General features: G+C 39.2%; 2 protein-coding genes across 3 annotated transcripts; one reads left to right on the forward strand and one right to left on the reverse strand.

Annotated features, from left to right (window-relative positions):
- Nucleotides 1-13900: 13900 nt before the first annotated feature.
- btg4 (B-cell translocation gene 4) lies at nt 13901-18761 on the reverse strand. 2 transcript variants are annotated; one of them, XM_055936944.1, is made up of 5 exons: nt 18365-18761; nt 16365-16502; nt 15531-15652; nt 14704-14831; nt 13901-14313 (listed from the first exon to the last, which is right to left on the reverse strand). In XM_055936944.1, the coding sequence occupies exons 1-5, from the start codon at nt 18535-18537 to the stop codon at nt 14083-14085; spliced, it is 792 nt and encodes a 263-aa protein (XP_055792919.1). In that variant the 5' UTR covers nt 18538-18761; the 3' UTR covers nt 13901-14082. The 2 variants fall into 2 exon arrangements, with proteins under 2 accessions (XP_055792919.1, XP_055792918.1); XM_055936943.1 differs by having other exon boundaries at nt 14692-14831.
- A 2345-nt stretch (nt 18762-21106) lies between these two features.
- Nucleotides 21107-34713, forward strand: hoatz (HOATZ cilia and flagella associated protein). The gene is made up of 5 exons (XM_055936945.1): nt 21107-21557; nt 26360-26469; nt 33507-33566; nt 33990-34042; nt 34197-34713. The coding sequence occupies exons 1-5, from the start codon at nt 21305-21307 to the stop codon at nt 34252-34254; spliced, it is 534 nt and encodes a 177-aa protein (XP_055792920.1). The 5' UTR covers nt 21107-21304; the 3' UTR covers nt 34255-34713.
- The last annotated feature ends 37376 nt before the right edge of the window (nt 34714-72089 follow it).

Consider the following 72089-nt stretch of genomic DNA (forward strand, 5'->3'; position numbering starts at 1 on the left):
AGCTGTCTGTCCATGAAGAGAGACCAGCCTCCCCTGTACCCAGTTGTCTGTCCATGAAGAGAGACCAGCCTCCCCTGTACCCAGCTGTCTATCCATGAAGAGAGACCAGACTCCCCTGTACCCAGCTGTCTGTCCATGAAGAGAGACCAGACTCCCCTGTACCCAGCTGTCTGTCCATGAAGAGAGGCCAGCCTCCCCTGTACCCAGCTGTCTGTCCATGAAGAGAGGCCAGCCTCCCCTGTACCCAGCTGTCTCTCCATGAAGAGAGACCAGCCTCCCCTGTACCCAGCTGTCTGTCCATGAAGAGAGGCCAGCCTCCCCTGTACCCAGCTGTCTGTCCATGAAGAGAGAACCAGCCTCCCCTGTACCCAGCTGGCTGTCCTTGAAGAGAGACCAGTGTATGGATCCTGTTGAACCAGAAGTAGTAACAACATATTGATCACCTGTATTCCAGATCAGAAGAGATGTATAGTACCAGTCATTGGAATGGGTGCGTCCAACCTTTTGACTGGCACTGTATGTCCGCAGTGCCTAATGCAGTATGTTTATTTTTTATTTCACCAGGCAAGTCAGTTAAGAACAAATTCTTATTTACAATGACGGCCTACCCCAGCCAAACCCTCCCCTAACCTGGACGACACTGGGCCAATTGTGCGCCGCCCTATGGGACTCCCGATCACGGCCAGTTGTGATACAACCCGGTATTGCACCAGGGTCTGTAGTGATGCCTCTTGCACTGTAATGCAGTTCCTTAGACCGCTGTACCACTCAAGAGCCTCTACATCTGTGTCTCTATAGTAACACATAAATTAAATGTGTAATTTACTAGTAAAGATCAGAGTTGGGGAGTAGTGAACTACATGTAGCTCAACTAGTAATTCAACTAAACCTTCAGTAGTTTGGTGTTATTTTAAATGAATTCAAGTCTTCGCAGTGGTTCCTGTAGTTAATGACTTAATGACTCGGCAGTGTTTTCAGTAGTTAATGACTCGGCAGTGTTTTCAGTAGTGAATGACTCGGCAGTGTTTTCAGTAGTGAATGACTCGGCAGTGGTTTCAGTAGTGAATGACTCGGCAGTGTGTTCAGTAGTTAATGACTCGGCAGTGGTTTCAGTAGTGAATGACTCGGCAGTGTGTTCAGTAGTGAATGACTCGGCAGTGGTTTCAGTAGTTAATGACTCGGCAGTGTGTTCAGTAGTGAATGACTCGGCAGTGTGTTCAGTAGTGAATGACTCGGCAGTGTGTTCAGTAGTGAATGACTCGGCAGTGTGTTCAGTAGTGAATGACTCGGCAGTGTGTTCAGTAGTGAATGACTCGGCAGTGTGTTCAGTAGTGAATGACTCGGCAGTGTGTTCAGTAGTTAATGACTCGGCAGTGGTTTCAGTAGTTAATGACTCGGCAGTGGTTTCAGTAGTTAATGACTCGGCAGTGGTTTCAGTAGTTAATGACTCGGCAGTGGTTTCAGTAGTTAATGACTCGGCAGTGGTTTCAGTAGTTAATGACTCGGCAGTGTGTTCAGTAGTTAATGACTCGGCAGTGGTTTCGGTAGTGAATGACTCGGCAGTGGTTTCGGTAGTGAATGACTCGGCAGTGGTTTCGGTAATGAATGACTCGGCAGTGTGTTCAGTAGTTAATGACTCGGCAGTGTGTTCAGTAGTTAATGACTCGGCAGTGTGTTCAGTAGTGAATGACTCGGCAGTGTGTTCAGTAGTTAATGACTCGGCAGTGGTTTCAGTAGTTAATGACTCGGCAGTGGTTTCAGTAGTTAATGACTCGGCAGTGTTTTCAGTAGTTAATGACTCGGCAGTGTGTTCAGTAGTTAATGACTCGGCAGTGTGTTCAGTAGTGAATGACTCGGCAGTGTGTTCAGTAGTGAATGACTCGGCAGTGTGTTCAGTAGTGAATGACTCGGCAGTGTTTTCAGTAGTTAATGACTCGGCAGTGTTTTCAGTAGTTAATGACTCGGCAGTGTGTTCAGTAGTTAATGACTCGGCAGTGTGTTCAGTAGTGAATGACTCGGCAGTGGTTTCAGTAGTGAATGACTCGGCAGTGTGTTCAGTAGTGAATGACTCGGCAGTGTGTTCAGTAGTTAAAATATGGGTAAAGTAGGCAAGAATTAATTTTCTTTTTCGTGATCAGACCTGCTTAATTTTCACTTGAAACATCCTTTTTGTGTTTTAAAAGGATCTATTGCACATTCTGTTAACATCTGACTACAGAGCGATATGCTATTGCAATTTATATTCTATGATATCTTATATTTAGATCTGATAATAGTTCACAAAGTCGTTTGGATGTAGGGTTCTTCCAGAGTGAGGTAATTGGTAGCTTGGTGATGGGTTCTGACCTTCTAACCTTGAAAGATCCTTGTTCATGTCACTGAGGGAGAGCAGGAAATGCAGAACGTTTATCTTTTGTCTCAACATGTTGATGTCAGACATCCGTTATCCTATGGAGAAGGGCCACAGCCTGGTTTCAGTTGTTGGGTTGTAATTTGAAATACTTGCAACACCAGAAGTTACTGGTTATCTGTAGGAGGACTGTATGGAGGGCGCATAAGAGCCAGAGGCTTGGAATGTTACTGAGTGAGGGGGAAAAGGCAATCACATGGCTGAGGTCACTCATAAGGGTGGATAGCTGTGGATTAGTGAGGAATGGGAGCTGAGGTCAGGTCACATTAAGGGAGAAGGAACAATTTATTACCCGCATCACTTAACTTCCTGCCTAGCAACAAAGATGTAATGTTTACAGGGAAGGAGGAGACTTCACCTAAAGCGACATATATATACTTGTGCTGGTGGGAACAAGTTTTTGTCTGTTCAGCTGTCTGACCCATTGGGTGAATAAACTTGGTTAGAGCTTGTCCTAGTTGTCCGGTAGTTGTTTTTATTGTATATATCTTTTTTCCTCAGCAGAGCTTTGAGAACTTAATGAAAAGCGCTATACTAAGTGCATGTATCATTATTAGGATGTTTTGTCCACAGAAACCAACAGGAGAGATCAGAGACAGAGATTCCCAGGGGTCAGTCTGCCCAGAGTCATCAAAGAGACCTGGACTCCATATTCACAGTGAGATGTGTGATCTCCATACAAATATTTATTTTAATCTTATATGAGTTTGAAATCAGTTTTATTTCAACAGAATTATTTACCCCGATCTCAGCCACTTAAACAAACTCATCACTTTAGTGAGGAAAATCTGAAGAGGTTCAAGAGGAGTCCAGATCTCCCAGAATGCTTTGAGAGTCAGAAGGAGGATGAGAAAGTGGTGGACGATGAAGATGAGGAGCAGGGCCAGATAGGGGGCTCTGAAGATCACACTGCACGTCCTAAGGAACATGAACCAGAAGGAGCTCGCTGACACACTGGAGAAGAGTAAGATATTTCAAACTTTATATTACAGTATTCAACATTACTGAATTAATATATAAGAGGACAAATTATTTAACAGTTGAATGTCTGAAACTATTTTCTGCTACTCTGCCATTTAGATGAGCTTGGAATGTCATTGTAAAGTTAAATCCAACCTGAAGAAGTTTCAGTGAATATTTTAACAAGGAAACCCTTCCTGATAAGAGCTACACAGAGCTCTACATCACAGAGGGTGGAAGCTTAACAAGGAAACCCTTCTCGATAAGAGCTACACAGAGCTCTACATCACAGAGGGTGGAAGTGGAAGTTTAACAAGGAAACCCTTCTCGATAAGAGCTACACAGAGCTCTACATCACAGAGGGTGGAAGTGGAAGTTTAACAAGGAAACCCTTCTCGATAAGAGCTACACAGAGCTCTACATCACAGAGGGTGGAAGTGGAAGTTTAACAAGGAAACCCTTCTCGATAAGAGCTACACAGAGCTCTACATCACAGAGGGTGGAAGTGGAAGTTTAACAAGGAAACCCTTCTCGATAAGAGATACACAGAGCTCTACATCACAGAGGGTGGAAGTGGAAGTTTAACAAGGAAACCCTTCTCGATAAGAGCTACACAGAGCTCTACATCACAGAGGGTGGAAGTGGAAGGGTCAATAATGAACATGAGCTGAGAAAGGTTGAAACGGCATGAAGGAGACAATCAACACGAAAGACACCAATCAAATGCAACATCATATCTTCAACCTGGACAAGACAGACCTATCAGAACTGTGTTGACGAAGGGCGTCGCTGGCATCGGGAAATCAGCGCAGAAGTTCATTCTGAAAAGCCAATCCAGTTCAGATTTTCACTTCCTTTTTTGAATTTGATGAAGGAGAAGAAGCTCAGCTTGATAGAACGTCTTCTCCACCTCTCTATGGATAAACCAAATCATCTGGAATCTCCAACTTTGACAAGTACAAAGTTCTGTTTGATAGACTGGATGGTCGTCGACTTTCAGAAGAGAGCTGTTGTGATGTCACAGAGTCAACCTCAGTGGACACGATGCTGACCAAAGTCATCAAGGGAAATCTAAACTCAGCTTTTCACAATTCCTGACATTTTTAATCCTAATAAAACTTCCTTGTCCTTGGTCAATTAGGATCACCACTTTATTTTAAGAATGTGAAATGTCAGAATAATAGTAGAGCGAATGATTTATTTCTTTCATCACATTCCCAGTGGGTCAGAAGTTTACATGCACTCAATTAGTATTTAGTAGGATTGCCTTAAAATTGTTTAACTTGGGTCAAATGTTTTGGGTAGCCTTCCACAAATATCCAACAATAAGTTGGGTGAATTCTGGCCCATTCCTCCTGACAGAGCTGGTGTAACTGAGTCAGGTTTGTAGGCCTCCTTGCTCGCACACATTTTTTTCAGTTCTGCCCACAAATTTTCTGTAGAATTGAGGTCAAGGATTTGTGATGGCCACTCCAATATCTTGACTTTGTTGTCCTTAAGCCATTTTGCCACAAGTTTGGAAGTATGCTTGGGGTCATTGTCCATTTGGAAGACCCATTTGCAACAAAGCTTTAACTTCTTGACTGATGTCTTGAGCTGTTGCTTCAAAATATCCACATAATTTTCCTTTCTCATGATGCCATCTATTTTGTGAAGTGCACCAGTCCCTCCTGCAGCAAAGCAGCCCCAAAACACAATGCTGCCACCCCCGTGCTTCATGGTTGGGATGGTGTTCTTCGACTTGCAAGCCGCCCCCTTTTTCCTCCAAACATAACGATGGTCATTATGGCCAAACAGTTCTATTTATGTTTCGTCAGACCAGAGGACTTTTCTACAAAAAGTATGATCTTTGTCCCCATGTGCAGTTGCAAACTGTAGTCTGACTTTTTTTATGGTGGTTTTGGAGCAGTGCCTTCCGTGCTGAGCGGCCTTTCAGGTTATGTCAATATAGTACTTGTTTTACTGTGGATATAGATACTTTTGTACCTGTTTCCTCCAGCATCTTCACAAGGTCCTTTGCTGTTGTTCTGGGATTGATTTGCACTTTTCGCACCAAAGTACATTCATCTCTAGGAGACAGAACGCGTCTCCTTCCTGAGCGGTATGACGGCTGCGTGTTCCCATGGTGTTTATACTTGTGTACTATTATTTGTACAGATGAACGTGGTACCTTCAGGCGTTTGGAAATTGCTCCCAATGATGAACCAGATTTTTTTTTAAATGACCAGAACAATTACCAGAAAAAGGACAATTTTTCTTCCTGTCTTGGCTGATTTCTTTTGATTTTCCCATGATGTCAAGCAAGAGCCACTGAGTTTGAAGGTAGACCTTGAAATACATGCACAGGTACACCTCCAATCGACTCAAATGATGTCAATTAGCCTATCAGAAGCTTCTAAAGCCTTGACATCATTTTCAGGAATTTTCCAAACTGTTTAAAGGCACAGTCAATTTAGTGTATGTAAACTTCTGACCCACTGGAATTGTGATACAGCGAGTTATAAGTGAAATAATCTGTCTGTAAACAATTGTCCATGACAAGTAATTTTTCCAATAAAGTAGATGTTCTAACCGACTTGCCAAAACTGTAGTTTGTTAACAATAAATTTGTGGGCTCTCATGAAGTGTTTGATTTGATTTTTGGAAACATTTGCATTGATGTGATTAGAGGGACAGTTCTGTGCTGCAGTTAGCATGTTATGTTGAATACTAATGACAGTTATTAGCATCAGAGCTTGGAGAAGCCTAGTTACTATGACTGAATGGTCACGTGGAATTTGACTGCCATCAAGACTCGTGACCAACGGTATGGCGGTAATATGATCACCGTAACAGCCCTCATCTTAAATAAAAATCAATGTCCAGTTCGTGGTGAGTAATCACTATTCTGATATCCAGAAGCTCTTTTTCGGTCATAAGAGACGGTAATAGCAACATTATGTACAAAATGAGTTAATAACGAAAAAGAAGGAACAAAATAGCACAGTTGGTTAGGAGCCCGTAAAACGGAACCAGGCGCTTCACACAATGCCTCCTTCCTTGAGGTTGGGTCGCTTGCACTGCCATTACTGATGGCTGTACAGCATGTTGAGGTATTTTTTTGAGGCCAGAATGTGTCCACCAAAATTACCGGAATTCTCTTCCACTGGTGCTGGAAAGGTTTACCTTTTCACCAGGAGGAGAGGCAGCACAAGTCTTCTGACTCAGGAGCCTGGAAGGGGTTAATGAGTCTGACGCGAAGGATATACTGCTTCTCTGAGACCAGGCCCAAATTCCTGTTATTAGCGCGAAGAAAAGACAGAGAAAAAGAGGAATTAGCTGACGAGTAGGTAAACCACCACTACCCTCCGTGTTATTGGCCAACGTGCAATCACTGGGGGAAAAAACTGGATGATCTACGATTTAAGACTATCCAACGGGACATTAAAACTAATTTCTTATGTTTCACCGAGACGAAGCTGAACAATACCATGGATAATATAGAGCTGGCTGGCTTCTTCGTTCGTCGACAGGACAGAGCAGCTACTTCTGGTAAGATGAGGGGCGAGGGTTTGTGTCTATTTGTCAATAACTGCTGGTGCACGATGTCTAATATTAAAGAAGTCTTGAGGTATTGCTCGCCTGAGGTAGAAGCTGTAGACCACACTATCTACCAAGAGAGTTCTGTATTATTCTTTGCCGTCTATTTACCCCCACAGACCGATGCTGGCACTAAGATCGCACTCAAGAAGCTGTGTAAGGCCATAAGCAAACAAGAAACTGCTCATCCAGAAGTTGCGCTCCTAGTGGCCGGGGACTTTAATGAAGGCAAACTTCATCATTTCTACCAGCATGTCACATGTGCATCCAGAGGGAAAAAAACTCTAGACTATCTTTACTTCACACACAGAGATGCATACCAAGCTCTCCCTTGCCCTCCATTTGGCAAATCTGATCATAATTCTATCATTCTACTTCTTTCTTATAAGCAAAAACTAAATCAGGAAGTACCAGTGACTCGCTCAATAAGGAAGTGGTCAGATGATGCAGATGCTAAACTATAGGACTGTTTTGCACAGACTGGAACATGTTCCGGGATTCATCCAATGGTATTGAGGAGTACACCACCTCAGTCATCAGCTTCATCAATAACTGCATCGACGACATCATTCCCACAGTAACGATATGCACATATCCCAACCAGAAGCCATGGGTTACAGGCAACATCCGAACTGAGCTAAAGGCTAGAGTTTCCACTTTCAAGGAGCATGACACTAATCCGGACGCTTATAAGAAATCCCGCTATGCCCTCAGACAAACCATCAAACAGGCAAAGCGACAATACAGGATTAAGATTGAATCCTACTACCCCAGGTCTGACACTCGTCGGGTGTGGCAGGGCTCGAAAAATATTACGGACTACAAAGGGAAACCCAGCCGCGAGCTGCCCAGTGACGCGAGCCTACCCGATGAGCGAAATGCCTTTTTATGATCGCTTCAGTGTTGCCTCGAAGGCACCAGCTGTTCCGGACGACTGTGTAATCACGCTCTCCATAGCCGATGTGAGCAAGACCTTTTTTAAACAGGAATGAATGGCCAATTGTGAACGGTCTTCCCAGCATAGATGGTCAGGAAGGTCCCCTGAAAATAAGGTTATGTAGATATGTTATATAATCAGTGGAGGCTGCTGAGGGGAGGATGGCTTATAATAATGGCTGGAATGGAGTACAATGGAATAGTATCAAACACATGACAACCATACCTTTCCATTTACTCCCTTCCAGCCATTATTATGAGCGCTTCTCCTCTCGGGCAAATCAAACCAAATCAAATCTTATTTGTCACATACACATGTGAGGGCAGGTAGTTTGCCCCCGGTGATGCGTTGTGGGCAGCCTCCACTGGTTAAGCAGAGGCATCTTAAAAGATGCCAGGCGTGGAGTGTATTGGAACCTTTTTTAATGGTTCTGTTTCAGTTTGTCCTCACCTAGTGGTGATTGTTGTAATTATCATTGTAATTACATTTCCTGTTTTTACCATAGAAGAAGAATGTGACAGGAAGTTACTCAGTTGTAATCAATACCGTACAGTGTTCAGGATAGCTGCTATCTATCCATGTCCATCCCTTTGTTTTTGGCCCTTTTATATTATCAGTACGTAAACATCATTCTAACATTATTTTGAGAAAGATTTAACTTCATACAACTGTTGTATGTGTTTGTAAATTGCTAGCAATTGTAGCATGGCCCTCATTCAAAAAAATTGCATGGACATCTAGCATAGCCAATAGAGATATTAGCATTGTGTTAGCTAATGAAAATTAAGTTTAGCTTAGGTTACAAAGTGAACTTTGTTCATTGCATTGCTGTGCATTGATTATTATATTTATGTATTTGCAGTTATACACTTTGCATTAAACCTGCCAAAAGACAACACCTGCCTGTTCCTTGGACTTTAGTGCTGAAAAGAGTTTAGCTGTCTGTTTAACTCAACATACACTTTTTGGGAGTACACCTTAGAGTGATAACAGTACAAATTAATAATGGAGATTTTAATGGCAATATGATTTACTAATGTGATAGGCTAGAGAATCAGAGTCAGAAACAGGGAATGGGGATTAGAGGGCCTAAGATCAAAGAGTTACTCTTGATATTTCAGAAGAAAACAACGCAGGGATTACAGGACTATGGCAAGCCTGTAGGTTACACGCTCACATTCAAATCAGGGATTACAGGACTATGGCAAGCCTATAGGTTACACGCTCACATTCAAATCAGGGATTACAGGACTATGGCAAGCCTATAGGTTACACGCTCAGATTCAAATCAGGGATTACAGGACTATGGCAAGCCTATAGGTTACACGCTCAGATTCAAATCAGGGATTACAGGACTATGGCAAGCCTATAGGTTACACGCTCACATTCAAATCAGGGATTATAGGACTATGGCAAGCCTATAGGTTACACACTCAGATTCAAATCAGGGAAAAGATAGGTGAGATGGAGCTGGATACTCTTACATATATCCTGTCTGAGATGGAGATGGATACTCTTACATATATCCTGTCTGAGATGGAGATGGATACTCTTACATATATCCTGTCTGAGATGGAGATGGATACTCTTACATATATCCTGTCTGAGATGGAGATGGATACTCTTACACATATCCTGTCTGAGCTGGATACTCGTACATATATCCTGTCTGAGATGGAGATGGATACTCTTACATATATCCTGTCTGAGATGGAGATGGATACTCTTACATATATCCTGTCTGAGATGGAGCTGGATACTCTTACATATATCCTGTCTGAGCTGGATACTCTTACATATATCCTGTCTGAGATGGAGCTGGATACTCTTACATATATCCTGTCTGAGCTGGATACTCTTACATATATCCTGTCTGAGATGGAGATGGATACTCTTACATATATCCTGTCTGAGCTGGATACTCTTACATATATCCTGTCTGAGCTGGATACTCTTACATATATCCTGTCTGAGATGGAGATGGATACTCTTACATATATCCTGTCTGAGCTGGATACTCTTACATATATCCTGTCTGAGCTGGATACTCTTACATATATCCTGTCTGAGATGGATACTCTTACATATATCCTGTCTGAGATGGATACTCTTACATATATCCTGTCTGAGCTGGATACTCTTACATATATCCTGTCTGAGCTGGATACTCTTACATATATCCTGTCTGAGATGGATACTCGTACATATATCCTGTCTGAGATGGAGCTGGATACTCGTACATATATCCTGTCTGAGATGGAGCTGGATACTCTTACATATATCCTGTCTGAGATGGATACTCTTACATATATCCTGTCTGAGATGGATACTCGTACATATATCCTGTCTGGAACCAACGGTCTTCAGGGAGCTCTCCATGGTGTAGAGTCCAAACAAAGCATTTCAGAAGTCCAGCATCAAGGTTCCGGCGGGGGGTAGTCCTGGAATGATTTTGTAGTACATAATTGACAGCAATCATATGGCTGGTCGCCAGCCGAACACAAGTTGTGTTCACACATTCAGTTTATATAGTCCTGGACAGGAAGAGGTGAGGCCTCCCATCAGGAGTGCTCTGATTGGCTCGGGTGATGGAATAGTTCCTGAGGCTGGGTCAGCCCCCATTCATCATCTGCATTGTTCGGTGACATGGCAAGGCACGAGTTAATCAACCGTCCACATAAATGGAGGGTACTTTGTACACTCTCATGACGTCTTCCACAGACACCAAACAATATACTTTTCTGGGGATGAATGAGGGTAAAACCGGTTAAATAACAGAAAAGCATAGCACACACATCCCTTTAACCATGTCATGTTCAGTCCGTTTATTCTGTTTTCTGGAGGAAATAGGAGTGTTTGAGGCTCTTTTGCACGTCGTGTATTGTTGTCCAATGGAGAAGTTCCCTGTCTGAGTTGTAGTCATCGTCACTCTTCGTCAGAACCCTGCTGTGTCTCCGGCAGGCCGTCTGAGCACCATTTGGTTAAACTGGCCAACCTTGAGCTGATGGGAGGAGCTATGATGTAGACTAGGAAGTCTGGCTGGCAGCTTGCTGGGAGTGCTCCTCCTCTTCCTTTTTTTCTCTGGCCACTGAAGATGGGTCCTTGTGTATTCTCATTGTCAGTTAGTAGAATGACCATCCTCAACCATCTTATATCAGCTAGCAGGATGGCCATCCTCAACCATCTTATATCAGCTAGTAGGATGGCCATCCTCAACCATCTTATATCAGCTAGTAGGATGGCCATCCTCAACTACCTTATATCAGCTAGTAGGATGGCCATCCTTGCTAACTGATATAAGGTACAACATGTACAACCTAGCCTACCAGAGGCAGCATGGGTTCTGATCCAACATGTACAGCCAAGGTTACCAGAGTCAGCATGGGTTCTGCAAAGTATACGCCTAGGTTACCAGAGGCAGCATGGGTTCTGATCCAACATGTACAGCCAAGGTTACCAGAGTCAGCATGGGTTTTGATCCAACATTTACAGGCTACCAGAGTCAGCATGGGCTCTGATCCAACATGTACAGCCAAGGTTACCAGAGTCAGCATGGGTTCCTATCCAGCATGTACAGCCTACCAGAGTCAGCATGGGTTCTGATCCAACATTTACAGGCTACCAGAGTCAGCATGGGTTCTGATCCAACATGTACAGCCAAGGTTACCAGAGTCAGAATGAGTTCTGCAAAGTATACAGCCTAGCCTACCAGAGTCAGCATGGGTTCTGATCCAACATGTACAGGCTACCAGAGTCAGCATGGGTTCTGATCCAATATGTACAGCCTACCAGAGTCAGCATGGGTTCCTATCCAGCATGTACAGCCTACCAGAGTCAGCATGGGTTCTGATCCAACACGTACAGCCTACCAGAGTCAGCATGGGTTCCTATCCAGCATGTACAGCCTACCAGAGTCAGCATGGGTTCTGATCCAATATGTACAGCCTACCAGAGTCAGCATGGGTTCTGATCCAACATGTACAGGCTACCAGAGTCAGCATGGGTTCTGATCCAACATGTACAGGCTACCAGAGTCAGCATGGGTTCTGATCCAACATTTACAGCCTAGGCTACCAGAGTCAGCATGGGTTCTGATCCAACATGTAAAGCCTAGGATACCAGAGGCAACATGGTTTCTGATCCAACATGTACAGCCTACCAGAGTCAGTTTGGGTTCTGATCCAATATGTACAGCCTAGGATACCAGAGGCAACATGGTTTCTGATCCAACATGTAAAGCCTAGGATACCAGAGTCAGCATGGGTTCTGATCCAACATGTACAGCCTACCAGAGTCAGCATGGGTTCCTATCCAGCATGTACAGCCTACAAGAGTCAGCATGGGTTCCTATCCAGCATGTACAGCCTACCAGAGTCAGTTTGGGTTCTGATCCAATATGTACAGCCTAGGATACCAGAGGCAACATGGTTTCTGATCCAGCATGTACAGCCTACCAGAGTCAGCATGGGTTCTGATCCAACATGTACAGCCTACCAGAGTCAGCATGGGTTCCTATCCAGCATGTACAGCCTACAAGAGTCAGTTTGGGTTCGAGTCCAATCCATGCCCTTATTCACAAACCCAACCTTTCCTTTCCTGTGTCTGCACTTGAATAATAACGTAACCTTTAAATATACTGAACAGAAACAAACACAAGATGTAAAGTGTTGGTCCCACGTTTCATGAGCTGAAATAAAAGACCCCATACATTTTCCATACGCACAAAAAGCTTATTTCTCACACATTTTGTGAGGATTTCTCATTTGCCAAGATAATCCATCCACCTGACAAGTGTGGCATATCAAGAAGCTGTATGCGGCGGGAAACGCCCGTGTCTTGTCCATTTGTTCAGCCCCAATGCTTTGACTATGTTCGATCCACTGTCGGTAGTCATACGTACTTGACACGACTTTCAAGCCCCAGGATGAAAGTGCCTCTCTCAGCCCAGCTGCAATTATTTCTCCTGTGTGGTCGTCTGGGAAATAAGCTCTGAAGGCATTTGCTTTGCAGCTTCCAGTTTGTCAATGTAATGAATCGCGAGGCTAATGTATGGGTCTGTGGTCCGGCTTGACCGTACGTCTGCAATGGTAGAGAATGCAGCGTTACAGATTTCGTTGACAACTGTCCCGCATTCTGTGTAGAGTTCTGGCAGACATGTTTTGCAGATTCGACTAGGTATCTAGATTTCGAATCAACTTTCTGAAACGGTTCCATGTCTTTCGCTATGTGATACGTAATTGCACTCGTTCTCATCCCACGTCGTGCCGTAGGGAGTACCACTAAGAAATGACACCTTGAGTGATAGCGGAGTGCAGGTCTGGTTTGAAGTCTTGGGACTTGATGCGTGCAGTCTGGTAGATTCGTATTCGCGCACATGCAGGGTTTTCAGGTGGTAAAAACCGCTGGCGTTTCCACCTTTGGCTAGCACAATGCGTCAATTTACTGTTGGTCGAATATCTTGAAGCCAAACGACAAGAGTTCCCCCTTTTTTCAAACAAATTATTCGTCCTACAACTCAGCGTTATTATCCTTGGCGTCAGTGCATGATTTGACACTTGATAATGAAAGGAGTTAAATAAATGTTTGCATGCTTGACTTTGATTAGCAGCCAGATTGAGTGTAACGTCCATGCTTTGTTTTCTTTGCTAAAAAAAGAAGCTTTTAGTAAGAAACTATTTGAATTGGCCCACTAGGCTGGATCACGTGACTGAAATTAACGCGCCTAATTTTATACATTAATTTATATGACCAATATGGCAAAAATCCATATCCTGGCACAACGTCATACCGGTATTCACGTTCATACCGGTATTCACGTTCATACCGGTATACTGCCCACCCCTAGTTGGTTTACTCAAGCTCATTAACCCCACTGAATAATATGGACCAATGTAAACCTGGACACACCCACCCAGTGTTCCTCTGAAAACATTCATCTGAAAGAGGTCCTAGACAATCCCCACTACAAACAGACAACCAGTTTATTAAAACTAAATCAATAATTTTATTCAGGCAATATTTTCCAGTTTAACAAATCACAATAGTTAAGACATAAAATATTTTTTCAATAAAAAAATACTGCAACTTTAAAAATGCTTAAACAGCATTGCTTTAACCATTTTATAATACTTTGACCTTTTTAATATTTTTAAGTGCTCTGGGCTCCAAGCAGCCAGTGGGGTTCTAGGTCGACATTCTAAGAGCGGTTCTTGCTGACCCAGTGGTACTTGTCCTGCCTGGGCCCAGTGAAGGAGGAGGTGGCTCTGTAGGGTTTGAATCCTTTAGGAGGCTGGAACTGGCTGCTGTGCTGCTGGGCAAACAGCCCTCCAGAGGGGGTGCCGTGAGGGTAGCCATCCCCAGGGAAGGCCTTCCTGTTGGAGTAAGCTGCCCAGGCCGGAGGGGGTGGCACTAGAGCGAACTCACTGAACTGGAACAGAGAGAACGAGTCACATCACAACCACATCATTGATGCCTGCCTGGCTCTTACAACACCTGGACCACATCTGTTACTGTACAGTAGACAACTATCATCTAAACCACACACATCCCCAGAGCTCTCAAATTCAACTCTGGACTTTCAGTTTCACTGCATTTTCTCCCCCCTTCATTGTTCCCCTCTAAATTAGGGACTGGTTTAGACCTGGGACACCGGTTGGGTGCACTTATCAGGTAGAACAGAAAACCAGGAGGCTCCGGACCTTGAGTACCCCTGCCCTAGAGCTTTGTCCAGTCCTGGTTTGTTACGTCAGCGCTCTTAACATTAGTTTGTTAGTTACCTGGTAGACACCTCTAGAGCTCCAGTTACCTGGTTAGTTACCTGGTAGACACTGTTGGGGTTGCTGACTGTCGGGATGGTTTTGGGTTTCGGGTTGGGGGCAGGGCAGGGAGCGGATAAGCTGCTGCTACCCATGCTGGTGTCCCCGCCCTCCTCGTCAGAGGAAGAGCCTGATTGGATCAAATCAAAGCATTAAACACTTTTCACAGTAAATGGATTTGATTATCTGGCCTGGGTTATCCCGGTGAGAGGAGCTTGCACCGGGTGAAAAGTTGTTGTATTCGTTTTGGACCAGGGCTGCCTCCCAGGCATGAGCCAGGTGCCCCGTTCAAAGCCCGCGGCGAAGTCGGCTCAAAACAAAAGTGACGTAGCCTAAATTATGTGGATAAGGAGTAGGAGTCTGTTCAAGGGGAAAAGTGATTGGTGTTTATCAAAAGCAGTTTACGATCCCTGCCCTACAGGCTACAGTAAAACATAACTGTAGAACCTTCTAGAACAGTTAATTTGGAACTGCCTTCCAGTGAAAACTAGTTAGAATATATGCATTTTATTCACAATAGATGTTTGTGGACGATGCACCAAGCTGCCATGACGACAACATGACCAAGCTGCCATGACGACAACATGACCAAGCTGCCATGACGACAACATGACCAAGCTGCCATGACGACAACATGACCAAGCTGCGCAGATTACTGTTCAATTTTAGAAGGGCGCTCCTCCATCAGCGCTTTGAGCATTCACATCATGTGCCAAAGACCGCTTCCCGCAGCTCAGCATAATCCAATCCACCCATACATGTTGCAACACATTTGATAATCAGGGTAAGAAAAACAAATATTTATCTGAGAAACAGAAAACCAGCGCACCTGATTGGATGTCGGAGGCGGCCCTCTCCACTGCATTATGTATGCGCCGGGAAAACTCCTTGTCACCCTGGTGACAGCTCTGCAGCTGCATCACACAGAAGGGAACGCTGCGCTCTCCGTACCTACACAGGAAACGCATCACAACATCTTCCTGCCACAACACAGTAAACCCTTTCCCTGGGCTCAAGTTAACAAGCAGAGGGAGGTTCTAGCTGAACCAGACATATACGTTTTTCAAACCTCTCCTCGGGACCCCCCCCAGACTTTTCAGTTTTATTCTAGCCCTGGCTCCACCCTAATGAACATGACCCCGGCAGGCTCCACCCTAATGAACATGACCCCGGCAGGCTCCACCCTAATGAACATGACCCCGGCAGGCTCCACCCTAATGAACATGACCCCGGCAGGCTCCACCCTAATGAACACGACCCCGGCTTCTCAGTTATCCACAAACTGGCGCTGTGGAGCCGAGTAGAACCTTCTGGAACCCTACCCCAACTAGATTGAGTTGTTCTGGAGCGGAGGTTCGGGGGACGGAACATGTACGCCGCAAATTGAGCCAAGAAGCCCAAACAGACATCGTATTTGACAATTTCAAACCTTACATTTGTACATGTTCACATAAGTCCATTTATGAGTTGAAATAGTTGGGTATAGATTTCTTAAAATAGATCATTTTGAGGTGAATTCCAAGTGGGTTTTTACAGTCTGTTATTTATGTCTACATTTAACATGCCAATGGGGCTGAATTTGGCACACCAGTTGACAATCTCTGTTTGAGAGTCTACAGTAAGACATACCAGTACAGTAGTGCCTCAGTACAATAGCACTCACCTGCAGGACACTTCTCCAGGGTCGACCCAGATTGTCATCTCCCGTGGCAACCCCAGGTCCTCGTAACAGACGTCGCTCCGTAAACACGCCCTCTCCAACACCGGGTCCCTCAGCTGAGCTCGGTTCATACGTAGACACCTAACACATGCACAATGGTTATACACACCGGAACACAAAGCCAACGAGACGATCTTGCCTGTGTGGTTACTGACCGGTAGGCCTGTCCCTTGACAGGTGTGTGTGTGTAGTTACTGACTGGTAGGCCTGTCCCTTGACAGGTGTGTGTGTGTAGTTACTGACTGGTAGGCCTGTCCCTTGACAGGTGTGTGTGTGTAGTTACTGACTGGTAGGCCTGTCCCTTGACAGGTGTGTGTGTGTAGTTACTGACTGGTAGGCCTGTCCCTTGACAGGTGTGTGTGTGTGTAGTTACTGACTGGTAGGCCTGTCCCTTGACAGGTGTGTGTGTGTGTAGTTACTGACTGGTAGGCCTGTCCCTTGACAGGTGTGTGTGTGTGTGTAGTTACTGACTGGTAGGCCTGTCCCTTGACAGGTGTGTGTGTGTGTAGTTACTGACTGGTAGGCCTGTCCCTTGACAGGTGTGTGTGTGTGTGTAGTTACTGACTGGTAGGCCTGTCCCTTGACAGGTGTGTGTGTAGTTACTGACTGGTAGGCCTGTCCCTTGACAGGTGTGTGTGTGTAGTTACTGACTGGTAGGCCTGTCCCTTGACAGGTGTGTGTGTGTAGTTACTGACTGGTAGGCCTGTCCCTTGACAGGTGTGTGTGTGTGTGTGTAGTTACTGACTGGTAGGCCTGTCCCTTGACAGGTGTGTGTGTGTGTGTGTAGTTACTGACTGGTAGGCCTGTCCCTTGACAGGTGTGTGTGTGTGTGTGTAGTTACTGACTGGTAGGCCTGTCCCTTGACAGGTGTGTGTGTGTGTGTGTAGTTACTGACTGGTAGGCCTGTCCCTTGACAGGTGTGTGTGTGTGTGTAGTTACTGACTGGTAGGCCTGTCCCTTGACAGGTGTGTGTGTGTGTGTAGTTACTGACTGGTAGGCCTGTCCCTTGACAGGTGTGTGTGTGTGTGTAGTTACTGACTGGTAGGCCTGTCCCTTGACAGGTGTGTGTGTGTGTGTAGTTACTGACTGGTAGGCCTGTCCCTTGACAGGTGTGTGTGTGTGTGTAGTTACTGAATGGTAGGCCTGTCCCTTGACAGGTGTGTGTGTGTGTGTAGTTACTGACTGGTAGGCCTGTCCCTTGACAGGTGTGTGTGTGTGTGTAGTTACTGACTGGTAGGCCTGTCCCTTGACAGGTGTGTGTGTGTGTGTGTAGTTACTGACCGGTAGGCCTGTCCCTTGACAGGTGTGTGTGTGTAGTTACTGACTGGTAGGCCTGTCCCTTGACAGGTGTGTGTGTGTGTAGTTACTGACCGGTAGGCCTGTCCCTTGACAGGGGTGTGTGTGTGTGTAGTTACTGACTGGTAGGCCTGTCCCTTGACAGGTGTGTGTGTGTAGTTACTGACCGGTAGGCCTGTCCCTTGACAGGTGTGTGTGTGTGTGTGTGTGTAGTTACTGACCGGTAGGCCTGTCCCTTGACAGGTGTGTGTGTGTGTGTAGTTACTGACTGGTAGGCCTGTCCCTTGACAAGTGTGTGTGTGTGTGTGTGTAGTTACTGACCGGTAGGCCTGTCCCTTGACAGGTGTGTGTGTGTGTGTGGTTACTGACCGGTAGGCCTGTCCCTTGACAGGTGTGTGTGTGTGGTTACTGACCGGTAGGCCTGTCCCTTGACAGGTGTGTGTGTGTGGTTACTGACCGGTAGGCCTGTCCCTTGACAGGTGTGTGTGTGTGGTTACTGACCGGTAGGCCTGTCCCTTGACAGGTGTGTGTGTGTGTGGTTACTGACCGGCAGGCCTGTCCCTTGACAGGTGTGTGTGTGTGTGTGGTTACTGACCGGTAGGCCTGTCCCTTGACAGGTGTGTGTGTGTGTGTGTGTAGTTACTGACCGGTAGGCCTGTCCCTTGACAGGTGTGTGAGGGTACCAGTGGGTCTTGTAGGTGTCAAACAGGGCTGAGGTGAGGGCAGCAGCAAACCCCTCTCTGCTCTCAGCATCTAAACTACCGTGGCGCTTCGCCAGCCGAGCAACGAAGAACACTGCTGCCGCAATCTCTTCCTTCATTGTTACAACGTCAAACCACCTAACCTTAACACAACCTTGAGCCAACTACCTTACCAACAGACACTACCTAAAGGCTTAATTATACTGCAGCTTTAGAAACCATACGACAAAATGTCCCAATACCTAGCAAACAAATCTGCTTTTTAAATGTTACCGTTTCTCTCTGGACTCTTCTAGATAACAGCCAGTTCGTTCAGGCCAGTTAGCAGCAACTTGAGCCCAGAACAAACCGTTTCTGTATAAGAGCCTGCTGCTAAACACACCTCATCTAAATCAGCTGTGTGTGAGGGAAGAGCACAGGTGATACGAGTTCCAATGTGATTGCAGGTCCTGACTGATTGACAGCAGCCTGAGGTAGTGCCTCTGACAGAAGGAATGCACCACGGAGATGATAACCGGACTCAGTACCATCTCATTCATTAATATGTTAACCAGACTCAGTCCCATCTCATTCATTAATATGGTAACCAGACTCAGTCTCATCTCATTCATTAATATGGTAACCAGACTCAGTCCCGTCTCATTCATTAATATGGTAACCAGACTCAGTCCCATCTCATTCATTAATATGGTAACCAGACTCAGTCCCGTCTCATTCATTAATATGTTAACCAGACTCAGTCCCGTCTCATTCATTAATATGTTAACCAGACTCAGTCCCGTCTCATTCATTAATATGTTAACCAGACTCAGTCCCATCTCATTCATTAATATGTTAACCAGACTCAGTCCCGTCTCATTCATTAATATGTTAACCAGACTCAGTCCCGTCTCATTCATTGATATGTTAACCAGACTCAGTCCCGTCTCATTCATTAATATGTTAACCAGACTCAGTCCCGTCTCATTCATTGATATGGTAACCAGACTCAGTCCCGTCTCATTCATTAATATGTTAACCAGACTCAGTCCCGTCTCATTCATTAATATGTTAACCAGACTCAGTACCGTCTCATTCATTAATATGTTAACCAGACTCAGTCCCGTCTCATTCATTAATATGTTAACCAGACTCAGTCCCGTCTCATTCATTAATATGTTAACCAGACTCAGTCCCATCTCATTCATTAATATGTTAACCAGACTCAGTCCCGTCTCATTCATTAATATGTTAACCAGACTCAGTCCCGTCTCATTCATTAATATGTTAACCAGACTCAGTCCCATCTCATTCATTAATATGTTAACCAGACTCAGTCCCGTCTCATTCATTAATATGTTAACCAGACTCAGTCCCTTCTCATTCATTGATATGTTAACCAGACTCAGTCCCGTCTCATTCATTAATATGTTAACCAGACTCAGTCCCGTCTCATTCATTGATATGGTAACCAGACTCAGTCCCGTCTCATTCATTAATATGTTAACCAGACTCAGTCCCGTCTCATTCATTGATATGGTAACCAGACTCAGTACCATCTCATTCATTGATATGGTAACCAGACTCAGTACAATAGACTGCTCTGTCTGTCAGAACTTCACAGGGACCGCTCTGTCTGTCAGAACTTCACAGGGACCGCTCTGTCTGTCAGAACATTCACAGGTACCGCTCTGTCTGTCAGAACCTTCACAGGTACCGCTCTGTCTGGCAGAACCTTCACAGGTACCGCTCTGTCTGTCAGAACCTTCACAGGTACCGCTCTGTCTGTCAGAACCTTCACAGGTACCGCTCTGTCTGTCAGAACTTCACAGGGACCGCTCTGTCTGTCAGAACCTTCACAGGTACCGCTCTGTCTGTCAGAACCTTCACAGGTACCGCTCTGTCTGTCAGAACCTTCACAGGTACCGCTCTGTCTGTCAGAACCTTCACAGGTACCGCTCTGTCTGTCAGAACTTCACAGGGACCGCTCTGTCTGTCAGAACCTTCACAGGTACCGCTCTGTCTGTCAGAACTTCACAGGGACCGCTCTGTCTGTCAGAACCTTCACAGGTACCGCTCTGTCTGTCAGAACTTCACAGGGACCGCTCTGTCTGTCAGAACCTTCACAGGGACCGCTCTGTCTGTCAGAACCTTCACAGGTACCGCTCTGTCTGTCAGAACCTTCACAGGTACCGCTCTGTCTGTCAGAACCTTCACAGGTACCGCTCTGTCTGTCAGAACCTTCACATGGACAGCTCTGTCTGTACTACTACTACTACTACTACTAGTACTACTGCTAAAAGTCACCTTGTCCGAGAGAGATTTACACGGTTATCAAAACGTCACGCCAGGGTAAGCCGACACGAAACACAGCCCTTATTTGAAGTGTTTCTAGAATCCCCTATGGGAAAAATGAATGGTGGGAAAACAATTGGAACTATTTCCCTGTTTGACTGCCAGATTGTATGAGTATTATGACTCGTCCACTCATCTTACCACTAGTCTACGGGGCGGACAGAGCTGTCTAAACACACTGCAATTACTAACCATTCTGCCAACATAACATATTTTATTCCACGTTCTAATATGTTATTCTGTTTCAGGCACACGCACACACTATAATAGTGTTACATGTATTCCCCCCTCATTCCTTATGCAACACACACTCACCTGGCAGATAAACGGTGCTTTTGCTGGTGTCCCCCTGGAGCGTCCTGTCGCCTTGGTAACAGACGCGCTCTCCACACTTCCGGGTTGCCAAAAACGAAACATTTTCACATTGTATCATCTCTCCATTTAGCTAGCTAGCAATATCAATGTTCGTCTGTGGCTCGGTTACTTTATAATATTGATGATTCGGTGATATCCGCTCTGTTGTTGGTTGGTAAAAACACACTGGCTATCGTAATGTGTGAGTCAGAGCTGCGGGCTGGGGTAACGGAGGAGGAGAGGAGAGAGGCAGAGCAGTTAGAGACAGAGTTGGATAAATACTTTTTCACCGTGTTTGACGGCTCGTCTCCAGAAGACGTGTCTCACGCCAAGCAGCTGTGGACCTCTCTGTCACTGCTGCCTCCGCTAGAGTCCCGCCTGGTCAACGCAGACATCCGCCAGAGGCTGCCAATAGCCCCGACAAACCACGATGAGACACTTCTGGTAGTCGGTAAGGTAACGTTAGTCCGGCCAAACCATGCGAGGCACACTGCTCGGTTCACATGCTGTCACGCTTATTTCTGACGCAATATTTTTTTTCCTTATGAGATATTTAGTTATACTATTACAGGACTGTGTATTGTTTATCATATGCAGCCTCCTGTGATTTACCTCCTGGATAGTCTATGTCAGTGGTTCCCAAACATGGGGTCGGGACCACATGAGGTCCCCTGGAAATATTTAATCTTATCATCAAACAAAGTAAGAACGTTTCTTTCCTCAAATGGGTATAGAATAAAACATTGGAGTGTCAACTAAGAACCTTTTGCATGATTACAATGAGCTTTAATGTCATTGTTATGTGTTGGGAGTGCGGGAACTAATATTGCGTGGAAATGAACACACAGCTTTAACTTGGGAATTAACCATTTCATTTCGAGACACCAGTGCCTGCATTTACAGCCCTGCATTTCTAGTCTCAATTTGAGGTCATGTGCCAAAACAATTAAATAACCTTTTATTTTTCCTTTTTAGACACCAATGCTGCTCTCAAACCATCTTCTTCTGTATACAGCCCTACCTTAAATATCAAAGTCATGAAGACATCAATATGTGTGTGTGTGTGTGTGTGTGTGTGTGTGTGTGTGTGTGTGTGTGTGTGTGTGTGTTCAGGGTTTGGGTAGGTTATTTTCTTTGCCGTTATTAGTTACCTGTCACCAACAAAAAGGTAAACAATAGGCCTGTAGCAAACGCAGCATATGGCATTCATTTTTCACATGTGAATATCACTTTTCAGTAGTGGTCAAAGTATGCCTGTCACGGTGTGGGCGTAGCTGGTGCATTGGAAGTCAGGCGCAGGAGAGCAGAGATGAGCGGACAAGGCCCTTTACTGAGGCAATATATGAATAGAACGCGACCACGTCATAAAACAAATGCCCTCAGAACAAGTGAGGCAGCACTAAGTACAAAAATAACAAAGTACAAAGTACAGGCTGTCAAAAGGTACGGGTGTAAAATAAAACCCGGCGCAAACCAGCCGGAAGAGTGCCAAACCTGACAATAAACTATTTCACACACAGACATGGGGGTTAAATACACGACAAGTAATGAGGGAAATGTAAACCAGGTGTGTGGGAAAACAAGACAAAACAAATGGAAAATGAAAGGTGGATCGGCGATGGCTAGAAGACCGTCGACGTCGCCCGCCGAACGCCGCCCGAACAAGGAGAGGAACCGACTTCGGCGGAAGTCGTGACAATACCATTCCATGAGCACAGCATTTATTTTTCATAAGCATTTCGCTACACTCGCAATAACATCTGCTCTAATCATGTGTATGTGACCAGTAAAATTGTATTTTATTTGTCCAAAATTGTACTCAGTAATGCAATTTTTTATTACCCAAACTCAGTAACGTAATCTGATTACATTCAGTTACTTTTAGATTACTTTCCCCTGAAGAGACATTAGAAGAAAATAAAAATGTATGTTACCAGTTACCAGATGTTACGACATCTATTACAGAATAAATCCATGTTAAAGTTTACATAGCTGGCCATATATGGATGTAAAATGTTACTTTATGGGTTGGTTATGTAAGCTTCTTCTAACCCATTGCTTCCTACTACATATAATAATACAATTAAATAAAAAATCATAAAAAATCATACAATGTGATTTTCTGGATTTTTTTTCCTAATTTTGTCTGTCATAGTTGAAGTGTACCTATAATGAAAATTACAGGCCTCTCTCATCTTTTTAAGTGGGAGAACTTGCACAATTGGTGGCTGACTAAATACTTTTTTGCCCCACTGTATATAGCCCTTCTTACATCAGCTGATATCTCAAAGTGCTGTACAGAAACACAGCCTAAAACCCCAAACAGCAAGCAATGCAGGTGTAGAAGCACGGTGGCTAGGAAAAACTCCCTAGAAAGGCCAAAACCTAGGAAGAAACCTAGAGAGGAACCAGGCTATGAGGGGTGGCCAGTCCTCTTCTGGCTGTGCCGGGTGGAGATTATAACAGAACATGGCCAAGATGTTCAAATGTTCATAAATGACCAGCATGGTCAAATAATAATAATCACAGTAGTTGTCGAGGGTGCAGCAAGTCAGCACCTCAGGAGTAAATGTCAGTTGGCTTTTCATAGCCGATCATTGAGAGTATCTCTACCGCTCCTGCGGTCTCTAGAGAGTTGAAAACAGCAGGTCTGGGACAGGTAGCATGTCTGGTGAACAGGTCAGGGTTCCATAGCCGCAGGCAGAACAGTTGAAACTAGAGCAGCAGCGCGGCCAGGTGGACTGGTGACAGCAAGGATTCATCATGCCAGGTAGTCCTGAGGCATGGTCCTAGGGCTCTGTTCCTCCGAGAGAGAGAAAGAAAGAGAGAAAGAGAGAATTAGAGAGAGCATACTTAAATTCACACAGGACACCAGATAAGACAGGAGAAGTACTCCAGATATAACAGACTGACCCTTGCCCCCCGACACATCAACTACTGCAGCATAAATACTGGAGGCTGAGACAGGAGGGATCAGGAGACACTGTGGCCCAATCCGATGATACCCCCGGACAGGGCCAAACAGGAATGATATAACCCCACCCACTTTTCCAAAGCACAGCCCCCGCACCACTAGAGGGATATCTTCAACCACCAACTTACCATCCTGAGACAAGGCTGAGTATAGCCCACAAAGATCTCCGCCACAGCACAAACCAAGGGGGGGCGCCAACACAGACAGGAAGATCACGTCAGTGACTCAACCCACTCAAGTGACGCACCCCTCCTAGGGACGGCATGAAAGAGCACCAGTAAGCCAGTGACTCAGCCCCTGTAATAAGGTTAGAGGCAGAGAATCCCATTGGAGAGAGGGGAACCGCCCAGGCAGAGACAGCAAGGGCGGTTCGTTGCTCCAGAGCCTTTCCGTTCACCTTCACACTCCTGGGCCAGACTACACTCAATCATATGACCTACTGAAGAGATAAGTCTTCAGTAAAGACTTAAAAGTTGAGACCGAGTCTGCGTCTCTCACATGGGTAGGCAGACCATCCCATAAAAATGGAGCTCTATAGGAGAAAGCCCTGTGTAACGCTCTGGGTGTCGGGGGGTGTGAAGTCAAGCGCAGGAACAACAGACAGTTCAAATATGGTGCTTTGAATGCACAACTGGCAAACAATGTCCACACGAAGGACAAAAAACCCAGTCCAAAATACAATTGATGAAACGAAACAAACAAACGTTCATCTACTCCCGAATCTAACATACAGCTGAACAATCCCGCACAAAGAACCGTACGGGCTGGCCCCACTAATTATAAATCACCTCAACACAGGTGTAACAAATAAACACCCGTGTGGCTCAGTTGGTAGAGCATGGCGCTTGCAACGCCAGGGTTGTGGGTTCAATTCCCACGGGGGGACCAGGGTTCAATTCCCACGGGGGGACCAGGATGAATATGTATGAACTTTCCAATTTGTAAGTCTCTCTGGATAAGAGCGTCTGGTAAATGACGTAAATGTAAATGTAAACACATAAGGAGGGGGAGGAAAAAGAGTCAGTGGCAGCTAGTAGGCCGGTGACGACGACCGCCGAGCGCCACCCGAACGGGAAGGGGAGTCACCTTCGGTCGGAGTCGTGACACCCTGCCTCAAGCTGTTTGCTTAGAAATTCTAGGGACAATTAGGAGGCCTGCGTCTTGTGACCGTAGCGTACGTGTAGGTATGTACGGCAGGACCAAATCGGAAAGATAGGTTGGAGCATGCCCATGTAATGCTTTGCAAGTTAACAGTAAAACCTTGAAATCAGCCCTTGCTTTAACAGGAAGCCAGTGTAGGGAGGCTAGCACTGGAGTGATATGATCACATTTTTTGGTTCTAGTCAGGATTCTAGCAGCCGTATTTAGCACTAACTGAAGTTTATTTAGTGCTTTATCCGGGAGGCTAGAAAGTAGAGCATTGCAGTAGTCTAACCTGGACGTAACAAAAGCATGGATACATTTTTCTGCATCACTTTTGGACAGAAAGTTTCAGATTTTTGCAATGTTACGTAGATGGAAAAAAGCTGTCCTTGAAACAGTCTTGATATGTTCGTTAAAAGAAAGATCAGGGTCAAGAGTAACGCCGAGGTCCTTCACAGTTTTATTTGAGACGACTTTACAAAGTAATCATCTAGTTTTTCTAAAGTATCTGTAATCTGATTACAATATTTTTGCTGTAACATAACGGATTACAGTTACCGTTTTTTTTGTAATCCCTTACATTGTAATCATTGTAATCCCTTACATTGTAATCCCTCAAATTGTAATCCCTCACATTGTAATCATTGTAATCCCTTACAATGTAATCCCTTACATTGTAATCCCTCACATTGTAATCCCTTACATTGTAATCCCTTACATTGTAATCCCATACATTGTAATCCCTTACATTGTAATCCCTTACATTGTAATCCCATACATTGTAATCCCATACATTGTAATCCCATACATTGTAATCCCTTACATTGTAATCCCTTACATTGTAATCCCTTACATTGTAATCCCATACATTGTAATCCCATACATTGTAATCCCTTACATTGTAATCCCTTACATTGTAATCCCATACATTGTAATCCCATACATTGTAATCCCATACATTGTAATCCCTTACATTGTAATCCCATACATTGTAATCCCATACATTGTAATCCCTTACATTGTAATCCCTTACATTGTAATCCCATACATTGTAATCCCATACATTGTAATCCCATACATTGTAATCCCTTACATTGTAATCCTTTACTCTCTAACCCCGTGTGTGTTTGAAACAGGAGAGAGGCTGCAGGAGGCTCGCCATCAGAAGCAGAGACAGGAGGACAGGCTGCAGGAGGCTCGCCATCAGAAGCAGAGACAGGAAGAGAGACAGAGATACATGGACATGGTGAGAGGAAACGACCCGGAGTGTGTGCGTTAGAGTAGAGGTGGTAGTGACCAGTGATATAGTGGTGTCCTGATGGTCCATCCATCTGATGTATAGACCTTTAACTGATTACACAGAGAGAGAGAGAGGGGGGATGGTGAATTAATTGAATGAAAGCTTGTCTTGGGTATCTCATACTGTCTCAAGACACACAACCGCGCACACACACACACACACACTCACACACACACACACACACACACACACACACACACACACACACACACACACACACACACACACACACACACACACACACACACACACACACACACACACACACACACACACACACACACACACACACACACACACGTGCCCACACAGCATATTCCTAATGGTCTATCAGCCAGTGAAAGACCGGCTCTCTCTCTGTCTCCCTACTGTAAATCAACCTTATAGCCTGTTTACTAATTACTGCTGCACACACTTCAACATTGCTGTGTGTGTGTGTGTGTGTGTGTGTGTGTGTGTGTGTGTGTGTGTGTGTGTGTGTGTGTGTGTGTGTGTGTGTGTGTGTGTGTGTGTGTGTGTGTGAGGGGCAGGGCTGGGAACCGGTTAATAACATTATTTTACGTTCCAGGCATTTTTTTCCAGTCCCACAAGAAACGCAACAAAGCGTCTTTGCGAAGCCCTTACTGTCACTCAGAAACGTATTCCAATGTCTGTCTGCCTGCCAGTTGAACTTCTTTTCCAGTGTCTGTGTGTGTGTCGGCTACCTGCCCCTCCCCCCTCCGTAGCATAGTCTAATGTAGCCCCTCCCCCCTCCGTAGCATAGTCTAATGTAGCCCCCCCCCCCCTCCGTAGCATAGTCTACTGTAGCCCCTCCCCCCTCCGTAGCATAGTCTAATGTAGCCCCTCCCCCCTCCGAAGCATAGTCTACTGTAGCCCCTCCCCCCTCCGAAGCATAGTCTACTGTAGCCCCTCCCCCCTCCGTAGCATAGTCTACTGTAGCCCCTCCCCCCTTCGTAGCATAGTCTACTGTAGCCCCTCCCCCCTCCGTAGCATAGTCTAATGTAGCCCCCCCCCCCCCCCTCCGTAGCATAGTCTAATGTAGCCCCCCCCCTCCGAAGTGTAGTATACTGTAGCCCCTCCCCCCTCCGTAGCATAGTCTAATGTAGCCCCCCCCCTCCGAAGTGTAGTATACTGTAGCCCCTCCCCCCTCCGTAGCATAGTCTAATGTAGCCCCCCCCCCCCCCCCCTCCGTAGCATAGTCTACTGTAGCCCCTCCCCCCTCCGTAGCATAGTCTAATGTAGCCCCCCCCCCCTCCCCCTCCGTAGCATAGTCTAATGTAGCCCCCCCCTCCGAAGTGTAGTCTAATGTAGCCCCTCCCCCCTCCGTAGCATAGTCTAATGTAGCCCCCCCCCCCCGTAGCATAGTCTACTGTAGCCCCTCCCCCCTCCGTAGCATAGTCTAATGTAGCCCCCCCCCCTCCGTAGCATAGTCTACTGTAGCCCCTCCCCCCTCCGTAGCATAGTCTAATGTAGCCCCCCCCTCCGAAGTGTAGTCTAATGTAGCCCCTCCCCCCTCCGTAGCATAGTCTAATGTAGCCCCCCCCTCCGTAGCATAGTCTACTGTAGCCCCTCCCCCCTCCGTAGCATAGTCTAATGTAGCCCAACCCCCTCCGTAGCATAGTCTACTGTAGCCCCTCCCCCCTCCGTAGCATAGTCTAATGTAGCCCCCCCCCCCTCCGTTGCATAGTCTAATGTAGCCCCCCCCCCCCCTCCGAAGTGTAGTCTAATGTAGCCCCTCCCCCCTCCGAAGTGTAGTCTACTGTAGCCCCTCCCCCCTCCGTAGCATAGTCTACTGTAGCCCCCCCCCCCTCCGAAGTGTAGTCTAATGTAGCCCCTCCCCCCTCCGAAGTGCAGTCTAATGTAGCCCCTCCCCCCTCCGTAGCGTAGTCTAATGTAGCCCCCCCCCCCCTCCGTAGCATAGTCTACTGTAGCCCCTCCCCCTCCGTAGCATTGTCTAATGTAGCCCCCCCTCTACTGTAGCCCCTCCCCCCTCCGTAGCATAGTCTAATGTAGCTTCCCCCCTCCGAAGTGTAGTCTAATGTAGCCCCCCCCCTCCGAAGTGTAGTCTACTGTAGCCCCTCCCTCTACTGTAGCCCCTCCCCCCTCCGTAACATAGTCTAATGTAGCCCCTCCCCCCTCCGAAGTGTAGTCTACTGTAGCCCCCCCCCTCCGTAGCATAGTCTACTGTAGCCCCTCCCCCCTCCGTAGCATAGTCTACTGTAGCCCCTCCCCCCTCCGTAGCATAGTCTACTGTAGCCCCTCCCCCCTCCGTAGCATAGTCTAATGTAGCCCCTCCCTCTACTGTAGCCCCTCCCCCCTCCGTAACATAGTCTAATGTAGCCCCCCCCTCCGAAGTGTAGTCTACTGTAGCCCCTCCCCCCTCCGTAGCATAGTCTAATGTAGCCCCCCCCCCCCTCCGTAGCATAGTCTAATGTAGCCCCCCCCTCTACTGTAGCCCCTCCCCCCTCCGTAGCATAGTCTAATGTAGCCCCCCCCCCCCCCCCCTCCGTAGCATAGTCTAATGTAGGCTCCCCCCCTCCGTAGCATAGTCTAATGTAGCCCCCCTCCCCCTCCGTAGCATAGTCTAATGTAGCCCCCCCCCCCCCGAAGTGTAGTCTAATGTAGCCCCTCCCCCCTCCGAAGTGTAGTCTACTGTAGCCCCTCCCCCCTCCGTAGCATAGTCTAATGTAGCCCCCCCTCTACTGTAGCCCCTCCCCCCTCCGTAGCATAGTCTAATGTAGCCCCTCCCCCCTCCGAAGCGTAGTCTACTGTAGCCCCTCCCCCCTCCGTAGCATTGTCTAATGTAGCCCCTCCCCCCTTCGTAGCATAGTCTATTGTAGCCCCTCCCCCCTCCGTAGCATAGTCTAATGTAGCCCCTCTCCCCTCCTTAAGCATAGTCTCTTGTAGCCCCTCCCCCCTTCGTAGCATAGTCTAATGTAGCCCCTCCCCCCTCTGTATCATTGTCTAATGTAGCCCCTCCCCCCTTCGTAGCATAGTCTAATGTAGCCCCTCCCCCCTCCGTAGCATTGTCTAATGTAGCCCCTCCCCCCTCCGTAGCATTGTCTAATGTAGCCCCTCCCCCCTTCGTAGCATAGTCTACTGTAGCCCCTCCCCCCTCCGTCTCTTGTAGCCCCTCCCCCCTCCGTCTCTTGTAGCCCCTCCCCCCTCCGTCTCTTTTAGCCCCTCCCCCCTTCGTAGCATAGTATACTGTAGCCCCTCCCCCCTCCGTCTCTTGTAGCCCCTCCCCCCTTCGTAGCATAGTCTACTGTAGCCACTGGTGTTTCAGGCCTGATTCAGAAATTAGGGAGAGAGATTTTTAATTCTGAAAAAATATATTAAAAATGTCAATGCTAGTTAACTTCTTGAGAATACAGGGGGTGCTGTTTTCACATTAGCATAATTGCCTCTACAGATAAAACTGCCTCTTATTCAATTATTGCTGTTACTATATGCATATAACCATATGCCATTGGATAGAAAACAAGCTATGGTTTCTAAAACCGTTCCAATTTTGTCTCTGAGTCAAACACAGGTCATTTCACAGCACTTTCCCTGAGCCAGAAAAAGATTGCAAGATGTGTATGCTCGCTTCAAAGCTCTGCCTATATATGGTCACGCGACCTATGAGCCGAAACACACTTCCTTCTTCTTCCTCTGGGTGTCTGGAAGACGTCAGAGGAGAAATTTTTTGTTTATCTTGTACTGACGTGAAATAAGACCTATTTCTTTAGCGTGACCGACAACTTCCGGTTTCCTGAGATGCGCGTTTAGAGAAGCCATTGACTTTTGTTATGCTGACGTTACGGATGAAAACTATCTCCGTGTCAAAGTTTGTTTGATACATGTGACCATATCACCGTAATGTATGTTTTTTCAATATAGTTTAATCAGATTATTAGAATTTTTTCGGGAGTTTTGCCGTGTTCCGTTCTTTGAGTTTTTTAACTTTGGACAGAGCCGTGCTAGTCGACCAGTACCCAGGCTAAATGAAGAGGGGAAGTTGCCATTGTGAATGGATTGAACGACTCATCAGGACTAAGGACACCTTGATCAACATTCTGATGAAAGACCAGCAATAGTAAGACCCAATTTACGATGTTATTTCATATATCTGTCGTGCATGTGAACTGGTCGCGCGCGTCCAGCTGGTTCTGGCTGGCCTGGTTATGCTAATTTAGCGCTACATTTTGTTTTCGCTATAAAACATTTAAAAAATCTGAAATATTGTTTGGATTCACCAGATGTTGGGCTTTCAATGTCTGTACGCTGTGTATTTTTTCTGAAATGTTTTAAGACAAGTAATTAGTTATATAACGTTGGTCTCTGTAATTGTTCTAGCTGCATCAGCACTATATCAGATTGCAGCTGCAATGTAGAACTGTGATTTATACCTGAAAAATGCACATTTAAAAAAAAAAAACTATGCTATACCATAAATATGTTATCAGACTGTCATCTTAAGAATTTTTTTATTGGTTAGTGGCTATCAATATCTTAGTTTAGCCGAATTGGTGATAGCACCTGATGGAGTAAGAAACTGTTGGAGTAAGAAAATGGTGTCATTTTGCTAACGTGTTTAGCTAATAGATTTACATATTGTGTCTTCCCTGTAAAACATTTAAAAAATCTGAAATGGTGGTTTTATTCACAAGATCTGTGTCTTTCATTGGGTGTCTTGGACTTGTGATTTAATGATATTTAGATGCTACTATTTAATTGTGACGCTATGCTAGCGATGCTAATCAGTGTGTGGGGGGGGGGGGGGGGGGTGCTCCCGGATCCGGGTTAGGTACTCTGTAGAGGTTAATGGAAGCCTCTCCAACATAATCCAGGTAGAAGCAGGAATTCCCCAGGGCAGCTGTTTAGGCCCCTTGCTGTTTTCAATCTTTACTAATGACATGCCACTGGCTTTGGGTAAGTGTGTCTATGTAATCGGATGATTCAACACTTTACACGTCAGCTACTACAGCGAGTGAAATCACTGCATCACTTAACAAAGAGCTGCAGTTAGTTTCAGAATGAGTGGCAAGGAATAAGTTAGCCCTAAATATTTCTAAAACTAAAAGCATTGTATTTGGGACAAATCATTCACTAAACTTCAACTACATCTCATAATGAGTAATGTGGAAATTGAGGTGACTAAAGTGCTTGGAGTAACCCTGGATTGTAAACTGTCTTGGTCAAAAACATATTGACGTAACAGTAGCTAAAATGGGGAGAAGTTTGTCCATAATTAAGCCCTACTCTGCCTTTTAAACAAGACTATCAACAAGGCAGGTCCTACAGGTCCTAGTTTTGTCTCAAACGGATATCAGTTCAGTCGTGTGGTCATGTGCCACAAAGAGGGACTTGGGGAAATTGCAGTTGTCTCAGAACAGGGCAGCACGGCTGGCCCTTAAAGTACACAGAAAGCTAACGTTAATAATATGCATGTAAATCTCTCCTGGCTCAAAGTAAAAGAGAGATCACTTCATCAAACTGGTTCAGAGCTTTATTTTTGTTACGTTACAGCCTTATTGTAAAATTAGATTAAATAGGGTTTTCCCCTCATCAATCTACACACAATACCCCAAATGACAAAGCAAGAACAGGTTTTTAGACATCTTTTGCAAATGTATTACAAATTTAAAAAACTGAAATATCACATTTACATACACTACCGTTCAAACGTTTGGGGTCACTTAGAAATGTCCTTGTTTTTGAAAGAATAGCATTTTTTTTTGTACATTGAAATAACATCAAATTGATCAGAAATACAGTGTAGACATTGTTAATGTTGTAAATGACTATTGTAGCTGGAAACGGCTGTTTTTTAATGGAATATCTACATAGGCGTACAGAGGCCCATTATCAGCAACCATCACTCCTGTGTTCCAATGGCACGTTGTGTTAGCTAATCCAAGTTTATCATTTTAATTGATCATTAGAAAACCCTTTTGCAGTTATGTTAGCACAGCTGAAAACTGTTGTCCAGATTAAAGAAGCAATAAAACTGGCCTTCTTTAGACTAGTTGAGTATCTGGAGCATCAGCATTTGTGGTTCGATTACAGGCTCAAAATGGTCAGAAACAAAGACCTTTCTTCTGAAACTCGTCAGTCTATTCTTGTTCTGAGAAATTAAGGCTACTCCATGCGAGAAATTGCCAAGAAACTGAAAATCTCGTACAACGCTGTGTACTACTCCTTTCACAGAACAGCGCAAACTGGCTCTAACCAGAATAGAAAGAGGAGTGGGAGGCCCCGGTGCACAACTGAGCAAGAGGACAAGTACATTAGAGTGTCTAGTTTGTGAAACAGACTCCTCACAAGTCCTCAGCTGGCAGCTTCATTAAATAGTACCCTGCAAAACACCAGTCTCAACGTCAACAGTGAAGAGGCGACTCCGGGATGCCGGGATGAGTTCCTCTGTCCAGTGTCTGTGTTCTTTTGCCCATCTTAATCTTTTATTTTTAATTGGCCAGTCTGAGATATGGCTTTTTCTTTGCATCTCATGGTCTGACAAGCATCGCTCTAGTTCTTTCACTGCAGATGTAGGAAGATGAGGTGGATTGAGACACATCGAAAGCATCAAAACCATCTCCAGCTTAAACTGACAGATTTATTTATTATGCTCATTAGATTTTCGCGGAGGGTTGTCGACCTTGGGGGTTCAACACTATTATTGCAAACAGAGTCCATGCAACTTATTATGTGAATTGTTTTGCACATTTTTGCTCCTGGACTTATTTAGTCTTGCTATAACAAAAGGAGTTTAATACTTATTGAGTAATTTCAGCTTTACATTTTTTATGAAAAATGTAAAAAACAACAACATTATTCTATTTAGAAAATATGGGGTGTGTAGACCAGTGACAAAACAAATCTAAATTTAATCAATTTTCAATTCAGGCTTTAACAACAAATGTAGGAAAAAGTGAAGGTGTGAGAATACTTCCTGAAGGCGATGTAGTTCCCTTTTTACCCCTGAGGTGTGTGTGTTGTAGGCCAGACAGAGAGAGGAGACCATCAACATGCTACATCAACAGAGGAAGAAGAGGATACAGGTGAAACACACACACACACACAGTGTGGTATTACTATACTTGTGAGGACTTTTTGGCGACCAACAATTGATTCCCATTCAAAATCCTATTTTCCAAACCCTAAACCTAACCTTAAACCTAACCCTAATTCTAACCCTAACCCCCTAAGCCTAAAATATATATATTTTTTCTTGGTTTACTATTCTTGTGAGGACTTTTATAGAATAACACTAAAGTACACACACATGAACACACTGCCACAACGTACAGCACATGTGATCACTGAATGTTCAGGTCACATGACCCTGTTTGCCTGCTGGGTGCAAAGCTTAGGGCTCCAGACAGAATAACATAAACCTCCCTGTATGTGTATTTGTCTTTGTGTGTCCGTGTGTGTCCGTGTATGTCTCTGTATGTGTGTGTGTGTTTGTGTGTATGTGACAGAGGGAAACAGTCTCGCTCCTCTACAAGCCCAGACAGAGGGACAGGAGTGAGAGGTACGTGACACTGTGTGTGTGTGTTTGTGTGTGTTTCGCTGAAGCTGCAGAGTAAATCAGTGTGTGTGTGTGTGTGTGTGTGTGTGTGTGTGTGTGTGTGTGTGTGTGTGTGTGTGTGTGTGTGTGTGTGTGTGTGTGTGTGTGTGTGTGACAGGCTGGCTCTTAACCCCCCAGAGGAAACAGACGTGGAGGAGGTCCGAAGGCTTCAGTAACACACGGACCTCGGTGTCAGTACAGAAGCAGGTGGATCCTGCAGGAGTTGATGTTTTAATTACAATGACTTCCTGTTTTTATAAAGTCTGTCTGTATGATTAACTGGGGGGAAATATTTTCCTTTTTTGTATAAAGGAGATGTTATCTTTAAGAGAGAGGGATGTCCGTTCTTTAAATTGTCCGTTGTTTAAAAGAGCGGGATGTCAAAAGTTTGGACACTACAGACGTTTTCATGAGAAGACCGATTGTCGGGATGTCTCGTGGTCTACCGCTGTAGGTAGGCCACCTTTCACTGCAGATGAGGCAGTCCAACATAGACGGATGTGGTGGAGTGAGACTCAGCCCATGAAAAAACAGATATCTCTAGCTCTAACTTACGAAAATGTCTGTCGTTCTCTGTTTCTCTGTCTGTCCATCTGGCAATTCAATTCAATAAATGCTTTGCCACTGTTACCAAAGCATTGTCTATGAAGTATAGTGTTTGAGCAACTATAAAAATATACACTACATGACCAAAAGTATCTGGACACCTGCTAGGTGAACATCTCATTCCAAATCATGGGCATTAATATGGAGTTGGTCCCCCCTTTGCTGCTATAACAGCCTCCACTCTTCTGGGAAGGCTTTCCTCTAGATGTTGGAACATTGCTGCTATAACAACCTCCACTCTTCTGGGAAGGCTTTCCACTAGATGTTGGAACATTGCTGCTATAACAGCCTCCACTCTTCTGGGAAGGCTTTCCACTAGATGTTGGAACATTGCTGCTATAACAGCCTCCACTCTTCTGGGAAGGCTTTCCACTAGATGTTGGAACATTGCTGCTATAACAACCTCCACTCTTCTGGGAAGGCTTTCCACTAGATGTTGGAACATTGCTGCTATAACAGCCTCCACTCTTCTGGGAAGGCTTTCCACTAGATGTTGGAACATTGCTGCTATAACAGCCTCCACTCTTCTGGGAAGTCATTCCACTAGATGTTGGAACATTGCTGCGGGGACTTGCTCCCATTCAGCTACAAGAGCATTAGTGAGGTCGGGCACTGATGTTTGGTGATTAGGCCTGGCTCTCAGTCGGCGATCCAATTCATCCCGAAGGTGTTCGCTGGGGTGGAGGTCAGGGCTCTGTGCTGGCCAGTCAAGTTCTTTCACACAGATCTCGACAAACTATTTCTCTATGGACCTCGCTTTGTGCACTGTCATGCTGAAACAAGAAAGGGCCCCAAACTGAAGCACAGAATTGTCTAGAATGTCATTGTATGTTGTAGCGATAAGATGTCCCTTCACTGGAACTAAGGGGCCCGAACTATGAAAAACAGCCCCAGACCTTTATTCCTCCTCCACCAAACTTTACAGTTGGCACTATGTATTGGGGCAGGTAGCGTTCTCCTGGCATCCCCCAAACCCAGATTCGTCCGTCGGACTGCCAGATGGTGAAGCGGGATTCATCACCTCAGAGAATGTGTTTCCACTGCTTCAGAGTCCAATGGCAGTGAGCTTTACACCACTCCAGCAGGGCAGAAATTTGACAAACTGACTTTTGACGCAGGTATTCCCAAACTGGGGTATGGGGGTACGCGCAATGCCGTCGAGGGTACGCCACATAAAAATGTGATTCACTGTGAGAAAAAAAAAGTGAGACATTGTGGAGTGGTAACGCGCGTGCAAGCAGTTGCTCTTGACGCTACTTGGGTAGAACTGCAGCATCCACCGAGAGGCTCTTGCTGCCAAGGGAATGCCTGACAGCTTGGGTACACTGCAGCATCCACCGAGAGGCTCTTGCTGCCAAGGGAATGCCTGACAGCTTGGGTACACTGCAGCATCCACCCAGAGGCTCTTGCTGCCAAGGGAATGCCTGACAGCTTGAAAGACGTTTTGGACAGTTCAGTGAAAATGGTTAACTTTGTTAAAGCATGGCACCCTGGACTCTCGTGTATTTTATGAGCTGCAATGATATGAACAGCGGCCACGTAACGCTTTTACAACATACAGAAGTGCGCTGGTTATCAAGGGGGAAGGTATTGACACATTGTTTTTAAATTGAGAGACAAGCTTTTCTTTACTGACCATAATTTTCACTTGTCTGACCGCTTGCATGATGACGAGTTTCTCACACGACTGGCCTATCTGAGTGATGTTTTTTCTCGCCCGAATGATCTGAATCTAGGATTACAGGGACTCTCCGCAACTATATTCAATGTGCGCAACAAAATTGAGGCTATGATTAAGAAGTTGGAGCTCTTCTCCGTCTGCATTAACAAGGACAACACACAGGTCTTTCCATCATTGTATGATTTTTGTGTGTGCAAATGAACTCAAGCTTACGGACAATGCCAAATGTGATGTTGCGAAGCACCTGAGTGAGTTGGGTACGCAATTACGCAGGTACTTTCCCGAAACGGATGACACAAACAACTGGATTCGTTATCCCTTTCATGCCCTGCCTCCAGTCCACTTACCGATATCTGAACAAGAGAAACTCATCGAAATTGCAACAAACGGTTCTGTGAAAATTGAATTTAATCAGAAGCCAACTGAGTCAGGTTGCTCGCACAAGCTTTTTCAGTTCTGCCCACAAATTTTCTATAGGATTGAGGTCAGGGATTTGTGATGGCCACTCCAATAACTTGACTTTGTTGTCCTTAAGCCATTTTGCCACAACTTTGGAAGTATGCTTGGGGTCATTGTCCATTTCGAAGACCCATTTGCAACCAAGCTTTAACTTCCTGACTGATGTCTTGAGATGTTGCTTCAAGATATCCACATAATTTTCCTACCTCATTATGCCATCTATTTTGTGAAGTGCACCAGTCCCTCCTGCAGCAAAGCATCCCCATAACATGATGCTACCACCCCCGTGCTTCATAGTTGGGATGGTGTTCTTTGGCTTGCAAGCCTCCCCCTTTTTCCTCCAAACATAACGATGGTCATTATGACCAAACAGTTACATTTTTGTTTCATCAGACCAGGGGACATTTCTCCAAAAAGTACAATCTTTGTCCCCATGTGCAGTTGCAAACTGTAGTCTGGCTTTTTTATGGAGGTTTTGGAGCAGTGGCTTCTTCATTGCTGAGTGGCCTTTCAGGTTATGTCGATATAGGACTCGTTTTACTGTGGATATAGATACTTTTGTACCTGTTTCCTCAAGCATCTTCACAAGGTCCTTTGCTGTTGTTCTGGGATTGATTTGTACTTTTCGCACCAAAGTACCTTCATCTCTAGGAGACAGAACGCATCTCCTTCCTGAGCGGTATGGCGGCTGCGTTGTCCCATGCTGTTTATACTTGCGTACTATTGTTTGTACAGATGAACGTGGTACCTTCAGGCGTTTTTGAAATTTCTTCCAAGGATGAACCAGACGTGTGGAGGTCTACAATTTTATTTCGGAGGTCTTGGCTGATTTCTTTTGATTTTCCCATGATGTCAAGCAAAGAGCCACTGAGTTTGAAGGTAGGCCTTGAAATACATCCACAGGTACACCTCCAATTGACTCAAATTATGTCAATTAGCCTATCAGAAGCTTCTAAAGCCATGACATCATTTTCTGGAATTTTCCAAGCTGTTTGAAGGAAGGTGAAATAATCTGTCTGTAAACAATTGTTGGAAAATTACTTGTGTCATGCACAAAGTAGATAACCGACTTGCCAAAACTATAGTTTGTTAACAAGAAATTTGTGGTGGTTGAAAAACGAGTTTTAATGAGTCCAACCTAAGTGTATGTAAACTTCCGACTTTAACTGTACATAAAAGTGGATCTTCGTGATTGTATTATCCTTATTTATTAGACCGCATAGTCGTAATAAAATACATAAAACCGCTGAGTCTCTCTATCTGTGGTGATTTAAAGAAGAGTAAAGTTAAGGCCTCAACACCTAGCTGAATCGCTAACCGCTGAGTCTCTCTATCTGTGGTGATTTAAAGAAGAGTAAAGTTAAGGCCTCAACACCTAGCTGAATAAATCTGATCTAACATCTATCTGAATGTATCTGGTCTAACATCTATCCGATCTAACATCTATCTGATCTAACACCTATCTGATCTAACACCTATCCGATCTAACATCTATCTGAATGTATCTGATCTAACACCTATCTGATCTAACATCTATCTGATCTAACATCTATCTGATCTAACATCTATCTAACATCTATCTGAATGTATCTGATATAACATTTATCTGAATGTATCTGATCTAACATCTATCTGAATGTATCTGATTTAACACCTATCTGATCTAACACATATCTGATCTAACATCTATCTGAATGTATCTGATCTAACACCTATCTGATCTAACATCTATCTGATCTAACATCTATCTGATCTAACATCTATCTAACATCTATCTGAATGTATCTGATATAACATTTATCTGAATGTATCTGATCTAACATCTATCTGAATGTATCTGATCTAACATCTATCTGATCTAACATCTATCTGATCTAACATCTATCTGATCTAACATCTATCTGAATGTATCTGATCTAACATCTATCTGATCTAACATCTATCTGACCTAACATCTATCTGATCTAACACCTATCTGTTCTAACATCTATCTGAATGTATCTGATCTAACATCTATCTGATCTAACATCTATCTGATCTAACACCTATCGGATCTAACATCTATCTGAATGTATCTGATCTAACACCTATCTGATCTAACATCTATCTGATCTAACATCTATCTGATCTAACATCTATCTGAATGTATCTGATCTAACATCTATCTGATCTAACATCTATCTAACATCTATCTGATCTAACATCTATCTGATCTAACATCTATCTGATCTAACATCTATCTGAATGTATCTGATCTAACATCTATCTGATCTAACATCTATCTGATCTAACATCTATCTGATCTAACATCTATCTGATCTAACATCTATCTGATCTAACACCTATCTGAATGTATCTGATCTAACATCTATCTGATCTAACATCTATCTGATCTAACACCTATCTGAATGTATCTGATCTAACATCTATCTGAATGTATCTGATCTAACATCTATCTGATCTAACATCTATCGGATCTAAAAATCTATCTGATCTAACACCTATCTGATCTGACATCTATCTGATCTAACATCTATCTGAATGTATCTGATCTAACATCTATCTGATCTAACATCTATCTGATCTAACATCTATCTGATCTAACATCTATCTGATCTAACATCTATCTGATCTGACATCTATCTGATCTAACACCTATCTGAATGTATCTGATCTAACATCTATCTGATCTAACACCTATCTGATCTAACATCTATCTGATCTAACATCTATCTGATCTAACATCTATCTGATCTGACATCTATCTGATCTAACACCTATCTGAATGTATCTGATCTAACATCTATCTGATCTAACATCTATCTGATCTAACATCTATCTGATCTAACATCTATCTGATCTAACATCTATCTGAATGTATCTGATCTAACATCTATCTGATCTAACATCTATCTGAATGTATCTGATCTAACACCTATCTGATCTAACATCTATCTGATCTAACATCTATCTGATCTAACACCTATCTGAATGTATCTGATCTAACATCTATCTGATCTAACACCTATCTGAATGTATCTGATCTAACATCTATCTGAATGTATCTGATCTAACATCTATCTGAATGTATCTGATCTAACATCTATCTGAATGTATCTGATCTAACACCTATCTGAATGTATCTGATCTAACATCTATCTGAATGTATCTGATCTAACATCTATCTGATCTAACATCTATCTGATCTAACATCTATCTGATCTAACACCTATCTGATCTAACATCTATCTGATCTAACATCTATCTGATCTAACACCTATCTGAATGTATCTGATCTAACATCTATCTGATCTGACATCTATCTGATCTAACATCTATCTGAATGTATCTGATCTAACATCTATCTGATCTAACATCTATCTGATCTAACATCTATCTGATCTAACATCTATCTGAATGTATTTGATCTAACATCTATCTGATCTAACATCTATCTGATCTAACACCTATCTGATCTAACATCTATCTGAATGTATCTGATCTGACATCTATCTGATCTAACACCTATCTGAATGTATCTGATCTAACATCTATCTGATCTAACACCTATCTGATCTAACATCTATCTGATCTAACATCTATCTGATCTAACATCTATCTGATCTAACATCTATCTGATCTGACATCTATCTGATCTAACACCTATCTGAATGTATCTGATCTAACATCTATCTGATCTAACATCTATCTGATCTAACACCTATCTGAATGTATCTGATCTAACATCTATCTGATCTAACATCTATCTGATCTAACATCTATCTGAATGTATCTGATCTAACACCTATCTGATCTAACATCTATCTGATCTAACATCTATCTGATCTAACACCTATCTGAATGTATCTGATCTAACATCTATCTGATCTAACACCTATCTGATCTAACACCTATCTGATTTAACATCTATCTGAATGTATCTGTCCTAACATCTATCTGAATGTATCTGATCTAACACCTATCTGATCTAACATCTATCTGAATGTATCTGATCTAACATCTATCTGAATGTATCTGATCTAACATCTATCTGATCTAACATCTATCTGATCTAACATCTATCTGATCTAACACCTATCTGAATGTATCTGATCTAACATCTATCTGATCTAACATCTATCTGAATGTATCTGATCTAACATCTATCTGATCTAACATCTATCTGAATGTATCTGATCTAACACCTATCTGAATGTATCTGATCTAACATCTATCTGATCTAACATCTATCTGAATGTATCTGATCTAACATGTATCTGATCTAACATCTATCTGATCTAACATCTATCTGAATGTATCTGATCTAACATCTATCTGATCTAACATCTATCTGATCTAACATCTATCTGAATGTATCTGATCTAACATCTATCTGATCTAACATCTATCTGAATGTATCTGATCTAACATCTATCTGATCTAACACCTATCTGATCTAACATCTATCTGATCTAACATGTATCTGATCTAACATCTATCTGAATGTATCTGATCTAACATCTATCTGATCTAACATGTATCTGGTCTAACATCTATCTGATCTAACATCTATCTGAATGTATCTGATCTAACATCTATCTGATCTAACATCTATCTGAATGTATCTGATCTAACATCTATCTGATCTAACATCTATCTGATCTAACATCTATCTGATCTAACATCTATCTGATCTAACATCTATCTGAATGTATCTGATCTAACATCTATCTGATCTAACATCTATCTGATCTAACATCTATCTGATCTAACACCTATCTGAATGTATCTGATCTAACATCTATCTGATCTAACACCTATCTGAATGTATCTGATCTAACATCTATCTGAATGTATCTGATCTAACACCTATCTGATCTAACATCTATCTGATCTAACATCTATCTGATCTAACATCTATCTGAATGTATCTGATCTAACATCTATCTGATCTAACATCTATCTGATCTAACACCTATCGGATCTAACACCTATCTGAATGTATCTGATCTAACATCTATCTGATCTAACACCTATCTGAATGTATCTGATCTAACATCTATCTGAATGTATCTGATCTAACACCTATCTGAATGTATCTGATCTAACATCTATCTGAATGTATCTGATCTAACATCTATCTGATCTAACATCTATCTGATCTAACATCTATCTGATCTAACATCTATCTGATCTAACACCTATCTGAATGTATCTGATCTAACATCTATCTGAATGTATCTGATCTAACATCTATCTGATCTAACATCTATCTGATCTAACATCTATCTGATCTAACACCTATCTGATCTAACATCTATCTGATCTAACACCTATCTGATCTAACATCTATCTGATCTAACATCTATCTGATCTAACATCTATCTGATCTAACATCTATCTGATCTAACATCTATCTGATCTGACATCTATCTGATCTAACACCTATCTGATTGTATCTGATCTAACATCTATCTGATCTAACACCTATCTGATCTAACATCTATCTGATCTAACATCTATCTGATCTAACATCTATCTGATCTGACATCTATCTGATCTAACACCTATCTGAATGTATCTGATCTAACATCTATCTGATCTAACATCTATCTGATCTAACATCTATCTGATCTAACATCTATCTGATCTAACATCTATCTGAATGTATCTGATCTAACATCTATCTGATCTAACATCTATCTGAATGTATCTGATCTAACACCTATCTGATCTAACATCTATCTGATCTAACATCTATCTGATCTAACACCTATCTGAATGTATCTGATCTAACATCTATCTGATCTAACACCTATCTGAATGTATCTGATCTAACATCTATCTGAATGTATCTGATCTAACATCTATCTGAATGGATCTGATCTAACACCTATCTGAATGTATCTGATCTAACATCTATCTGAATGTATCTGATCTAACACCTATCTGATCTAACACCTATCTGAATGTATCTGATCTAACATCTATCTGAATGTATCTGATCTAACATCTATCTGATCTAACATCTATCTGATCTAACATCTATCTGATCTAACACCTATCTGATCTAACATCTATCTGATCTAACATCTATCTGATCTAACACCTATCTGAATGTATCTGATCTAACATCTATCTGATCTGACATCTATCTGATCTAACATCTATCTGAATGTATCTGATCTAACATCTATCTGATCTAACATCTATCTGATCTAACATCTATCTGATCTAACATCTATCTGAATGTATCTGATCTAACATCTATCTGATCTAACATCTATCTGATCTAACACCTATCTGATCTAACATCTATCTGAATGTATCTGATCTGACATCTATCTGATCTAAAACCTATCTGAATGTATCTGATCTAACATCTATCTGATCTAACACCTATCTGATCTAACATCTATCTGATCTAACATCTATCTGATCTAACATCTATCTGATCTAACATCTATCTGATCTGACATCTATCTGATCTAACACCTATCTGAATGTATCTGATCTAACATCTATCTGATCTAACATCTATCTGATCTAACACCTATCTGAATGTATCTGATCTAACATCTATCTGATCTAACATCTATCTGATCTAACATCTATCTGAATGTATCTGATCTAACACCTATCTGATCTAACATCTATCTGATCTAACATCTATCTGATCTAACACCTATCTGAATGTATCTGATCTAACATCTATCTGATCTAACACCTATCTGATCTAACACCTATCTGATTTAACATCTATCTGAATGTATCTGTCCTAACATCTATCTGAATGTATCTGATCTAACACCTATCTGATCTAACATCTATCTGAATGTATCTGATCTAACATCTATCTGATCTAACATCTATCTGATCTAACACCTATCTGAATGTATCTGATCTAACATCTATCTGATCTAACATCTATCTGATCTAACATCTATCTGATCTAACACCTATCTGAATGTATCTGATCTAACATCTATCTGATCTAACATCTATCTGAATGTATCTGATCTAACATCTATCTGATCTAACATCTATCTGATCTAACATCTATCTGAATGTATCTGATCTAACATCTATCTGATCTAACATCTATCTGAATGTATCTGATCTAACATCTATCTGATCTAACACCTATCTGATCTAACATCTATCTGAATGTATCTGATCTAACATGTATCTGATCTAACATCTATCTGAATGTATCTGATCTAACATCTATCTGATCTAACATCTATCTGATCTAACACCTATCTGAATGTATCTGATCTAACATCTATCTGATCTAACATCTATCTGAATGTATCTGATCTAACATCTATCTGATCTAACATCTATCTGATCTAACATCTATCTGAATGTATCTGATCTAACATCTATCTGATCTAACATCTATCTGAATGTATCTGATCTAACATCTATCTGATCTAACACCTATCTGATCTAACATCTATCTGATCTAACATGTATCTGATCTAACATCTATCTGAATGTATCTGATCTAACATCTATCTGATCTAACATGTATCTGGTCTAACATCTATCTGATCTAACATCTATCTGAATGTATCTGATCTAACATCTATCTGATCTAACATCTATCTGAATGTATCTGATCTAACATCTATCTGATCTAACATCTATCTGATCTAACACCTATCTGATCTAACATCTATCTGATCTAACATGTATCTGATCTAACATCTATCTGAATTTATCTGATCTAACATCTATCTGATCTAACATGTATCTGGTCTAACATCTATCTGATCTAACATCTATCTGAATGTATCTGATCTAACATCTATCTGATCTAACATCTATCTGAATGTATCTGATCTAACATCTATCTGATCTAACATCTATCTGATCTAACATCTATCTGATCTAACATCTATCTGAATGTATCTGATCTAACATCTATCTGATCTAACATCTATCTGATCTAACATCTATCTGATCTAACACCTATCTGATCTAACATCTATCTGTTCTAACATCTATCTGATCTAACATCTATCTGATCTAACATCTATCTGATCTGACATCTATCTGATCTAACACCTATCTGAATGTATCTGATCTAACATCTATCTGATCTAACATCTATCTGATCTAACACCTATCTGAATGTGTCTTATCTAACATCTATCTGATCTAACATCTATCTGATCTAACATCTATCTGAATGTATCTGATCTAACACCTATCTGATCTAACATCTATCTGATCTAACATCTATCTGATCTAACACCTATCTGAATGTATCTGATCTAACATCTATCTGATCTAACACCTATCTGATCTAACACCTATCTGATTTAACATCTATCTGAATGTATCTGTCCTAACATCTATCTGAATGTATCTGATCTAACACCTATCTGATCTAACATCTATCTGAATGTATCTGATCTAACATCTATCTGATCTAACATCTATCTGAATGTATCTGATCTAACATCTATCTGATCTAACATCTATCTGATCTAACATCTATCTGATCTAACACCTATCTGAATGTATCTGATCTAACATCTATCTGATCTAACATCTATCTGATCTAACACCTATCTGAATGTATCTGATCTAACATCTATCTGATCTGACATCTATCTGATCTAACATCTATCTGAATGTATCTGATCTAACATCTATCTGATCTAACATCTATCTGATCTAACATCTATCTGATCTAACATCTATCTGAATGTATCTGATCTAACATCTATCTGATCTAACATCTATCTGATCTAACACCTATTTGATCTAACATCTATCTGAATGTATCTGATCTGACATCTATCTGATCTAAAACCTATCTGAATGTATCTGATCTAACATCTATCTGATCTAACACCTATCTGATCTAACATCTATCTGATCTAACATCTATCTGATCTAACATCTATCTGATCTAACATCTATCTGATCTGACATCTATCTGATCTAACACCTATCTGAATGTATCTGATCTAACATCTATCTGATCTAACATCTATCTGATCTAACACCTATCTGAATGTATCTGATCTAACATCTATCTGATCTAACATCTATCTGATCTAACATCTATCTGAATGTATCTGATCTAACACCTATCTGATCTAACATCTATCTGATCTAACATCTATCTGATCTAACACCTATCTGAATGTATCTGATCTAACATCTATCTGATCTAACACCTATCTGATCTAACACCTATCTGATTTAACATCTATCTGAATGTATCTGTCCTAACATCTATCTGAATGTATCTGATCTAACACCTATCTGATCTAACATCTATCTGAATGTATCTGATCTAACATCTATCTGATCTAACATCTATCTGATCTAACACCTATCTGAATGTATCTGATCTAACATCTATCTGATCTAACATCTATCTGATCTAACATCTATCTGATCTAACACCTATCTGAATGTATCTGATCTAACATCTATCTGATCTAACATCTATCTGAATGTATCTGATCTAACATCTATCTGATCTAACATCTATCTGATCTAACATCTATCTGAATGTATCTGATCTAACATCTATCTGATCTAACATCTATCTGAATGTATCTGATCTAACATCTATCTGATCTAACACCTATCTGATCTAACATCTATCTGAATGTATCTGATCTAACATGTATCTGATCTAACATCTATCTGAATGTATCTGATCTAACATCTATCTGATCTAACATCTATCTGATCTAACATCTATCTGATCTAACACCTATCTGAATGTATCTGATCTAACATCTATCTGATCTAACATCTATCTGAATGTATCTGATCTAACATCTATCTGATCTAACATCTATCTGATCTAACATCTATCTGAATGTATCTGATCTAACATCTATCTGATCTAACATCTATTTGAATGTATCTGATCTAACATCTATCTGATCTAACACCTATCTGATCTAACATCTATCTGATCTAACATGTATCTGATCTAACATCTATCTGAATGTATCTGATCTAACATCTATCTGATCTAACATGTATCTGGTCTAACATCTATCTGATCTAACATCTATCTGAATGTATCTGATCTAACATCTATCTGATCTAACATCTATCTGAATGTATCTGATCTAACATCTATCTGATCTAACATCTATCTGATCTAACACCTATCTGATCTAACATCTATCTGATCTAACATGTATCTGATCTAACATCTATCTGAATGTATCTGATCTAACATCTATCTGATCTAACATGTATCTGGTCTAACATCTATCTGATCTAACATCTATCTGAATGTATCTGATCTAACATCTATCTGATCTAACATCTATCTGAATGTATCTGATCTAACATCTATCTGATCTAACATCTATCTGATCTAACATCTATCTGATCTAACATCTATCTGATCTAACACCTATCTGAATGTATCTGATCTAACATCTATCTGATCTAACATCTATCTGAATGTATCTGATCTAACATCTATCTGATCTAACATCTATCTGATCTAACATCTATCTGAATGTATCTGATCTAACATCTATCTGATCTAACATCTATTTGAATGTATCTGATCTAACATCTATCTGATCTAACACCTATCTGATCTAACATCTATCTGATCTAACATGTATCTGATCTAACATCTATCTGAATGTATCTGATCTAACATCTATCTGATCTAACATGTATCTGGTCTAACATCTATCTGATCTAACATCTATCTGAATGTATCTGATCTAACATCTATCTGATCTAACATCTATCTGAATGTATCTGATCTAACATCTATCTGATCTAACATCTATCTGATCTAACACCTATCTGATCTAACATCTATCTGATCTAACATGTATCTGATCTAACATCTATCTGAATGTATCTGATCTAACATCTATCTGATCTAACATGTATCTGGTCTAACATCTATCTGATCTAACATCTATCTGAATGTATCTGATCTAACATCTATCTGATCTAACATCTATCTGAATGTATCTGATCTAACATCTATCTGATCTAACATCTATCTGATCTAACATCTATCTGATCTAACATCTATCTGATCTAACATCTATCTGAATGTATCTGATCTAACATCTATCTGATCTAACATCTATCTGATCTAACATCTATCTGATCTAACACCTATCTGATCTAACATCTATCTGTTCTAACATCTATCTGATCTAACATCTATCTGATCTAACATCTATCTGATCTGACATCTATCTGATCTAACACCTATCTGAATGTATCTGATCTAACATCTATCTGATCTAACATCTATCTGATCTAACACCTATCTGAATGTGTCTGATCTAACATCTATCTGATCTAACATCTATCTGATCTAACATCTATCTGAATGTATCTGATCTAACATCTATCTGATCTAACATCTATCTGATCTAACATCTATCTGAATGTATCTGATCTAACATCTATCTGATCTAACATCTATCTGAATGTATCTGATCTAACATCTATCTGATCTAACACCTATCTGATCTAACATCTATCTGAATGTATCTGATCTAACATGTATCTGATCTAAGATCTATCTGAATGTATCTGATCTAACATCTATCTGATCTAACATCTATCTGATCTAACATCTATCTGATCTAACACCTATCTGAATGTATCTGATCTAACATCTATCTGATCTAACATCTATCTGATCTAACATCTATCTGAATGTATCTGATCTAACATCTATCTGATCTAACATCTATCTGATCTAACATCTATCTGAATGTATCTGATCTAACATCTATCTGATCTAACATCTATCTGAATGTATCTGATCTAACATCTATCTGATCTAACACCTATCTGATCTAACATCTATCTGATCTAACATGTATCTGATCTAACATCTATCTGAATGTATCTGATCTAACATCTATCTGATCTAACATGTATCTGGTCTAACATCTATCTGATCTAACATCTATCTGAATGTATCTGATCTAACATCTATCTGATCTAACATCTATCTGAATGTATCTGATCTAACATCTATCTGATCTAACATCTATCTGATCTAACACCTATCTGATCTAACATCTATCTGATCTAACATGTATCTGATCTAACATCTATCTGAATGTATCTGATCTAACATCTATCTGATCTAACATGTATCTGGTCTAACATCTATCTGATCTAACATCTATCTGAATGTATCTGAATTAACATCTATCTGATCTAACATCTATCTGAATGTATCTGATCTAACATCTATCTGATCTAACATCTATCTGATCTAACATCTATCTGATCTAACATCTATCTGATCTAACATCTATCTGAATGTGTCTGATCTAACATCTATCTGATCTAACATCTATCTGATCTAACATCTATCTGATCTAACACCTATCTGAATGTATCTGATCTAACATCTATCTGATCTAACACCTATCTGAATGTATCTGATCTAACATCTATCTGAATGTATCTGATCTAACACCTATCTGATCTAACATCTATCTGATCTAACATCTATCTGATCTAACATCTATCTGAATGTATCTGATCTAACATCTATCTGATCTAACATCTATCTGATCTAACACCTATCGGATCTAACACCTATCTGAATGTATCTGATCTAACATCTATCTGATCTAACACCTATCTGAATGTATCTGATCTAACATCTATCTGAATGTATCTGATCTAACACCTATCTGATCTAACATCTATCTGATCTAACACCTATCTGAATGTATCTGATCTAACATCTATCTGATCTAACACCTATCTGAATGTATCTGATCTAACATCTATCTGAATGTATCTGATCTAACATCTATCTGAATGGATCTGATCTAACACCTATCTGAATGTATCTGATCTAACATCTATCTGAATGTATCTGATCTAACATCTATCTGATCTAACATCTATCTGATCTAACATCTATCTGATCTAACATCTATCTGATCTAACACCTATCTGAATGTATCTGATCTAACATCTATCTGAATGTATCTGATCTAACATCTATCTGATCTAACATCTATCTGATCTAACATCTATCTGATCTAACACCTATCTGATCTAACACCTATCTGATCTAACATCTATCTGATCTAACATCTATCTGATCTAACATCTATCTGATCTAACATCTATCTGATCTGACATCTATCTGATCTAACACCTATCTGAATGTATCTGATCTAACATCTATCTGATCTAACACCTATCTGATCTAACATCTATCTGATCTAACATCTATCTGATCTAACATCTATCTGATCTGACATCTATCTGATCTAACACCTATCTGAATGTATCTGATCTAACATCTATCTGATCTAACATCTATCTGATCTAACATCTATCTGATCTAACACCTATCTGATCTAACATCTATCTGAATGTATCTGATCTAACATCTATCTGATCTAACATCTATCTGAATGTATCTGATCTAACACCTATCTGATCTAACATCTATCTGATCTAACATCTATCTGATCTAACACCTATCTGAATGTATCTGATCTAACATCTATCTGATCTAACACCTATCTGAATGTATCTGATCTAACATCTATCTGAATGTATCTGATCTAACATCTATCTGAATGGATCTGATCTAACACCTATCTGAATGTATCTGATCTAACATCTATCTGAATGTATCTGATCTAACATCTATCTGATCTAACATCTATCTGATCTAACATCTATCTGATCTAACACCTATCTGATCTAACATCTATCTGATCTAACATCTATCTGATCTAACACCTATCTGAATGTATCTGATCTAACATCTATCTGATCTGACATCTATCTGATCTAACATCTATCTGAATGTATCTGATCTAACATCTATCTGATCTAACATCTATCTGATCTAACATCTATCTGATCTAACATCTATCTGAATGTATCTGATCTAACATCTATCTGATCTAACATCTATCTGATCTAACACCTATCGGATCTAACATCTATCTGAATGTATCTGATCTGACATCTATCTGATCTAACACCTATCTGAATGTATCTGATCTAACATCTATCTGATCTAACATCTATCTGATCTAACACCTATCTGATCTAACATCTATCTGAATGTATCTGATCTGACATCTATCTGATCTAACACCTATCTGAATGTATCTGATCTAACATCTATCCGATCTAACACCTATCTGATCTAGCATCTATCTGATCTAACATCTATCTGATCTAACATCTATCTGATCTAACATCTATCTGATCTGACATCTATCTGATCTAACACCTATCTGAATGTATCTGATCTAACATCTATCTGATCTAACATCTATCTGATCTAACACCTATCTGAATGTATCTGATCTAAAATCTATCTGATCTAACATCTATCTGATCTAACATCTATCTGAATGTATCTGATCTAACACCTATCTGATCTAACATCTATCTGATCTAACATCTATCTGATCTAACACCTATCTGAATGTATCTGATCCAACATCTATCTGATCTAACACCTATCTGATCTAACACCTATCTGATTTAACATCTGTCTGAATGTATCTGTCCTAACATCTATCTGAATGTATCTGATCTAACACCTGTCTGATCTAACATCTATCTGAATGTATCTGATCTAACATGTATCTGATCTAACATCTATCTGAATGTATCTGATCTAACATCTATCTGATCTAACATCTATCTGATCTAACATCTATCTGATCTAACACCTATCTGAATGTATCTGATCTAACATCTATCTGATCTAACATCTATCTGATCTAACATCTATCTGAATGTATCTGATCTAACATCTATCTGATCTAACATCTATCTGATCTAACATCTATCTGAATGTATCTGATCTAACATCTATCTGATCTAACATCTATCTGAATGTATCTGATCTAACATCTATCTGATCTAACACCTATCTGATCTAACATCTATCTGATCTAACATGTATCTGATCTAACATCTATCTGAATGTATCTGATCTAACATCTATCTGATCTAACATGTATCTGGTCTAACATCTATCTGATCTAACATCTATCTGAATGTATCTGATCTAACATCTATCTGATCTAACATCTATCTGAATGTATCGGATCTAACATCTATCTGATCTAACATCTATCTGATCTAACATCTATCTGATCTAACATCTATCTGATCTAACATCTATCTGAATGTATCTGATCTAACATCTATCTGATCTAACATCTATCTGATCTAACATCTATCTGATCTAACACCTATCTGAATGTATCTGATCTAACATCTATCTGATCTAACACCTATCTGAATGTATCTGATCTAACATCTATCTGAATGTATCTGATCTAACACCTATCTGATCTAACATCTATCTGATCTAACATCTATCTGATCTAACATCTATCTGAATGTATCTGATCTAACATCTATCTGATCTAACATCTATCTGATCTAACACCTATCGGATCTAACACCTATCTGAATGTATCTGATCTAACATCTATCTGATCTAACACCTATCTGAATGTATCTGATCTAACATCTATCTGAATGTATCTGATCTAACATCTATCTGATCTAACATCTATCTGATCTAACATCTATCTGATCTAACATCTATCTGATCTAACACCTATCTGATCTAACATCTATCTGATCTAACATCTATCTGATCTAACACCTATCTGAATGTATCTGATCTAACATCTATCTGATCTGACATCTATCTGATCTAACATCTTTCTGAATGTATCTGATCTAACATCTATCTGATCTAGCATCTATCTGATCTAACATCTATCTGATCTAACATCTATCTGATCTAACATCTATCTGAATGTATCTGATCTAACATCTATCTGATCTAACATCTATCTGATCTAACATCTATCTGATCTAACATCTATCTGATCTAACATCTATCTGATCTGACATCTATCTGATCTAACACCTATCTGATCTAACATCTATCTGATCTGACATCTATCTGATCTAACACCTATCTGAATGTATCTGATCTAACATCTATCTGATCTAACATCTATCTGATCTAACATCTATCTGATCTAACATCTATCTGATCTAACATCTATCTGATCTGACATCTATCTGATCTAACACCTATCTGAATGTATCTGATCTAACATCTATCTGATCTAACATCTATCTGATCTAACATCTATCTGATCTAACATCTATCTGATCTAACATCTATCTGAATGTATCTGATCTAACATCTATCTGATCTAACATCTATCTGAATGTATCTGATCTATCACCTATCTGATCTAACATCTATCTGATCTAACATCTATCTGATCTAACACCTATCTGAATGTATCTGATCTAACATCTATCTGATCTAACACCTATCCGATCTAACACCTATCTGATCTAACATCTATCTGAATGTATCTGTCCTAACATCTATCTGAATGTATCTCATCTAACACCTATCTGATCTAACATCTATCTGAATGTATCTGATCTAACATCTATCTGATCTAACACCTATCTGATCTAACACCTATCTGAATGTATCTGATCTAACATCTATCTGATCTAACATCTATCTGATCTAACATCTATCTGATCTAACATCTATCTGAATGTATCTGATCTAACATCTATCTGATCTAACATCTATCTGATCTAACATCTATCTGATCTAACACCTATCTGATCTAACATCTATCTGATCTAACATCTATCTGATCTAACACCTATCTGAATGTATCTGATCTAACATCTATCTGATCTGACATCTATCTGATCTAACATCTATCTGAATGTATCTGATCTAACATCTATCTGATCTAACATCTATCTGATCTAACATCTATCTGATCTAACATCTATCTGAATGTATCTGATCTAACATCTATCTGATCTAACATCTATCTGATCTAACACCTATCTGATCTAACATCTATCTGAATGTATCTGATCTGACATCTATCTGATCTAACACCTATCTGAATGTATCTGATCTAACATCTATCTGATCTAACATCTATCTGATCTAACACCTATCTGATCTAACATCTATCTGAATGTATCTGATCTGACATCTATCTGATCTAACACCTATCTGAATGTATCTGATCTAACATCTATCCGATCTAACACCTATCTGATCTAACATCTATCTGATCTAACATCTATCTGATCTAACATCTATCTGATCTAACATCTATCTGATCTGACATCTATCTGATCTAACACCTATCTGAATGTATCTGATCTAACATCTATCTGATCTAACATCTATCTGATCTAACACCTATCTGAATGTATCTGATCTAACATCTATCTGATCTAACATCTATCTGATCTAACATCTATCTGAATGTATCTGATCTAACACCTATCTGATCTAACATCTATCTGATCTAACATCTATCTGATCTAACACCTATCTGAATGTATCTGATCCAACATCTATCTGATCTAACACCTATCTGATCTAACACCTATCTGATTTAACATCTATCTGAATGTATCTGTCCTAACATCTATCTGAATGTATCTGATCTAACACCTATCTGATCTAACATCTATCTGAATGTATCTGATCTAACATGTATCTGATCTAACATCTATCTGAATGTATCTGATCTAACATCTATCTGATCTAACATCTATCTGATCTAACATCTATCTGATCTAACACCTATCTGAATGTATCTGATCTAACATCTATCTGATCTAACATCTATCTGATCTAACATCTATCTGAATGTATCTGATCTAACATCTATCTGATCTAACATCTATCTGATCTAACATCTATCTGAATGTATCTGATCTAACATCTATCTGATCTAACATCTATCTGAATGTATCTGATCTAACATCTATCTGATCTAACACCTATCTGATCTAACATCTATCTGATCTAACATGTATCTGATCTAACATCTATCTGAATGTATCTGATCTAACATCTATCTGATCTAACATGTATCTGGTCTAACATCTATCTGATCTAACATCTATCTGAATGTATCTGATCTAACATCTATCTGATCTAACATCTATCTGAATGTATCGGATCTAACATCTATCTGATCTAACATCTATCTGATCTAACATCTATCTGATCTAACATCTATCTGATCTAACATCTATCTGAATGTATCTGATCTAACATCTATCTGATCTAACATCTATCTGATCTAACATCTATCTGATCTAACACCTATCTGAATGTATCTGATCTAACATCTATCTGATCTAACACCTATCTGAATGTATCTGATCTAACATCTATCTGAATGTATCTGATCTAACACCTATCTGATCTAACATCTATCTGATCTAACATCTATCTGATCTAACATCTATCTGAATGTATCTGATCTAACATCTATCTGATCTAACATCTATCTGATCTAACACCTATCGGATCTAACACCTATCTGAATGTATCTGATCTAACATCTATCTGATCTAACACCTATCTGAATGTATCTGATCTAACATCTATCTGAATGTATCTGATCTAACATCTATCTGATCTAACATCTATCTGATCTAACATCTATCTGATCTAACATCTATCTGATCTAACACCTATCTGATCTAACATCTATCTGATCTAACATCTATCTGATCTAACACCTATCTGAATGTATCTGATCTAACATCTATCTGATCTGACATCTATCTGATCTAACATCTTTCTGAATGTATCTGATCTAACATCTATCTGATCTAGCATCTATCTGATCTAACATCTATCTGATCTAACATCTATCTGATCTAACATCTATCTGAATGTATCTGATCTAACATCTATCTGATCTAACATCTATCTGATCTAACATCTATCTGATCTAACATCTATCTGATCTAACATCTATCTGATCTGACATCTATCTGATCTAACACCTATCTGATCTAACATCTATCTGATCTGACATCTATCTGATCTAACACCTATCTGAATGTATCTGATCTAACATCTATCTGATCTAACATCTATCTGATCTAACATCTATCTGATCTAACATCTATCTGATCTAACATCTATCTGATCTGACATCTATCTGATCTAACACCTATCTGAATGTATCTGATCTAACATCTATCTGATCTAACATCTATCTGATCTAACATCTATCTGATCTAACATCTATCTGATCTAACATCTATCTGAATGTATCTGATCTAACATCTATCTGATCTAACATCTATCTGAATGTATCTGATCTATCACCTATCTGATCTAACATCTATCTGATCTAACATCTATCTGATCTAACACCTATCTGAATGTATCTGATCTAACATCTATCTGATCTAACGCCTATCCGATCTAACACCTATCTGATCTAACATCTATCTGAATGTATCTGTCCTAACATCTATCTGAATGTATCTCATCTAACACCTATCTGATCTAACATCTATCTGAATGTATCTGATCTAACATCTATCTGATCTAACACCTATCTGATCTAACACCTATCTGAATGTATCTGATCTAACATCTATCTGATCTAACATCTATCTGATCTAACATCTATCTGATCTAACATCTATCTGAATGTATCTGATCTAACATCTATCTGATCTAACATCTATCTGATCTAACATCTATCTGATCTAACATCTATCTGAATGTATCTGATCTAACATCTATCTGATCTAACATCTATCTCATCTAACATCTATCTGAATGTATCTGATCTAACATCTATCTGAATGTATCTGATCTAACATCTATCTGATCTAACATCTATCTGATCTAACATCTATCTGATCTAACATCTATCTGATCTAACACCTATCTGAATGTATCTGATCTAACATCTATCTGATCTAACATCTATCTGATCTAACATCTATCTGAATGTATCTGATCTAACACCTATCTGATCTAACATCTATCTGATCTAACATCTATCTGATCTAACACCTATCTGAATGTATCTGATCTAACACCTATCTGATCTAACACCTATCTGATCTAACACCTATCTGATTTAACATCTATCTGAATGTATCTGTCCTAACATCTATCTGAATGTATCTGATCTAACACCTATCTGATCTAACATCTATCTGAATGTATCTGATCTAACATGTATCTGATCTAACATCTATCTGAATGTATCTGATCTAACATCTATCTGATCTAACATCTATCTGATCTAACATCTATCTGATCTAACACCTATCTGAATGTATCTGATCTAACATCTATCTGATCTAACATCTATCTGAATGTATCTGATCTAACATCTATCTGATCTAACATCTATCTGATCTAACATCTATCTGAATGTATCTGATCTAACATCTATCTGATCTAACATCTATCTGAATGTATCTGATCTAACATCTATCTGATCTAACACCTATCTGATCTAACATCTATCTGAATGTATCTGATCTAACATGTATCTGATCTAACACCTATCTGATCTAACATCTATCTGAATGTATCGGATCTAACATCTATCTGATCTAACATCTATCTGATCTAACATCTATCTGATCTAACATCTATCTGATCTAACATCTATCTGAATGTATCTGATCTAACATCTATCTGATCTAACATCTATCTGATCTAACATCTATCTGATCTAACACCTATCTGAATGTATCTGATCTAACATCTATCTGATCTAACACCTATCTGAATGTATCTGATCTAACATCTATCTGAATGTATCTGATCTAACACCTATCTGATCTAACATCTATCTGATCTAACATCTATCTGATCTAACATCTATCTGAATGTATCTGATCTAACATCTATCTGATCTAACATCTATCTGATCTAACACCTATCGGATCTAACACCTATCTGAATGTATCTGATCTAACATCTATCTGATCTAACACCTATCTGAATGTATCTGATCTAACATCTATCTGAATGTATCTGATCTAACATCTATCTGATCTAACATCTATCTGATCTAACATCTATCTGACCTAACATCTATCTGATCTAACACCTATCTGATCTAACATCTATCTGATCTAACATCTATCTGATCTAACACCTATCTGAATGTATCTGATCTAACATCTATCTGATCTGACATCTATCTGATCTAACATCTTTCTGAATGTATCTGATCTAACATCTATCTGATCTAACATCTATCTGATCTAACATCTATCTGAATGTATCTGATCTAACATCTATCTGATCTAACATCTATCTGATCTAACATCTATCTGATCTAACATCTATCTGATCTAACATCTATCTGATCTGACATCTATCTGATCTAACACCTATCTGATCTAACATCTATCTGATCTGACATCTATCTGATCTAACACCTATCTGAATGTATCTGATCTAACATCTATCTGATCTAACATCTATCTGATCTAACATCTATCTGATCTAACATCTATCTGATCTAACATCTATCTGATCTGACATCTATCTGATCTAACACCTATCTGAATGTATCTGATCTAACATCTATCTGATCTAACATCTATCTGATCTAACATCTATCTGATCTAACATCTATCTGATCTAACATCTATCTGAATGTATCTGATCTAACATCTATCTGATCTAACATCTATCTGAATGTATCTGATCTATCACCTATCTGATCTAACATCTATCTGATCTAACATCTATCTGATCTAACACCTATCTGAATGTATCTGATCTAACATCTATCTGATCTAACACCTATCCGATCTAACACCTATCTGATCTAACATCTATCTGAATGTATCTGTCCTAACATCTATCTGAATGTATCTCATCTAACACCTATCTGATCTAACATCTATCTGAATGTATCTGATCTAACATCTATCTGATCTAACACCTATCTGATCTAACACCTATCTGAATGTATCTGATCTAACATCTATCTGATCTAACATCTATCTGATCTAACATCTATCTGAATGTATCTGATCTAACATCTATCTGATCTAACATCTATCTGATCTAACATCTATCTGATCTAACATCTATCTGAATGTATCTGATCTAACATCTATCTGATCTAACATCTATCTGATCTAACATCTATCTGAATGTATCTGATCTAACATCTATCTGAATGTATCTGATCTAACATCTATCTGATCTAACATCTATCTGATCTAACATCTATCTGATCTAACATCTATCTGATCTAACACCTATCTGAATGTATCTGATCTAACATCTATCTGATCTAACATCTATCTGATCTAACATCTATCTGAATGTATCTGATCTAACACCTATCTGATCTAACATCTATCTGATCTAACATCTATCTGATCTAACACCTATCTGAATGTATCTGATCTAACATCTATCTGATCTAACACCTATCTGATCTAACACCTATCTGATTTAACATCTATCTGAATGTATCTGTCCTAACATCTATCTGAATGTATCTGATCTAACACCTATCTGATCTAACATCTATCTGAATGTATCTGATCTAACATGTATCTGATCTAACATCTATCTGAATGTATCTGATCTAACATCTATCTGATCTAACATCTATCTGATCTAACATCTATCTGATCTAACACCTATCTGAATGTATCTGATCTAACATCTATCTGATCTAACATCTATCTGAATGTATCTGATCTAACATCTATCTGATCTAACATCTATCTGATCTAACATCTATCTGAATGTATCTGATCTAACATCTATCTGATCTAACATCTATCTGAATGTATCTGATCTAACATCTATCTGATCTAACACCTATCTGATCTAACATCTATCTGAATGTATCTGATCTAACATGTATCTGATCTAACATCTATCTGAATGTATCTGATCTAACATCTATCTGATCTAACATCTATCTGATCTAACACCTATCTGAATGTATCTGATCTAACATCTATCTGATCTAACATCTATCTGATCTAACATCTATCTGAATGTATCTGATCTAACATCTATCTGATCTAACATCTATCTGATCTAACATCTATCTGAATGTATCTGATCTAACATCTATCTGATCTAACATCTATCTGAATGTATCTGATCTAACATCTATCTGATCTAACACCTATCTGATCTAACATCTATCTGATCTAACATGTATCTGATCTAACATCTATCTGAATGTATCTGATCTAACATCTATCTGATCTAACATGTATCTGGTCTAACATCTATCTGATCTAACATCTATCTGAATGTATCTGATCTAACATCTATCTGATCTAACATCTATCTGAATGTATCTGATCTAACATCTATCTGATCTAACATCTATCTGATCTAACACCTATCTGATCTAACATCTATCTGATCTAACATGTATCTGATCTAACATCTATCTGAATGTATCTGATCTAACATCTATCTGATCTAACATGTATCTGGTCTAACATCTATCTGATCTAACATCTATCTGAATGTATCTGAATTAACATCTATCTGATCTAACATCTATCTGAATGTATCTGATCTAACATCTATCTGATCTAACATCTATCTGATCTAACATCTATCTGATCTAACATCTATCTGATCTAACATCTATCTGAATGTATCTGATCTAACATCTATCTGATCTAACACCTATCTGAATGTATCTGATCTAACATCTATCTGATCTAACACCTATCTGAATGTATCTGATCTAACATCTATCTGAATGTATCTGATCTAACACCTATCTGATCTAACATCTATCTGATCTAACATCTATCTGATCTGACATCTATCTGATCTAACACCTATCTGAATGTATCTGATCTAACATCTATCTGATCTAACATCTATCTGATCTAACATCTATCTGATCTAACACCTATCTGAATGTATCTGATCTAACATCTATCTGAATGTATCTGATCTAACATCTATCTGATCTAACATCTATCTGATCTAACATCTATCTGATCTAACATCTATCTGATCTAACACCTATCTGATCTAACATCTATCTGATCTAACATCTATCTGATCTAACACCTATCTGAATGTATCTGATCTAACATCTATCTGATCTGACATCTATCTGATCTAACATCTTTCTGAATGTATCTGATCTAACATCTATCTGATCTAACATCTATCTGATCTAACATCTATCTGAATGTATCTGATCTAACATCTATCTGATCTAACATCTATCTGATCTAACATCTATCTGATCTAACATCTATCTGATCTAACATCTATCTGATCTGACATCTATCTGATCTAACACCTATCTGATCTAACATCTATCTGATCTGACATCTATCTGATCTAACACCTATCTGAATGTATCTGATCTAACATCTATCTGATCTAACATCTATCTGATCTAACATCTATCTGATCTAACATCTATCTGATCTAACATCTATCTGATCTGACATCTATCTGATCTAACACCTATCTGAATGTATCTGATCTAACATCTATCTGATCTAACATCTATCTGATCTAACATCTATCTGATCTAACATCTATCTGATCTAACATCTATCTGAATGTATCTGATCTAACATCTATCTGATCTAACACCTATCTGATCTAACATCTATCTGAATGTATCTGATCTAACATCTATCTGATCTAACATCTATCTGATCTAACACCTATCTGAATGTATCTGATCTAACATCTATCTGATCTAACACCTATCCGATCTAACACCTATCTGATCTAACATCTATCTGAATGTATCTGTCCTAACATCTATCTGAATGTATCTCATCTAACACCTATCTGATCTAACATCTATCTGAATGTATCTGATCTAACATCTATCTGATCTAACACCTATCTGATCTAACACCTATCTGAATGTATCTGATCTAACATCTATCTGATCTAACATCTATCTGATCTAACATCTATCTGAATGTATCTGATCTAACATCTATCTGATCTAACATCTATCTGATCTAACATCTATCTGATCTAACATCTATCTGAATGTATCTGATCTAACATCTATCTGATCTAACATCTATCTGATCTAACATCTATCTGAATGTATCTGATCTAACATCTATCTGAATGTATCTGATCTAACATCTATCTGATCTAACATCTATCTGATCTAACATCTATCTGATCTAACATCTATCTGATCTAACACCTATCTGAATGTATCTGATCTAACATCTATCTGATCTAACATCTATCTGATCTAACATCTATCTGATCTAACACCTATCTGAATGTATCTGATCTAACATCTATCTGAATGTATCTGATCTAACATCTATCTGATCTAACATCTATCTGATCTAACATCTATCTGATCTAACATCTATCTGATCTAACACCTATCTGATCTAACATCTATCTGATCTAACATCTATCTGATCTAACACCTATCTGAATGTATCTGATCTAACATCTATCTGATCTGACATCTATCTGATCTAACATCTTTCTGAATGTATCTGATCTAACATCTATCTGATCTAACATCTATCTGATCTAACATCTATCTGAATGTATCTGATCTAACATCTATCTGATCTAACATCTATCTGATCTAACATCTATCTGATCTAACATCTATCTGATCTAACATCTATCTGATCTGACATCTATCTGATCTAACACCTATCTGATCTAACATCTATCTGATCTGACATCTATCTGATCTAACACCTATCTGAATGTATCTGATCTAACATCTATCTGATCTAACATCTATCTGATCTAACATCTATCTGATCTAACATCTATCTGATCTAACATCTATCTGATCTGACATCTATCTGATCTAACACCTATCTGAATGTATCTGATCTAACATCTATCTGATCTAACATCTATCTGATCTAACATCTATCTGATCTAACATCTATCTGATCTAACATCTATCTGAATGTATCTGATCTAACATCTATCTGATCTAACATCTATCTGAATGTATCTGATCTATCACCTATCTGATCTAACATCTATCTGATCTAACATCTATCTGATCTAACACCTATCTGAATGTATCTGATCTAACATCTATCTGATCTAACACCTATCCGATCTAACACCTATCTGATCTAACATCTATCTGAATGTATCTGTCCTAACATCTATCTGAATGTATCTCATCTAACACCTATCTGATCTAACATCTATCTGAATGTATCTGATCTAACATCTATCTGATCTAACACCTATCTGATCTAACACCTATCTGAATGTATCTGATCTAACATCTATCTGATCTAACATCTATCTGATCTAACATCTATCTGAATGTATCTGATCTAACATCTATCTGATCTAACATCTATCTGATCTAACATCTATCTGATCTAACATCTATCTGAATGTATCTGATCTAACATCTATCTGATCTAACATCTATCTGATCTAACATCTATCTGAATGTATCTGATCTAACATCTATCTGAATGTATCTGATCTAACATCTATCTGATCTAACATCTATCTGATCTAACATCTATCTGATCTAACATCTATCTGATCTAACACCTATCTGAATGTATCTGATCTAACATCTATCTGATCTAACATCTATCTGATCTAACATCTATCTGAATGTATCTGATCTAACACCTATCTGATCTAACATCTATCTGATCTAACATCTATCTGATCTAACACCTATCTGAATGTATCTGATCTAACATCTATCTGATCTAACACCTATCTGATCTAACACCTATCTGATTTAACATCTATCTGAATGTATCTGTCCTAACATCTATCTGAATGTATCTGATCTAACACCTATCTGATCTAACATCTATCTGAATGTATCTGATCTAACATGTATCTGATCTAACATCTATCTGAATGTATCTGATCTAACATCTATCTGATCTAACATCTATCTGATCTAACATCTATCTGATCTAACACCTATCTGAATGTATCTGATCTAACATCTATCTGATCTAACATCTATCTGAATGTATCTGATCTAACATCTATCTGATCTAACATCTATCTGATCTAACATCTATCTGAATGTATCTGATCTAACATCTATCTGATCTAACATCTATCTGAATGTATCTGATCTAACATCTATCTGATCTAACACCTATCTGATCTAACATCTATCTGAATGTATCTGATCTAACATGTATCTGATCTAACATCTATCTGAATGTATCTGATCTAACATCTATCTGATCTAACATCTATCTGATCTAACACCTATCTGAATGTATCTGATCTAACATCTATCTGATCTAACATCTATCTGATCTAACATCTATCTGAATGTATCTGATCTAACATCTATCTGATCTAACATCTATCTGATCTAACATCTATCTGAATGTATCTGATCTAACATCTATCTGATCTAACATCTATCTGAATGTATCTGATCTAACATCTATCTGATCTAACACCTATCTGATCTAACATCTATCTGATCTAACATGTATCTGATCTAACATCTATCTGAATGTATCTGATCTAACATCTATCTGATCTAACATGTATCTGGTCTAACATCTATCTGATCTAACATCTATCTGAATGTATCTGATCTAACATCTATCTGATCTAACATCTATCTGAATGTATCTGATCTAACATCTATCTGATCTAACATCTATCTGATCTAACACCTATCTGATCTAACATCTATCTGATCTAACATGTATCTGATCTAACATCTATCTGAATGTATCTGATCTAACATCTATCTGATCTAACATGTATCTGGTCTAACATCTATCTGATCTAACATCTATCTGAATGTATCTGAATTAACATCTATCTGATCTAACATCTATCTGAATGTATCTGATCTAACATCTATCTGATCTAACATCTATCTGATCTAACATCTATCTGATCTAACATCTATCTGATCTAACATCTATCTGAATGTATCTGATCTAACATCTATCTGATCTAACACCTATCTGAATGTATCTGATCTAACATCTATCTGATCTAACACCTATCTGAATGTATCTGATCTAACATCTATCTGAATGTATCTGATCTAACACCTATCTGATCTAACATCTATCTGATCTAACATCTATCTGATCTGACATCTATCTGATCTAACACCTATCTGAATGTATCTGATCTAACATCTATCTGATCTAACATCTATCTGATCTAACATCTATCTGATCTAACACCTATCTGAATGTATCTGATCTAACACCTATCTGATCTAACATCTATCTGATCTAACATCTATCTGATCTAACACCTATCTGAATGTATCTGATCTAACATCTATCTGATCTAACACCTATCTGATCTAACACCTATCTGATTTAACATCTATCTGAATGTATCTGTCCTAACATCTATCTGAATGTATCTGATCTAACACCTTTCTGATCTAACATCTATCTGAATGTATCTGATCTAACATGTATCTGATCTAACATCTATCTGAATGTATCTGATCTAACATCTATCTGATCTAACATCTATCTGATCTAACATCTATCTGATCTAACACCTATCTGAATGTATCTGATCTAACATCTATCTGATCTAACATCTATCTGAATGTATCTGATCTAACATCTATCTGATCTAACATCTATCTGATCTAACATCTATCTGAATGTATCTGATCTAACATCTATCTGATCTAACATCTATCTGAATGTATCTGATCTAACATCTATCTGATCTAACACCTATCTGATCTAACATCTATCTGAATGTATCTGATCTAACATGTATCTGATCTAACATCTATCTGAATGTATCTGATCTAACATCTATCTGATCTAACATCTATCTGATCTAACACCTATCTGAATGTATCTGATCTAACATCTATCTGATCTAACATCTATCTGATCTAACATCTATCTGAATGTATCTGATCTAACATCTATCTGATCTAACATCTATCTGATCTAACATCTATCTGAATGTATCTGATCTAACATCTATCTGATCTAACATCTATCTGAATGTATCTGATCTAACATCTATCTGATCTAACACCTATCTGATCTAACATCTATCTGATCTAACATGTATCTGATCTAACATCTATCTGAATGTATCTGATCTAACATCTATCTGATCTAACATGTATCTGGTCTAACATCTATCTGATCTAACATCTATCTGAATGTATCTGATCTAACATCTATCTGATCTAACATCTATCTGAATGTATCTGATCTAACATCTATCTGATCTAACATCTATCTGATCTAACACCTATCTGATCTAACATCTATCTGATCTAACATGTATCTGATCTAACATCTATCTGAATGTATCTGATCTAACATCTATCTGATCTAACATGTATCTGGTCTAACATCTATCTGATCTAACATCTATCTGAATGTATCTGAATTAACATCTATCTGATCTAACATCTATCTGAATGTATCTGATCTAACATCTATCTGATCTAACATCTATCTGATCTAACATCTATCTGATCTAACATCTATCTGATCTAACATCTATCTGAATGTATCTGATCTAACATCTATCTGATCTAACACCTATCTGAATGTATCTGATCTAACATCTATCTGATCTAACACCTATCTGAATGTATCTGATCTAACATCTATCTGAATGTATCTGATCTAACACCTATCTGATCTAACATCTATCTGATCTAACATCTATCTGATCTGACATCTATCTGATCTAACACCTATCTGAATGTATCTGATCTAACATCTATCTGATCTAACATCTATCTGATCTAACATCTATCTGATCTAACACCTATCTGATCTAACATCTATCTGAATGTATCTGATCTAACATCTATCTGATCTAACATCTATCTGAATGTATCTGATCTAACACCTATCTGATCTAACATATATCTGATCTAACATCTATCTGATCTAACACCTATCTGAATGTATCTGATCTAACATCTATCTGATCTAACACCTATCTGAATGTATCTGATCTAACATCTATCTGAATGTATCTGATCTAACATCTATCTGAATGGATCTGATCTAACACCTATCTGAATGTATCTGATCTAACATCTATCTGATCTAACATCTATCTGAATGTATCTGATCTAACATCTATCTGATCTAACATCTATCTGATCTAACACCTATCTGATCTAACATCTATCTGATCTAACATGTATCTGATCTAACATCTATCTGAATGTATCTGATCTAACATCTATCTGATCTAACATGTATCTGGTCTAACATCTATCTGATCTAACACCTATCTGAATGTATCTGATCTAACATCTATCTGATCTAACACCTATCTGAATGTATCTGATCTAACATCTATCTGAATGTATCTGATCTAACACCTATCTGATCTAACATCTATCTGATCTAACATCTATCTGATCTGACATCTATCTGATCTAACACCTATCTGAATGTATCTGATCTAACATCTATCTGATCTAACATCTATCTGATCTAACATCTATCTGATCTAACACCTATCTGAATGTATCTGATCTAACACCTATCTGATCTAACATCTATCTGATCTAACATCTATCTGATCTAACACCTATCTGAATGTATCTGATCTAACAACTATCTGATCTAACACCTATCTGATCTAACACCTATCTGATTTAACATCTATCTGAATGTATCTGTCCTAACATCTATCTGAATGTATCTGATCTAACACCTATCTGATCTAACATCTATCTGAATGTATCTGATCTAACATGTATCTGATCTAACATCTATCTGAATGTATCTGATCTAACATCTATCTGATCTAACATCTATCTGATCTAACATCTATCTGATCTAACACCTATCTGAATGTATCTGATCTAACATCTATCTGATCTAACATCTATCTGAATGTATCTGATCTAACATCTATCTGATCTAACATCTATCTGATCTAACATCTATCTGAATGTATCTGATCTAACATCTATCTGATCTAACATCTATCTGAATGTATCTGATCTAACATCGATCTGATCTAACACCTATCTGATCTAACATCTATCTGAATGTATCTGATCTAACATGTATCTGATCTAACATCTATCTGAATGTATCTGATCTAACATCTATCTGATCTAACATCTATCTGATCTAACACCTATCTGAATGTATCTGATCTAACATCTATCTGATCTAACATCTATCTGATCTAACATCTATCTGAATGTATCTGATCTAACATCTATCTGATCTAACATCTATCTGATCTAACATCTATCTGAATGTATCTGATCTAACATCTATCTGATCTAACATCTATCTGAATGTATCTGATCTAACATCTATCTGATCTAACACCTATCTGATCTAACATCTATCTGATCTAACATGTATCTGATCTAACATCTATCTGAATGTATCTGATCTAACATCTATCTGATCTAACATGTATCTGGTCTAACATCTATCTGATCTAACATCTATCTGAATGTATCTGATCTAACATCTATCTGATCTAACATCTATCTGAATGTATCTGATCTAACATCTATCTGATCTAACATCTATCTGATCTAACACCTATCTGATCTAACATCTATCTGATCTAACATGTATCTGATCTAACATCTATCTGAATGTATCTGATCTAACATCTATCTGATCTAACATGTATCTGGTCTAACATCTATCTGATCTAACATCTATCTGAATGTATCTGAATTAACATCTATCTGATCTAACATCTATCTGAATGTATCTGATCTAACATCTATCTGATCTAACATCTATCTGATCTAACATCTATCTGATCTAACATCTATCTGATCTAACATCTATCTGAATGTATCTGATCTAACATCTATCTGATCTAACACCTATCTGAATGTATCTGATCTAACATCTATCTGATCTAACACCTATCTGAATGTATCTGATCTAACATCTATCTGAATGTATCTGATCTAACACCTATCTGATCTAACATCTATCTGATCTAACATCTATCTGATCTGACATCTATCTGATCTAACACCTATCTGAATGTATCTGATCTAACATCTATCTGATCTAACATCTATCTGATCTAACATCTATCTGATCTAACACCTATCTGATCTAACATCTATCTGAATGTATCTGATCTAACATCTATCTGATCTAACATCTATCTGAATGTATCTGATCTAACACCTATCTGATCTAACATCTATCTGATCTAACATCTATCTGATCTAACACCTATCTGAATGTATCTGATCTAACATCTATCTGATCTAACACCTATCTGAATGTATCTGATCTAACATCTATCTGAATGTATCTGATCTAACATCTATCTGAATGGATCTGATCTAACACCTATCTGAATGTATCTGATCTAACATCTATCTGATCTAACATCTATCTGAATGTATCTGATCTAACATCTATCTGATCTAACATCTATCTGATCTAACACCTATCTGATCTAACATCTATCTGATCTAACATGTATCTGATCTAACATCTATCTGAATGTATCTGATCTAACATCTATCTGATCTAACATGTATCTGGTCTAACATCTATCTGATCTAACATCTATCTGAATGTATCTGAATTAACATCTATCTGATCTAACATCTATCTGAATGTATCTGATCTAACATCTATCTGATCTAACATCTATCTGATCTAACATCTATCTGATCTAACATCTATCTGATCTAACATCTATCTGAATGTATCTGATCTAACATCTATCTGATCTAACATCTATCTGATCTAACATCTATCTGATCTAACACCTATCTGAATGTATCTGATCTAACATCTATCTGATCTAACACCTATCTGAATGTATCTGATCTAACATCTATCTGAATGTATCTGATCTAACACCTATCTGATCTAACATCTATCTGATCTGACATCTATCTGATCTAACACCTATCTGAATGTATCTGATCTAACATCTATCTGATCTAACATCTATCTGATCTAACACCTATCTGAATGTATCTGATCTAACATCTATCTGATCTAACATCTATCTGATCTAACATCTATCTGAATGTATCTGATCTAACACCTATCTGATCTAACATCTATCTGATCTAACATCTATCTGATCTAACACCTATCTGAATGTATCTGATCCAACATCTATCTGATCTAACACCTATCTGATCTAACACCTATCTGATTTAACATCTATCTGAATGTATCTGTCCTAACATCTATCTGAATGTATCTGATCTAACACCTATCTGATCTAACATCTATCTGAATGTATCTGATCTAACATGTATCTGATCTAACATCTATCTGAATGTATCTGATCTAACATCTATCTGATCTAACATCTATCTGATCTAACATCTATCTGATCTAACACCTATCTGAATGTATCTGATCTAACATCTATCTGATCTAACATCTATCTGATCTAACATCTATCTGAATGTATCTGATCTAACATCTATCTGATCTAACATCTATCTGATCTAACATCTATCTGAATGTATCTGATCTAACATCTATCTGATCTAACATCTATCTGAATGTATCTGATCTAACATCTATCTGATCTAACACCTATCTGATCTAACATCTATCTGATCTAACATGTATCTGATCTAACATCTATCTGAATGTATCTGATCTAACATCTATCTGATCTAACATGTATCTGGTCTAACATCTATCTGATCTAACATCTATCTGAATGTATCTGATCTAACATCTATCTGATCTAACATCTATCTGAATGTATCGGATCTAACATCTATCTGATCTAACATCTATCTGATCTAACATCTATCTGATCTAACATCTATCTGATCTAACATCTATCTGAATGTATCTGATCTAACATCTATCTGATCTAACATCTATCTGATCTAACATCTATCTGATCTAACACCTATCTGAATGTATCTGATCTAACATCTATCTGATCTAACACCTATCTGAATGTATCTGATCTAACATCTATCTGAATGTATCTGATCTAACACCTATCTGATCTAACATCTATCTGATCTAACATCTATCTGATCTAACATCTATCTGAATGTATCTGATCTAACATCTATCTGATCTAACATCTATCTGATCTAACACCTATCGGATCTAACACCTATCTGAATGTATCTGATCTAACATCTATCTGATCTAACACCTATCTGAATGTATCTGATCTAACATCTATCTGAATGTATCTGATCTAACATCTATCTGATCTAACATCTATCTGATCTAACACCTATCTGATCTAACATCTATCTGATCTAACATCTATCTGATCTAACACCTATCTGAATGTATCTGATCTAACATCTATCTGATCTGACATCTATCTGATCTAACATCTTTCTGAATGTATCTGATCTAACATCTATCTGATCTAGCATCTATCTGATCTAACATCTATCTGATCTAACATCTATCTGAATGTATCTGATCTAACATCTATCTGATCTAACATCTATCTGATCTAACATCTATCTGATCTAACATCTATCTGATCTAACATCTATCTGATCTGACATCTATCTGATGTAACACCTATCTGATCTAACATCTATCTGATCTGACATCTATCTGATCTAACACCTATCTGAATGTATCTGATCTAACATCTATCTGATCTAACATCTATCTGATCTAACATCTATCTGATCTAACATCTATCTGATCTAACATCTATCTGATCTGACATCTATCTGATCTAACACCTATCTGAATGTATCTGATCTAACATCTATCTGATCTAACATCTATCTGATCTAACATCTATCTGATCTAACATCTATCTGATCTAACGTCTATCTGAATGTATCTGATCTAACATCTATCTGATCTAACATCTATCTGAATGTATCTGATCTATCACCTATCTGATCTAACATCTATCTGATCTAACATCTATCTGATCTAACACCTATCTGAATGTATCTGATCTAACATCTATCTGATCTAACACCTATCCGATCTAACACCTATCTGATCTAACATCTATCTGAATGTATCTGTCCTAACATCTATCTGAATGTATCTCATCTAACACCTATCTGATCTAACATCTATCTGAATGTATCTGATCTAACATCTATCTGATCTAACACCTATCTGATCTAACACCTATCTGAATGTATCTGATCTAACATCTATCTGATCTAACATCTATCTGATCTAACATCTATCTGATCTAACATCTATCTGAATGTATCTGATCTAACATCTATCTGATCTAACATCTATCTGATCTAACATCTATCTGATCTAACACCTATCTGATCTAACATCTATCTGATCTAACATCTATCTGATCTAACACCTATCTGAATGTATCTGATCTAACATCTATCTGATCTGACATCTATCTGATCTAACATCTATCTGAATGTATCTGATCTAACATCTATCTGATCTAACATCTATCTGATCTAACATCTATCTGATCTAACATCT

Source organism: Salvelinus fontinalis, chromosome 10, assembly GCF_029448725.1.
Source record: "Salvelinus fontinalis isolate EN_2023a chromosome 10, ASM2944872v1, whole genome shotgun sequence".
In the NCBI taxonomy this organism is placed as follows: domain Eukaryota; kingdom Metazoa; phylum Chordata; class Actinopteri; order Salmoniformes; family Salmonidae; genus Salvelinus; species Salvelinus fontinalis.

Excerpts from the sequence above, each read along its gene's own strand:
- hoatz (XM_055936945.1), top strand. The coding sequence starts at position 21,305 with ATGTGTGAGTCAGAGCTGCGGGCTGGGGTAACGGAGGAGGAGAGGAGA. Across the intron at positions 21,558-26,359 it reads TGAGACACTTCTGGTAGTCG|GAGAGAGGCTGCAGGAGGCT; the intron begins GTAAGGTAACGT and ends TGTTTGAAACAG. Across the intron at positions 26,470-33,506 it reads GACAGAGATACATGGACATG|GCCAGACAGAGAGAGGAGAC; the intron begins GTGAGAGGAAAC and ends TGTGTGTTGTAG.
- btg4 (XM_055936943.1), bottom strand. The coding sequence starts at position 18,537 with ATGAAGGAAGAGATTGCGGCAGCAGTGTTCTTCGTTGCTCGGCTGGCG. Across the intron at positions 15,653-16,364 it reads CCTGGAGAAGTGTCCTGCAG|GTACGGAGAGCGCAGCGTTC; the intron begins GTGAGTGCTATT and ends TTTCCTGTGTAG. Across the intron at positions 14,832-15,530 it reads CGCCTCCGACATCCAATCAG|GCTCTTCCTCTGACGAGGAG; the intron begins GTGCGCTGGTTT and ends TGATCCAATCAG.